This window comes from Ipomoea nil, unplaced genomic scaffold, assembly GCF_001879475.1.
Source record: "Ipomoea nil cultivar Tokyo-kokei standard unplaced genomic scaffold, Asagao_1.1 scaffold2833, whole genome shotgun sequence".
Taxonomy (NCBI): Eukaryota; Viridiplantae; Streptophyta; class Magnoliopsida; order Solanales; family Convolvulaceae; genus Ipomoea; species Ipomoea nil.
The window spans coordinates 1-72,089 of NW_017619261.1; the positions used below are offsets into that span (position 1 = coordinate 1).

The 72,089-nt window shown below is 31.7% G+C and overlaps 35 non-coding genes across 35 annotated transcripts; all 35 read right to left on the reverse strand.

Moving 5' to 3' along the window:
- Positions 1–1,040: 1,040 nt before the first annotated feature.
- On the reverse strand, positions 1,041–1,112 carry TRNAK-UUU. Its single transcript has one exon. It is a non-coding gene; the product is annotated as a tRNA-Lys (tRNA).
- Positions 1,113–2,892: 1,780 nt separating this feature from the next.
- On the reverse strand, positions 2,893–2,964 carry TRNAK-UUU. The gene has a single exon. It is a non-coding gene; the product is annotated as a tRNA-Lys (tRNA).
- Positions 2,965–3,769: 805 nt separating this feature from the next.
- TRNAK-UUU lies at positions 3,770–3,841 on the reverse strand. The gene has a single exon. It is a non-coding gene; the product is annotated as a tRNA-Lys (tRNA).
- Positions 3,842–4,696: 855 nt separating this feature from the next.
- On the reverse strand, positions 4,697–4,768 carry TRNAK-UUU. The gene has a single exon. It is a non-coding gene; the product is annotated as a tRNA-Lys (tRNA).
- A 1,781-nt stretch (positions 4,769–6,549) lies between these two features.
- Positions 6,550–6,621, reverse strand: TRNAK-UUU. The gene has a single exon. It is a non-coding gene; the product is annotated as a tRNA-Lys (tRNA).
- Positions 6,622–7,425: 804 nt separating this feature from the next.
- TRNAK-UUU lies at positions 7,426–7,497 on the reverse strand. The gene has a single exon. It is a non-coding gene; the product is annotated as a tRNA-Lys (tRNA).
- An 837-nt stretch (positions 7,498–8,334) lies between these two features.
- On the reverse strand, positions 8,335–8,406 carry TRNAK-UUU. The gene has a single exon. It is a non-coding gene; the product is annotated as a tRNA-Lys (tRNA).
- Positions 8,407–9,412: 1,006 nt separating this feature from the next.
- TRNAK-UUU lies at positions 9,413–9,484 on the reverse strand. Its single transcript has one exon. It is a non-coding gene; the product is annotated as a tRNA-Lys (tRNA).
- Positions 9,485–10,489: 1,005 nt separating this feature from the next.
- Positions 10,490–10,561, reverse strand: TRNAK-UUU. Its single transcript has one exon. It is a non-coding gene; the product is annotated as a tRNA-Lys (tRNA).
- A 1,005-nt stretch (positions 10,562–11,566) lies between these two features.
- TRNAK-UUU lies at positions 11,567–11,638 on the reverse strand. The gene has a single exon. It is a non-coding gene; the product is annotated as a tRNA-Lys (tRNA).
- Positions 11,639–12,643: 1,005 nt separating this feature from the next.
- Positions 12,644–12,715, reverse strand: TRNAK-UUU. The gene has a single exon. It is a non-coding gene; the product is annotated as a tRNA-Lys (tRNA).
- Positions 12,716–13,720: 1,005 nt separating this feature from the next.
- On the reverse strand, positions 13,721–13,792 carry TRNAK-UUU. The gene has a single exon. It is a non-coding gene; the product is annotated as a tRNA-Lys (tRNA).
- Positions 13,793–14,789: 997 nt separating this feature from the next.
- TRNAK-UUU lies at positions 14,790–14,861 on the reverse strand. Its single transcript has one exon. It is a non-coding gene; the product is annotated as a tRNA-Lys (tRNA).
- Positions 14,862–15,899: 1,038 nt separating this feature from the next.
- Positions 15,900–15,971, reverse strand: TRNAK-UUU. Its single transcript has one exon. It is a non-coding gene; the product is annotated as a tRNA-Lys (tRNA).
- A 997-nt stretch (positions 15,972–16,968) lies between these two features.
- On the reverse strand, positions 16,969–17,040 carry TRNAK-UUU. The gene has a single exon. It is a non-coding gene; the product is annotated as a tRNA-Lys (tRNA).
- A 1,037-nt stretch (positions 17,041–18,077) lies between these two features.
- TRNAK-UUU lies at positions 18,078–18,149 on the reverse strand. The gene has a single exon. It is a non-coding gene; the product is annotated as a tRNA-Lys (tRNA).
- Positions 18,150–19,003: 854 nt separating this feature from the next.
- Positions 19,004–19,075, reverse strand: TRNAK-UUU. The gene has a single exon. It is a non-coding gene; the product is annotated as a tRNA-Lys (tRNA).
- An 857-nt stretch (positions 19,076–19,932) lies between these two features.
- TRNAK-UUU lies at positions 19,933–20,004 on the reverse strand. Its single transcript has one exon. It is a non-coding gene; the product is annotated as a tRNA-Lys (tRNA).
- Positions 20,005–21,757: 1,753 nt separating this feature from the next.
- TRNAK-UUU lies at positions 21,758–21,829 on the reverse strand. Its single transcript has one exon. It is a non-coding gene; the product is annotated as a tRNA-Lys (tRNA).
- Positions 21,830–22,665: 836 nt separating this feature from the next.
- On the reverse strand, positions 22,666–22,737 carry TRNAK-UUU. Its single transcript has one exon. It is a non-coding gene; the product is annotated as a tRNA-Lys (tRNA).
- An 858-nt stretch (positions 22,738–23,595) lies between these two features.
- Positions 23,596–23,667, reverse strand: TRNAK-UUU. The gene has a single exon. It is a non-coding gene; the product is annotated as a tRNA-Lys (tRNA).
- Positions 23,668–26,347: 2,680 nt separating this feature from the next.
- On the reverse strand, positions 26,348–26,419 carry TRNAK-UUU. The gene has a single exon. It is a non-coding gene; the product is annotated as a tRNA-Lys (tRNA).
- Positions 26,420–27,264: 845 nt separating this feature from the next.
- TRNAK-UUU lies at positions 27,265–27,336 on the reverse strand. Its single transcript has one exon. It is a non-coding gene; the product is annotated as a tRNA-Lys (tRNA).
- A 2,711-nt stretch (positions 27,337–30,047) lies between these two features.
- Positions 30,048–30,119, reverse strand: TRNAK-UUU. The gene has a single exon. It is a non-coding gene; the product is annotated as a tRNA-Lys (tRNA).
- Positions 30,120–30,977: 858 nt separating this feature from the next.
- TRNAK-UUU lies at positions 30,978–31,049 on the reverse strand. The gene has a single exon. It is a non-coding gene; the product is annotated as a tRNA-Lys (tRNA).
- Positions 31,050–32,828: 1,779 nt separating this feature from the next.
- TRNAK-UUU lies at positions 32,829–32,900 on the reverse strand. Its single transcript has one exon. It is a non-coding gene; the product is annotated as a tRNA-Lys (tRNA).
- Positions 32,901–34,656: 1,756 nt separating this feature from the next.
- TRNAK-UUU lies at positions 34,657–34,728 on the reverse strand. Its single transcript has one exon. It is a non-coding gene; the product is annotated as a tRNA-Lys (tRNA).
- Positions 34,729–36,485: 1,757 nt separating this feature from the next.
- Positions 36,486–36,557, reverse strand: TRNAK-UUU. Its single transcript has one exon. It is a non-coding gene; the product is annotated as a tRNA-Lys (tRNA).
- Positions 36,558–39,476: 2,919 nt separating this feature from the next.
- Positions 39,477–39,548, reverse strand: TRNAK-UUU. The gene has a single exon. It is a non-coding gene; the product is annotated as a tRNA-Lys (tRNA).
- Positions 39,549–40,395: 847 nt separating this feature from the next.
- TRNAK-UUU lies at positions 40,396–40,467 on the reverse strand. The gene has a single exon. It is a non-coding gene; the product is annotated as a tRNA-Lys (tRNA).
- An 859-nt stretch (positions 40,468–41,326) lies between these two features.
- TRNAK-UUU lies at positions 41,327–41,398 on the reverse strand. Its single transcript has one exon. It is a non-coding gene; the product is annotated as a tRNA-Lys (tRNA).
- Positions 41,399–42,257: 859 nt separating this feature from the next.
- Positions 42,258–42,329, reverse strand: TRNAK-UUU. The gene has a single exon. It is a non-coding gene; the product is annotated as a tRNA-Lys (tRNA).
- An 823-nt stretch (positions 42,330–43,152) lies between these two features.
- On the reverse strand, positions 43,153–43,224 carry TRNAK-UUU. Its single transcript has one exon. It is a non-coding gene; the product is annotated as a tRNA-Lys (tRNA).
- An 838-nt stretch (positions 43,225–44,062) lies between these two features.
- TRNAK-UUU lies at positions 44,063–44,134 on the reverse strand. Its single transcript has one exon. It is a non-coding gene; the product is annotated as a tRNA-Lys (tRNA).
- Positions 44,135–45,786: 1,652 nt separating this feature from the next.
- TRNAK-UUU lies at positions 45,787–45,858 on the reverse strand. Its single transcript has one exon. It is a non-coding gene; the product is annotated as a tRNA-Lys (tRNA).
- Positions 45,859–72,089: the final 26,231 nt, after the last annotated feature.

Below are 72,089 nucleotides of genomic sequence, written 5' to 3' on the forward strand. Positions count from 1 at the left end.
GGCATTCCACCTGTGGGGGACGATGCCTATGATGCAAATATAATTATACTTAGATACAACACAGTGCAAATTATATTACTTCAAACCTAACAACATTTCATATAAGTGCACCATCCTGTGGGGTCGAACCAACGACCACGTGTTAAAAAGCCACCGCGCTCTACCACTGAGCTAAGATGGTCAACTATATTAATATTTATAGCTTCGTTTAGGAAACAACACATGTACAAATTTTTAAATTTATATACTTCGAAACTACATAAAAGTAATAAAAACAAATAATGAAATAATATATGAAAGAGTTGGTTGACAATGAATAGTAAACATATTAGGTAAAATTTGAAAAATGGAATAATTGACTTAGTTTATCCAAAAGAAACACATTTTCCATATCTAATCTAGTATGTTAATTAAATACCAATCACGTTAAATCGTAACAGAAATTAAAATATATTAGAATTAAAGGTTTCTGGTACTTTGTCCTTCTTGTGTTATAATTTTAATATTTTCTTTTAATTTTACCCTTACATAATTCTAGGTTATATTTTTGTTTGTTGTAGTGTAATTTTCTGTTACTTCTATAATATCAATAAAAATATAATAGGTTTTGATATTTTCCATAAACTTTTTTTTTCTCTCATTTATTGAAGAAACAACTCAAGTATCGTTTATATTACATAAATGAAGACAATATCAACTTAGCACTATAGTCAAATTAAGAGCAATCTAACGCAAGTTCAAAATGAATTGTTTTGACAAAAAGGAAAGTGAAAGTAAATCATTTGGATAAATAGTCAACATCTCTCATTTAAGTGATTAACACAAGTACAAAATTATATTATTTCAAACATGACAAATTTTTAATTTATTTTTTCCTCTCTCACTCTGATTTAAGGAAGAAATGGGTGAAAATACTAATTTCGACCGCCACGCGTTGCCACTTGTGGGGATCGGTGCCATGATGGCAAACTATAATATCACTTAGATACAACACAAGTGCAAATTATATTACTTCAAACCTAACAACATCTTATTAAGTGCACCATCTGTGGGGATCGAATCCACGACCACGTGGTTAAAAGCCACGCGCTCTACCACTGAGCTAAGATGGTCAGCTATATTAATATTTATAGATTCGTTTAGGAAACAACACATATACAAATTTTTAAATTTATATACTTCGAAACTTCATTAAAAGTAACAAAAAAAATAAAGAAAAAATATATGAAAGAGTTGGTTGACCAATGAATAGTAAACATATTAGGTAAAATGTGAAAAATGGAATAACTGACTTAGTTTATCCAAAAGAAACACATTTTCCATGTCTAATCTAGTATGTTAATTGAATACCAATCGCGTTAAATCGTAACAGAAATTAAAAACGTGTTAAATTAAAGGTTTCTGGTACTTTGTGCTTCTTGTGTTATAATTTTAATATTTTCTTTTAATTTTACCCTTACATAACTCTAAGTTATGTTTTTGTTTGTTGTAGTGTAATTTCTGTTACTTCTAATATCAATAAAATATAATAGGTTTTGATATTTTCATAAAGTTTTTTTTTTCTCTCATTTATAAAAGAAAACAATTCAAGTACCGTTTATATTACATAAATGAAGACAATATCAACCTAGCACTATCGTCAAATTAAGAGCAATCTAACGCAATAAGTTGAAAATGAATTGTTTGACAAAAAGGAAAGTGAAAGTAAATCCTTTGGATGAATAGTCAACATCTCTCATTTGAGTGAATTAACACAAGTAAAAATTATATTATTTCAAACTTGACAAATTTTAAATTTTTTTTCCTCTCTCACTATGAGTTAAGGAAGAAATGGGTGAAAATACTAATTCAACCGCGCGCCGTTGCCACCTGTGGGGATCGATGCCATGATGGCGAACTATAATATCACTTAGATACAACAAAAGTGCAAATTATATTACTTCAAACCTAACAACATCTTATTAAGTGCACCATCTGTGGGGATCAAACCCACGACCACGTGGTTTAAAGCCACACACTCTACCACTGAGCTAAGATGGTCAACTATATTAATATTTATAGCTTCGTTTAGGAAACAACACATGTACAAATTTTTAAATTTATATACTTCGAAACTACATTAAAAGTAATAAAAACAAATAAAGAAAAAAATATATGAAAGAGTTGGTTGACCAATGAATAGTAAAAATATTAGGTAAAATGTGACAAATGGAATAATTGACTTAGTTTATCCAAAAGAAACACATTTTCAATTTCTAATCTAGTATGTTAATTAAATACCAATCATGTTAAATCGTAACAGAAATTAAAAATATGTTAGAATTAAAGATTTCAGGTACTTTGTGCTTCTTGTGTTATAATTTTAGTATTTTCTTTTAATTTTACCCTTACATAACTCCAATTTATATTTTAGTTTATTGTAGTGTAATTTTCTGTTACTTTAATATCAATAAAAATATAATAGGTCTTGATATTTTCAAAAACTTTTTTTTCCTCTCATTTATAGAAGAAATAACTCAAGTACCGTTTATATTACATAAATCAAGACAATATCAACCTAGCACTATCGTCAAATTAAGAGCAATCTAACGCAAGTTCAAAATGAATTGTTTGACAAAAAGGAAAGTGAAAGTAAATCATTTGGATAAATAGTCAACATCTCTCATTTAAGTTAAGTAACACAAGTACAAATTATATTATTTCAGACATGACAAATATTAAATTTTTTTTCCTCTCTCACTCTGATTTAGTAAGAAACGGGTGTAAATACTAATTCAACGCGCGCGTTGCCACCTGTGGGGACCGATGCCATGATGGCGAACTATATTATCACTTAGATACAACACAAGTTCAAATTATATTAATTCAAACCTAACAACATCTTATTAAGTGCACCATCTGTGGGGATCGAACCCACGACCACGTAGTTAAAAGCCACACGCTCTACCACTGAGCTAAGATGGTCAACTATATTAATATTTATAGCTCCGTTTAGGAATCAACACATGTTCAAATTTTTAAATTTAAATACTTCGAAACTACATTAAAAGTAATAAAAACAAATAAAGAAAAAATATTATGAAAGAGTTGGTTGACCAATGAATAGTAAACATATTAGGTAAAATGTGACAAATGGAATAATTGACTTAGATTATCCAAAAGAAACACATTTTCCATGTCTAATCTAGTATGTTAATTAAATACCAATCGCGTTAAATCATAACAGAAATTAAAAATATGTTAGAATTAAAGGTTTCTGGTACTTTGTGCTTCTTGTGTTATAATTTTAATATTTTCTTTAAATTTTACCCATACATAACTCTAAGTTATATTTTTGTTTGTTGTAGTGTAATTTTCTGTTACTTCTAATAACAATAAAAATATATTAGGTTTTGATATTTTCATAAACTTTTTTTGTTCTCTCATTTATAGAAGAAAACAACTCAAGTACCGTTTATATTACATAAATCAAGACAATATCAACCTAGCACTATCGTCAAATTAAGAGCAATCTAACTCAAGTTCAAAATCAATTGTTTGACAAAAAGGAAAGTGAAAGTAAATACTTTATATTATTTCAAATATGACAAATTTTAAATTTTCTTTCCTCTCTCACTGTGATTTAGTAAGAAATTGGTGCAAATACTAATTCAACCGCGCACGTTGCCACCTGTGGGGATTGATGCCATGATGGCGAACTATATTATCACTTAGATACAACACAATTGCAAATTATATTACTTCAAACCTAACAACATCTTATTAAGTGCACCATCTTTGGGGATCGAACCCACGACCACGTCGTTAAAAGCCACGCGCTCTACCACTGAGCTAAGATGGTCAGCTATGTTAATATTTATAGCTTGGTTTAGGAAACAACACATATACAAATTTTTAAATTTATATACTTCGAACTACATTAAAAGTAATAAAAACAAATAATGAAAAAATATATGAAAGAGTTGGTTGACCAATGAATAGTAAACATATTAGGTAAAATGTGAAAAATGGAATAATTGACTTAGTTTATCCAAAAGAAACACATTTTCCATATCTAATCTAGTATGTTAATTAAATACCAATCACGTTAAATCGTAACAGAAATTAAAAATATATTAGAATTAAAGGTTTCTGGTACTTTGTCCTTCTTGTGTTATAATTTTAATATTTTCTTTTAATTTTACCCTTACATAATTCTAGGTTATATTTTTGTTTGTTATAGTGTAATTTTCTGTTACTTCTAATATCAATAAAAATATAATAGGTTTTGATATTTTCATAAACTTTTTTTTCTCTCATTTATTGAAGAAAACAACTCAAGTATCGTTTATATTACATAAATGAAGACAATATCAACTTAGCACTATAGTCAAATTAAGAGCAATCTAACGCAAGTTCAAAATGAATTGTTTGACAAAAAGGAAAGTGAAAGTAAATCATTTGGATAAATAGTCAACATCTCTCATTTAAGTGAATTAACACAAGTACAAATTATATTATTTCAAACATGACAAATTTTAATTTATTTTTTCCTCTCTCACTCTGATTTAAGGAAGAAATGGGTGAAAATACTAATTTCGACCGCACGCGTTGCCACTTGTGGGGATCGGTGCCATGATGGCAAACTATAATATCACTTAGATACAACACAAGTGCAAATTATATTACTTCAAACCTAACAACATCTTATTAAGTGCACCATCTGTGGGGATCGAATCCACGACCACGTGGTTAAAAGCCACGCGCTCTACCACTGAGCTAAGATGGTCAGCTATATTAATATTTATAGATTCGTTTAGGAAACAACACATATACAAATTTTTAAATTTATATACTTCGAAACTTCATTAAAAGTAACAAAAAAAATAAAGAAAAAATATATGAAAGAGTTGGTTGACCAATGAATAGTAAACATATTAGGTAAAATGTGAAAAATGGAATAACTGACTTAGTTTATCCAAAAGAAACACATTTTCCATGTCTAATCTAGTATGTTAATTGAATACCAATCGCGTTAAATCGTAACAGAAATTAAAAACGTGTTAAATTAAAGGTTTCTGGTACTTTGTGCTTCTTGTGTTATAATTTTAATATTTTCTTTTAATTTTACCCTTACATAACTCTAAGTTATGTTTTTGTTTGTTGTAGTGTAATTTTCTATTACTTCTAATATCAATAAAAATATAATAGGTTTTGATATTTTCATAAAGTTTTTTTTTTCTCACATTTATAAAAGAAAACAATTCAAGTACCGTTTATATTACATAAATGAAGACAATATCAACCTAGCACTATCGTCAAATTAAGAGCAATCTAACGCAATAAGTTCAAAATGAATTGTTTGACAAAAAGGAAAGTGAAAGTAAATCCTTTGGATGAATAGTCAACATCTCTCATTTGAGTGAATTAACACAAGTAAAAATTATATTATTTCAAACTTGACAAATTTTAAATTTTTTTTCCTCTCTCACTATGAGTTAAGGAAGAAATGGGTGAAAATACTAATTCAACCGCGCGCGTTGCCACCTGTGGGATCGATGCCATGATGGCGAACTATAATATCACTTAGATACAACAAAAGTGCAAATTATATTACTTCAAACCTAACAACATCTTATTAAGTGCACCATCTGTGGGGATCAAACCCACGACCACGTGGTTTAAAGCCACACACTCTACCACTGAGCTAAGATGGTCAACTATATTAATATTTATAGCTTCGTTTAGGAAACAACACATGTACAAATTTTTAAATTTATATACTTCGAAACTACATTAAAAGTAATAAAAACAAATAAAGAAAAAATATATGAAAGAGTTGGTTGACCAATGAATAGTAAACATATTAGGTAAAATGTGACAAATGGAATAATTGACTTAGTTTATCCAAAAGAAACACATTTTCAATTTCTAATCTAGTATGTTAATTAAATACCAATCATGTTAAATCGTAACAGAAATTAAAAATATGTTAGAATTAAAGATTTCAGGTACTTTGTGCTTCTTGTGTTATAATTTTAGTATTTTCTTTTAATTTTACCCTTACATAACTCCAATTTATATTTTAGTTTATTGTAGTGTAATTTTCTGTTACTTTAATATCAATAAAAATATAATAGGTCTTGATATTTTCAAAAACTTTTTTTTCCTCTCATTTATAGAAGAAAATAACTCAAGTACCGTTTATATTACATAAATCAAGACAATATCAACCTAGCACTATCGTCAAATTAAGAGCAATCTAACGCAAGTTCAAAATGAATTGTTTGACAAAAAGGAAAGTGAAAGTAAATCATTTGGATAAATAGTCAACATCTCTCATTTAAGTTAAGTAACACAAGTACAAATTATATTATTTCAGACATGACAAATATTAAATTTTTTTTCCTCTCTCACTCTGATTTAGTAAGAAACGGGTGTAAATACTAATTCAACCGCGCGCGTTGCCACCTGTGGGGACCGATGCCATGATGGCGAACTATATTATCACTTAGATACAACACAAGTTCAAATTATATTAATTCAAACCTAACAACATCTTATTAAGTGCACCATCTGTGGGGATCGAACCCACGACCACGTAGTTAAAAGCCACGCGCTCTACCACTGAGCTAAGATGGTCAACTATATTAATATTTATAGCTCCGTTTAGGAATCAACACATGTTCAAATTTTTAAATTTAAATACTTCGAAACTACATTAAAAGTAATAAAAACAAATAAAGAAAAAATATATGAAAGAGTTGGTTGACCAATGAATAGTAAACATATTAGGTAAAATGTGACAAATGGAATAATTGACTTAGATTATCCAAAAGAAACACATTTTCCATGTCTAATCTAGTATGTTAATTAAATACCAATCGCGTTAAATCGTAACAGAAATTAAAAATATGTTAGAATTAAAGGTTTCTGGTACTTTGTGCTTCTTGTGTTATAATTTTAATATTTTCTTTAAATTTTACCCATACATAACTCTAAGTTATATTTTTGTTTGTTGTAGTGTAATTTTCTGTTACTTCTAATAACAATAAAAATATATTAGGTTTTGATATTTTCATAAACTTTTTTTGTTCTCTCATTTATAGAAGAAAACAACTCAAGTACCGTTTATATTACATAAATCAAGACAATATCAACCTAGCACTATCGTCAAATTAAGAGCAATCTAACTCAAGTTCAAAATCAATTGTTTGACAAAAAGGAAAGTGAAAGTAAATACTTTATATTATTTCAAATATGACAAATTTTAAATTTTCTTTCCTCTCTCACTGTGATTTAGTAAGAAATTGGTGCAAATACTAATTCAACCGCGCACGTTGCCACCTGTGGGGATTGATGCCATGATGGCGAACTATATTATCACTTAGATACAACACAATTGCAAATTATATTACTTCAAACCTAACAACATCTTATTAAGTGCACCATCTTTGGGGATCGAACCCACGACCACGTCGTTAAAAGCCACGCGCTCTACCACTGAGCTAAGATGGTCAGCTATGTTAATATTTATAGCTTGGTTTAGGAAACAACACATATACAAATTTTTAAATTTATATACTTCGAAACTACATTAAAAGTAATAAAAACAAATAATGAAAAAATATATGAAAGAGTTGGTTGACCAATGAATAGTAAACATATTAGGTAAAATGTGAAAAATGGAATAATTGACTTAGTTTATCCAAAAGAAACACATTTTCCATGTCTAATCTAGTATGTTAATTAAATACCAATCGCGTTAAATTGTCACAAAAATTTAAAATATGTTAGAATTAAAGGTTTCTGGTACTTTGTGATTCTTGTGTTATAATATTAATATTTTCTTTTAATTTTACCCTTACATAACTCTAATTTATATTTTAGTTGGTTGTAGCGTAATTTACTGTTACTTTTAATATCAATAAAAATATAATAGGTTTTGATATTTTCATAAACTTTTTTTCTCTCTCTCATTTATAGAAGAAAACAACTCAAGTACCATTTATATTTCATAAATCAAGACAATATCAACCTAGCACTATCGTCAAATTAAGAGCAATCTAACGCAAGTTCAAAATGAATTGTTTGACAAACAAGAAAGTGAAAGTAAATCCTTTGGATCAATAGTCTACAGCTCTCATTTAAGTGAAGTAACACAAGTACAAATTATATTATTTCAAACATGACAAATTTTAAATTTTTTTTTCCTCTCTCACTCTGATCTAAGGAAGAAATGAGTGCAAATACTAATTCAATCGCACGCGTTGCCACCTATGGGGATCGATTGCATGATGGCGAACTATAATATCACTTAGATACAACACAAGTGCAAATACATCTTATTAAGTGCACCATCTATGGGGATCGAACCCACGACCACGTGGTTAAAAGCCACGCGCTCTACCACTGAGCTAAGATGGTCAACTATATTAATATTTAGAGCTTCATTTAGGAAACAACACATGTTCAAATTTTTAAATTTATATACTTCGAAAGTCGAAACTACATTAAAAGTAATAAAAACAAATAAAGAAAAATTATATGAAAGAGTTGGTTGACCAATGAATATGAAACATATTAGGTAAAATGTGAAAAATGGAATAATTGACTTAGTTTATCCAAAAGAAACACATTTTCCATGTGTAATCTAGTATGTCAATTAAATACCAATCGCGTTAAATCGTAACAGAAATTAAAAATATGTTAGAATTAAAGGTTTCTGGTACTTTGTGCTTCTTGTGTTATAATTTTAATATTTTCTTTTAATTTTACCCTTACATAACTCTAAGTTATGTTTTTGTTTGTTGTAGTGTAATTTCCTGTTACTTCTAATATCAATAAAAATATAATAGGTTTTGATATTTTCATAAACTTTTTTTTTTATCTCATTTATAAAAGAAAACAATTCAAGTACCGTTTATATTACATAAATGAAGACAATATCAACCTAGAACAATCGTCAAATTAAGAGCAATCTAACGCAAGTTCAAAATGAATTGTTTGCCAAAAAGGAAAGTGAAAGTAAATCCTTTGGATAAATAGTCAACATCTCTCATTTAAGTGAAGTAACACAAGTACAAATTATATTATTTTTTTCCTCTCTCACTCTGATTTAAGGAAGAAATGGGTGAAAATACTAATTCAACCGCGCGCGTTGCCACCTGTGAGGATCGATGCCGTGATAGCGAACTATAATATCACTTAGATACAACACAAGTACAAATTATATTATTTCAAACATGACAAATTTTAAATTTTTTTTTCCTCTCTCACTCTGATTTAAGGAAAAAATGGGTGCAAATACTAATTCAACCGCGCCCGTTACCCCCTGTGGGGATCGATGCCATGATGGCGAACTATATTATCACTTAGATACAACACAAGTGCAAATTTTATTACTTCAAACCTAACAACATCTTATTAAGTGCACCATTTGTGGGGATCGAACCCACGACCACGTGGTTAAAAGCCACGCGCTCTACCACTAAGCTAAGATGGTCAACTATATTAATATTTATAGCTTCGTTTAGGAAACAACACATGTACAAATTTTTAAATTTATATACTTCGAAACTACATTAAAAGTAATAAAAACAAATAAAGAAAAAATATATGAAAGAGTTGGTTGACCAATGAATAGTAAACATATTAGGTAAAATGTGAAAAATGGAATAACTGACTTAGTTTATCCAAAAGAAACACATTTTCCATGTCTAATCTAGTATGTTAATTAAATACCAATCGCGTTAAATCGTAACAGAAATTAAAAATATGTTAGAATTAAAGTTTTCTGGTACTTTGTGCTTCTTGTGTTATAATTTTAATATTTTCTTTTAGTTTTACCCTTACATAACTCTAAGTTATATTTTTGTTTGTTGTAGTGTAATTTTCTATTAATTTAGTATCAATAAAAATATAATAGGTTTTGATATTTTCATAAACTTTTTTTTTCCTCTCATTTATAGAAGAAAACAACTCAAGTACCGTTTATATTACATAAATCAAGACAGTATCAACCTAGCACTATCGTCAAATTAAGAGCAATCTATCGCAAGTTCAAAATGAATTGTTTGACAAAAAGGAAAGTGAAAGTAAATCATTTGGATAAATAGTCAACATCTCTCATTTAAGTGAAGTAACACAAGTACAAATTATATTATTTCAAACATGACAAATTAAAATTTTTTTTTCCTCTCTCACTCTGATTTAAGGAAGAAATTGGTGAAAATACTAATTCAACCTTGCGCGTTGCCACCTGTGAGGATCGATGCCGTGATGGCGAACTATAATATCACTTAGATACAACACAAGTACAAATTATATTATTTCAAACATGACAAATTTTAAAATTTTTTTTCCTCTCTCACTCTGATTTAACGAAGAATTCAACCACGCCCGTTACCCCCTGTGGGGATCGATGCCATGATGGCGAACTATATTATCACCTAGATACAACACAAGTGCAAATTATATTACTTCAAACCTAACAACATCTTATTAAGTGCACCATCTGTGGGGATCGAACACACGACCACGTGGTTAAAAGCCACGCGCTCTACCACCGAGCTAAGATGGTCAACTATATTAATATTTAGAGCTTCGTTTAGGAAACAACACATGTACAAATTTTTAAATTTATATACTTCGAAACTACATTAAAAGTATTAAAAATAAATAAAGAAAAAATATATGAAAGAGTTGGTTGACCAATGAATAGTAAACATATTAGGTAAAATGTGAAAAATGGAATAACTGACTTAGTTTATCCAAAAGAAACACATTTTCCATGTCTAATCTAGTATGTTAATTAAATACCAATCGCGTTAAATCGTAACAGAAATTAAAAATATGTTAGAATTAAAGGTTTCTGGTACTTTGTGATTCTTGTGTTATAATTTTAATATTTTCTTTTTGTTTTACCCTTACATAACTCTAAGTTATATTTTTGTTTGTTGTAGTGTAATTTTCTATTAATTTAGTATCAATAAAAATATAATAGGTTTTGATATTTTCATAAACTTTTTTTTTCCTCTCATTTATAGAAGAAAACAACTCAAGTACCGTTTATATTACATAAATCAAGACAGTATCAACCTAGCACTATCGTCAAATTAAGAGCAATCTATCGCAAGTTCAAAATGAATTGTTTGACAAAAAGGAAAGTGAAAGTAAATCATTTGGATAAATAGTCAACATCTCTAGTTTAAGTGAAGTAACACAAGTACAAATTATATTATTTCAAACATGACAAATTTAAAATTTTTTTTCCTCTCTCACTCTGATTTAAGGAAGAAATGGGTGAAAATACTAATTCAACCGCGCGCGTAGCCACCTGTGAGGATCGATGCCGTGATGGCGAACTATAATATCACTTAGATACAACACAAGTACAAATTATATTATTTCAAACATGAAAAATTTTAAAATTTTTTTTCCTCTCTCACTCTGATTTAAGGAAGAATTCAACAGCGCCCGTTACCCCCTGTGGGGATCGATGCCATGATGGCGAACTATATTATCACCTAGATACAACACAAGTGCAAATTATATTACTTCACACCTAACAACATCTTATTAAGTGCACCATCTGTGGGGATCGAACCCACGACCACGTGGTTAAAAGCCACGCGCTCTACCACCGAGCTAAGATGGTCAACTATAAGAATATTTAGAGCTTCGTTTAGGAAACAACACATGTACAAAATTTTAAATTTATATACTTCGAAACTATATTAAAAGTATTAAAAATAAATAAAGAAAAAATATATGAAAGAGTTGGTTGACCAATGAATAGTAAACATATTAGGTAAAATGTGAAAAATGGAATAACTGACTTAGTTTATCCAAAAGAAACACATTTTCCATGTCTAATCTAGTATGTTAATTAAATACCAATCGCGTTAAATCGTAACAGAAATTAAAAATATGTTAGAATTAAAGTTTTCTGGTACTTTGTGCTTCTTGTGTTATAATTTTAATATTTTCTTTTAGTTTTACCCTTACATAACTCTAAGTTATATTTTTGTTTGTTGTAGTGTAATTTTCTATTAATTTAGTATCAATAAAAATATAATAGGTCTTGATATTTTCATAAACTTTTTTTTTCCTCTCATTTATAGAAGAAAACAACTCAAGTACCGTTTATATTACATAAATCAAGACAATTTCAACCTAGCACTATCGTCAAATTAAGAGCAATCTATCGCAAGTTCAAAATGAATTGTTTGACAAAAAGGAAAGTGAAAGTAAATCATTTGGATAAATAGTCAACATCTCTCATTTAAGTGAAGTAACACAAGTACAAATTATATTATTTCAAACATGACAAATTTAAAATTTTTTTTCCTCTCTCACTCTGATTTAAGGAAGAAATGGGTGAAAATACTAATTCAACCGCGCGCGTTGCCACCTGTGAGGATCGATGCCGTGATGGCGAACTATAATATCACTTAGATAATACACAAGTACAAATTATATTGTTTCAAACATGACAAATTTTAAAATTTTTTTTCCTCTCTCACTCTGATTTAAGGAAGAATTCAACCGCGCCCATTATCCCCTGTGGGGATCGATGCCATGATGGCGAACTATATTATCACCTAGATACAACACAAGTGCAAATTATATTAATTCAAACCTAATAACATCTTATTAAGTGCACCATTTGTGGGGATCGAACCCACGACCATGTGGTTAAAAGCCACACGCTCTACCACCGAGCTAAGATGGTCAACTATATTAATTTTTAGAGCTTCGTTTAGGAAACAACACATGTACAAATTTTTAAATTTATATACTTCGAAACTACATTAAAAGTATTAAAAATAAATAAAGAAAAAATATATGAAAGAGTTGGTTGACCAATGAATAGTAAACATATTAGGTAAAATGTGAAAAATGGAATAACTGACTTAGTTTATCCAAAAGAAACACATTTTCCATGTCTAATCTAGTATGTTAATTAAATACCAATCGCGTTAAATCGTAACAGAAATTAAAAATATGTTAGAATAAAAGGTTTCTGGTACTTTGTGCTTCTTGTGTTAATATTTTAATATTTTCTTTTAGTTTTACCCTTACATAACTCTAAGTTATATTTTTGTTTGTTGTAGTGTAATTTTCTATTAATTTAGTATCAATAAAAATATAATAGGTTTTGATATTTTCATAAACTTTTGTTTTCCTCTCATTTATAGAAGAAATCAACTCAAGTACCGTTTATATTTCATAAATCAAGACAGTTTCAACCTAGAACTATCGTCAAATTAAGAGCAATCTATCGCAAGTTCAAAATGAATTGTTTGACAAAAAGGAAAGTGAAAGTAAATCATTTGGATAAATAGTCAACATCTCTCATTTAAGTGAAGTAACACAAGTACAAATTATATTATTTCAAACATGACAAATTTAAAATTTTTTTTCCTCTCTCACTCTGATTTAAGGAAGAAATGGGTGAAAATACTAATTCAACCGCGCGCGTTGCCACCTGTGAGGATCGATGCCGTGATGGCGAACTATAATATCACTTAGATAATACACAAGTACAAATTATATTGTTTCAAACATGACAAATTTTAAAATTTTTTTTCCTCTCTCACTCTGATTTAAGGAAGAATTCAACCGCGCCCATTATCCCCTGTGGGGATCGATGCCATGATGGCGAACTATATTATCACCTAGATACAACACAAGTGCAAATTATATTAATTCAAACCTAATAACATCTTATTAAGTGCACCATTTGTGGGGATCGAACCCACGACCATGTGGTTAAAAGCCACACGCTCTACCACCGAGCTAAGATGGTCAACTATATTAATTTTTAGAGCTTCGTTTAGGAAACAACACATGTACAAATTTTTAAATTTATATACTTCGAAACTACATTAAAAGTATTAAAAATAAATAAAGAAAAAATATATGAAAGAGTTGGTTGACCAATGAATAGTAAACATATTAGGTAAAATGTGAAAAATGGAATAACTGACTTAGTTTATCCAAAAGAAACACATTTTCCATGTCTAATCTAGTATGTTAATTAAATACCAATCGCGTTAAATCGTAACAGAAATTAAAAATATGTTAGAATAAAAGGTTTCTGGTACTTTGTGCTTCTTGTGTTAATATTTTAATATTTTCTTTTAGTTTTACCCTTACATAACTCTAAGTTATATTTTTGTTTGTTGTAGTGTAATTTTCTATTAATTTAGTATCAATAAAAATATAATAGGTTTTGATATTTTCATAAACTTTTGTTTTCCTCTCATTTATAGAAGAAATCAACTCAAGTACCGTTTATATTTCATAAATCAAGACAGTTTCAACCTAGCACTATCGTCAAATTAAGAGCAATCTATCGCAAGTTCAAAATGAATTGTTTGACAAAAAGGAAAGTGAAAGTAAATCATTTGGATAAATAGTCAACATCTCTCATTTAAGTGAAGTAACACAAGTACAAATTATATTATTTTTTCCTCTCTCACTCTGATTTAAGGAAGAAATGGGTGAAAATACTAATTCAACCGCGCGCGTTGCCACCTGTGAGGATCGATGCCGTGATGGCGAACTATAATATCACTTAGATACAACACAAGTACAAATTATATTATTTCAAACATGACAAATTTTAAATTTTTTTTTCCTCTCTCACTCTGATTTAAGGAAGAAATGGGTGCAAATACTAATCCAACCGCGCCCGTTACCCCCTGTGGGGATCGATGGCATGATGGCGAACTATATTATTACTTAGATACAACATAAGTGCAAATTATATTACTTCAAACCTAACAACATCTTATTATGTGCACCATCTGTGGGGATCGAACCCACGACCACGTGGTTAAAAGCCACGCGCTCAACCACTGAGCTAAGATGGTCAACTATATTAATATTTATAGCTTCGTTTAGGAAACAACACATGTACAAATTTTAAAATTTATATACTTCGAAACTACATTAAAAGTAATAAAAACAAATAAAGAAAAAATATATGAAAGAGTTGGTTGACCAATGAATAGTAAACATATTAGGTAAAATGGGAAAAATGGAATAACTGACTTAGTTTATCCAAAAGAAACACATTTTCCATGTCTAATCTAGTATGTTAATTAAATACCAATCGCGTTAAATCATAACAGAAATTAAAAATATGTTAGAATAAAAGGTTTCTGGTACTTTGTGCTTCTTGTGTTAATATTTTAATATTTTCTTTTAGTTTTACCCTTACATAACTCTAAGTTATATTTTTGTTTGTTGTAGTGTAATTTTCTATTAATTTAGTATCAATAAAAATATAATAGGTTTTGATATTTTCATAAACTTTTTTTTTCCTCTCATTTATAGAAGAAATCAACTCAAGTACCGTTTATATTACATAAATCAAGACAGTTTCAACCTAGCACTATCGTCAAATTAAGAGCAATCTATCGCAAGTTCAAAATGAATTGTTTGACAAAAAGGAAAGTGAAAGTAAATCATTTGGATAAATAGTCAACATCTCTCATTTAAGTGAAGTAACACAAGTACAAATTATATTATTTTTTCCTCTCTCACTCTGATTTAAGGAAGAAATGGGTGAAAATACTAATTCAACCGCGCGCGTTGCCACCTGTGAGGATCGATGTCGTGATGGCGAACTATAATATCACTTAGATACAACACAAGTACAAATTATATTATTTCAAACATGACAAATTTTAAATTTTTTTTTCCTCTCTCACTCTGATTTAAGGAAGAAATGGGTGCAAATACTAATCCAACCGCTGATTTAAGGAAGAAATGGGTGCAAATACTAATCCAACCGCGCCCGTTACCCCCTGTGGGGATCGATGGCATGATGGCGAACTATATTATTACTTAGATACAACATAAGTGCAAATTATATTACTTCAAACCTAACAACATCTTATTAAGTGCACCATCTGTGGGGATCGAACCCACGACCACGTGGTTAAAAGCCACGCGCTCAACCACTGAGCTAAGATGGTCAACTATATTAATATTTATAGCTTCGTTTAGGAAACAACACATGTACAAATTTTTAAATTTATATACTTCGAAACTACATTAAAAGTAATAAAAACAAATAAAGAAAAAATATATGAAAGAGTTGGTTGACCAATGAATAGTAAACATATTAGGTAAAATGGGAAAAATGGAATAACTGACTTAGTTTATCCAAAAGAAACACATTTTCCATGTCTAATCTAGTATGTTAATTAAATACCAATCGCGTTAAATCGTAACAGAAATTAAAAATATGTTAGAATAAAAGGTTTCTGGTACTTTGTGCTTCTTGTGTTAATATTTTAATATTTTCTTTTAGTTTTACCCTTACATAACTCTAAGTTATATTTTTGTTTGTTGTAGTGTAATTTTCTATTAATTTAGTATCAATAAAAATATAATAGGTTTTGATATTTTCATAAACTTTTGTTTTCCTCTCATTTATAGAAGAAATCAACTCAAGTACCGTTTATATTACATAAATCAAGACAGTTTCAACCTAGAACTATCGTCAAATTAAGAGCAATCTATCGCAAGTTCAAAATGAATTGTTTGACAAAAAGGAAAGTGAAAGTAAATCATTTGGATAAATAGTCAACATCTCTCATTTAAGTGAAGTAACACAAGTACAAATTATATTATTTTTTCCTCTCTCACTCTGATTTAAGGAAGAAATGGGTGAAAATACTAATTCAACCGCGCGCGTTGCCACCTGTGAGGATCGATGCCGTGATGGCGAACTATAATATCACTTAGATACAACACAAGTACAAATTATATTATTTCAAACATGACAAATTTTAAATTTTTTTTTCCTCTCTCACTCTGATTTAAGGAAGAAATGGGTGCAAATACTAATCCAACCGCGCCCGTTACCCCCTGTGGGGATCGATGGCATGATGGCGAACTATATTATTACTTAGATACAACATAAGTGCAAATTATATTACTTCAAACCTAACAACATCTTATTAAGTGCACCATCTGTGGGGATCGAACCCACGACCACGTGGTTAAAAGCCACGCGCTCAACCACTAAGCTAAGATGGTCAACTATATTAATATTTATAGCTTCGTTTAGGAAACAACACATGTACAAATTTTAAAATTTATATACTTCGAAACTACATTAAAAGTAATAAAAACAAATAAAGAAAAAATATATGAAAGAGTTGGTTGACCAATGAATAGTAAACATATTAGGTAAAATGGGAAAAATGGAATAACTGACTTAGTTTATCCAAAAGAAACACATTTTCCATGTCTAATCTAGTATGTTAATTAAATACCAATCGCGTTAAATCATAACAGAAATTAAAAATATGTTAGAATAAAAGGTTTCTGGTACTTTGTGCTTCTGGTGTTAATATTTTAATATTTTCTTTTAGTTTTACCCTTACATAACTCTAAGTTATATTTTTGTTTGTTGTAGTGTAATTTTCTATTAATTTAGTATCAATAAAAATATAATAGGTTTTGATATTTTCATAAACTTTTTTTTTCCTCTCATTTATAGAAGAAATCAACTCAAGTACCGTTTATATTACATAAATCAAGACAGTTTCAACCTAGCACTATCGTCAAATTAAGAGCAATCTATCGCAAGTTCAAAATGAATTGTTTGACAAAAAGGAAAGTGAAAGTAAATCATTTGGATAAATAGTCAACATCTCTCATTTAAGTGAAGTAACACAAGTACAAATTATATTATTTTTTCCTCTCTCACTCTGATTTAAGGAAGAAATGGGTGAAAATACTAATTCAACCGCGCGCGTTGCCACCTGTGAGGATCGATGCCGTGATGGCGAACTATAATATCACTTAGATACAACACAAGTACAAATTATATTATTTCAAACATCACAAATTTTAAATTTTTTTTCCTCTCTCACTCTGATTTAAGGAAGAAATGGGTGCAAATACTAATCCAACCGCTGATTTAAGGAAGAAATGGGTGCAAATACTAATCCAACCGCGCCCGTTACCCCCTGTGGGGATCGATGGCATGATGGCGAACTATATTATTACTTAGATACAACATAAGTGCAAATTATATTACTTCAAACCTAACAACATCTTATTAAGTGCACCATCTGTGGGGATCGAACCCACGACCACGTGGTTAAAAGCCACGCGCTCAACCACTGAGCTAAGATGGTCAACTATATTAATATTTATAGCTTCGTTTAGGAAACAACACATGTACAAATTTTTAAATTTATATACTTCGAAACTACATTAAAAGTAATAAAAACAAATAAAGAAAAAATATATGAAAGAGTTGGTTGACCAATGAATAGTAAACATATTAGGTAAAATGGGAAAAATGGAATAACTGACTTAGTTTATCCAAAAGAAACACATTTTCCATGTCTAATCTAGTATGTTAATTAAATTCCAATCGCGTTAAATCGTAACAGAAATTAAAAATGTGTTAGAATTAAAGTTTTCTGGTACTTTGTGCTTCTTGTGTTATAATTTTAATATTTTCTTTTAGTTTTACCCTTACATAACTCTAAGTTATATTTTTGTTTGTTGTAGTGTAATTTTCTATTAATTTAGTATCAATAAAAATATAATAAGTTTTGATATTTTCATAAACTTTTTTTTTCCTCTCATTTATAGAAGAAAACAACTCAAGTACCGTTTATATTACATAAATCAAGACAGTATCAACCTAGCACTATCGTCAAATTAAGAGCAATCTATCGCAAGTTCAAAATGAATTGTTTGACAAAAAGGAAAGTGAAAGTAAATCATTTGGATAAATAGTCAACATCTCTAATTTAAGTGAAGTAACACAAGTACAAATTATATTATTTCAAACATGACAAATTTTAAATTTTTTTGCTCTCTCACTCTGATTTAAGGAAGAAATGAGTGCAAATACTAATTCAACCGCGCGCATTGCCACCTGTGGGGATCGATGCCATGATGGCAAACTATAATATCACTTAGATACAACACAAGTGCAAATTATATTACTTCAAACCTAACAACATCTTATTAAGTGCACCATCTGTGGGGATCGAACCCACGACCACGTGGTTAAAAGCCACGCGCTCTACCACTGAGCTAAGATGGTCAACTATATTAATATTTATAGCTTCGTTTAGGAAACAACACATGTACAAATTTTTAAATTTATATACTTCGAAACTACATTAAAAGTAATAAAAACAAATAATGAAATAATATATGAAAGAGTTGGTTGACCAATGAATAGTAAACATATTAGGTAAAATTTGAAAAATGGAATAATTGACTTAGTTTATCCAAAAGAAACACATTTTCCATATCTAATCTAGTATGTTAATTAAATACCAATCACGTTAAATCGTAACAGAAATTAAAAATATATTAGAATTAAAGGTTTCTGGTACTTTGTCCTTCTTGTGTTATAATTTTAATATTTTCTTTTAATTTTACCCTTACATAATTCTAGGTTATATTTTTGTTTGTTGTAGTGTAATTTTCTGTTACTTCTAATATCAATAAAAATATAATAGGTTTTGATATTTTCATAAACTTTTTTTTTCTCTCATTTATTGAAGAAAACAACTCAAGTATCGTTTATATTACATAAATGAAGACAATATCAACTTAGCACTATAGTCAAATTAAGAGCAATCTAACGCAAGTTCAAAATGAATTGTTTGACAAAAAGGAAAGTGAAAGTAAATCATTTGGATAAATAGTCAACATCTCTCATTTAAGTGAATTAACACAAGTACAAATTATATTATTTCAAACATGACAAATTTTAATTTATTTTTTCCTCTCTCACTCTGATTTAAGGAAGAAATGGGTGAAAATACTAATTTCGACCGCACGCGTTGCCACTTGTGGGGATCGGTGCCATGATGGCAAACTATAATATCACTTAGATACAACACAAGTGCAAATTATATTACTTCAAACCTAACAACATCTTATTAAGTGCACCATCTGTGGGGATCGAATCCACGACCACGTGGTTAAAAGCCACGCGCTCTACCACTGAGCTAAGATGGTCAGCTATATTAATATTTATAGATTCGTTTAGGAAACAACACATATACAAATTTTTAAATTTATATACTTCGAAACTTCATTAAAAGTAACAAAAAAAATAAAGAAAAAATATATGAAAGAGTTGGTTGACCAATGAATAGTAAACATATTAGGTAAAATGTGAAAAATGGAATAACTGACTTAGTTTATCCAAAAGAAACACATTTTCCATGTCTAATCTAGTATGTTAATTGAATACCAATCGCGTTAAATCGTAACAGAAATTAAAAACGTGTTAAATTAAAGGTTTCTGGTACTTTGTGCTTCTTGTGTTATAATTTTAATATTTTCTTTTAATTTTACCCTTACATAACTCTAAGTTATGTTTTTGTTTGTTGTAGTGTAATTTTCTATTACTTCTAATATCAATAAAAATATAATAGGTTTTGATATTTTCATAAAGTTTTTTTTTTCTCACATTTATAAAAGAAAACAATTCAAGTACCGTTTATATTACATAAATGAAGACAATATCAACCTAGCACTATCGTCAAATTAAGAGCAATCTAACGCAATAAGTTCAAAATGAATTGTTTGACAAAAAGGAAAGTGAAAGTAAATCCTTTGGATGAATAGTCAACATCTCTCATTTGAGTGAATTAACACAAGTAAAAATTATATTATTTCAAACTTGACAAATTTTAAATTTTTTTTCCTCTCTCACTATGAGTTAAGGAAGAAATGGGTGAAAATACTAATTCAACCGCGCGCGTTGCCACCTGTGGGGATCGATGCCATGATGGCGAACTATAATATCACTTAGATACAACAAAAGTGCAAATTATATTACTTCAAACCTAACAACATCTTATTAAGTGCACCATCTGTGGGGATCAAACCCACGACCACGTGGTTTAAAGCCACACACTCTACCACTGAGCTAAGATGATCAACTATATTAATATTTATAGCTTCGTTTAGGAAACAACACATGTACAAATTTTTAAATTTATATACTTCGAAACTACATTAAAAGTAATAAAAACAAATAAAGAAAAAATATATGAAAGAGTTGGTTGACCAATGAATAGTAAACATATTAGGTAAAATGTGACAAATGGAATAATTGACTTAGTTTATCCAAAAGAAACACATTTTCAATTTCTAATCTAGTATGTTAATTAAATACCAATCATGTTAAATCGTAACAGAAATTAAAAATATGTTAGAATTAAAGATTTCAGGTACTTTGTGCTTCTTGTGTTATAATTTTAGTATTTTCTTTTAATTTTACCCTTACATAACTCCAATTTATATTTTAGTTTATTGTAGTGTAATTTTCTGTTACTTTAATATCAATAAAAATATAATAGGTCTTGATATTTTCAAAAACTTTTTTTTTCCTCTCATTTATAGAAGAAAATAACTCAAGTACCGTTTATATTACATAAATCAAGACAATATCAACCTAGCACTATCGTCAAATTAAGAGCTGTCAAAAGGAAAGTGAAAGTAAATCATTTGGATAAATAGTCAACATCTCTCATTTAAGTTAAGTAACACAAGTACAAATTATATTATTTCAGACATGACAAATATTAAATTTTTTTTCCTCTCTCACTCTGATTTAGTAAGAAACGGGTGTAAATACTAATTCAACCGCGCGCGTTGCCACCTGTGGGGACCGATGCCATGATGGCGGACTATATTATCACTTAGATACAACACAAGTTCAAATTATATTAATTCAAACCTAACAACATCTTATTAAGTGCACCATCTGTGGGGATCGAACCCACGACCACGTAGTTAAAAGCCACGCGCTCTACCACTGAGCTAAGATGGTCAACTATATTAATATTTATAGCTCCGTTTAGGAATCAACACATGTTCAAATTTTTAAATTTAAATACTTCGAAACTACATTAAAAGTAATAAAAACAAATAAAGAAAAAATATATGAAAGAGTTGGTTGACCAATGAATAGTAAACATATTAGGTAAAATGTGACAAATGGAATAATTGACTTAGATTATCCAAAAGAAACACATTTTCCATGTCTAATCTAGTATGTTAATTAAATACCAATCGCGTTAAATCGTAACAGAAATTAAAAATATGTTAGAATTAAAGGTTTCTGGTACTTTGTGCTTCTTGTGTTATAATTTTAATATTTTCTTTAAATTTTACCCATACATAACTCTAAGTTATATTTTTGTTTGTTGTAGTGTAATTTTCTGTTACTTCTAATAACAATAAAAATATATTAGGTTTTGATATTTTCATAAACTTTTTTTGTTCTCTCATTTATAGAAGAAAACAACTCAAGTACCGTTTATATTACATAAATCAAGACAATATCAACCTAGCACTATCGTCAAATTAAGAGCAATCTAACGCAAGTTCAAAATGAATTGTTTGACAAACAAGAAAGTGAAAGTAAATCCTTTGGATCAATAGTCTACAGCTCTCATTTAAGTGAAGTAACACAAGTACAAATTATATTATTTCAAACATGACAAATTTTAAATTTTTTTTTCCTCTCTCACTCTGATCTAAGGAAGAAATGAGTGCAAATACTAATTCAATCGCACGCGTTGCCACCTATGGGGATCGATTGCATGATGGCGAACTATAATATCACTTAGATACAACACAAGTGCAAATACATCTTATTAAGTGCACCATCTATGGGGATCGAACCCACGACCACGTGGTTAAAAGCCACGCGCTCTACCACTGAGCTAAGATGGTCAACAATATTAATATTTATAGCTTCGTTTAGGAAACAACACATGTTCAAATTTTTAAATTTATATACTTCGAAACTACATTAAAAGTAATAAAAGCAAATGAAGAAAAAATATATGAAAGAGTTAGTTGACCAATGAATAGTAAACATATCAGGTAAAATGTGAAAAATGGAATAATTGACTTAGTTTATCCAAAAGAAACACATTTTCCATGTCTAATCTAGTATGTTAATTAAATACCAATCGCATTAAATCGTAACAGAAATTAAAAATATGTTAGAATTAAAGGTTTCTGGTACTTTGTGCTTCTTGTGTTATAATTTTAATATTTTCTTTTAATTTGACCCTTACATATCTCTAAGTTATATTTTTTTTTTTGTTGTAGTGTAATTTTCTGTTGCTTCTAATAACAATAAAAATATAATCGGTTTTGATATTTTCATAAACTTTTTTTTTTCTCTCATTTATAGAAGAAAACATCTCAAGTACCGTTTATATTACATAAATCAAGACAATATCAACCTAGCACTATCGACAAATTAAGAGGAATCTAACGCATGTTCAAAATGAATTGTTTGACAAAAAGGAAAGTGAAAGTAAATCCTTTGGATAAATAGTCAACATCTCTCATTTAAGTGAAGTAACACAAGTACAAATTATATTATTTCAAACATGACAAATTTTAAATTTTTTTCCCTCTCTCACTCTGATTTAAGGAAGAAGTGGGTGCAAATACTAATTCAACCGCGCGCATTGCCACCTGTGGGGATCGATGTCATGATGGCGAACTATAATATCACTTAGATACAACACAAGTGCAAATTATATTACTTCAAACCTAACAACATCTTATTAAGTGCACCATCTGTGGGGATCGAACCCACAACCACATGGTTAAAAGCCACGCGCTCTACCAGTGAGCTAAGATGGTCAACTATATTAATATTTATAGCTTCGTTTAGGAAACAACACATGTACAAATTTTTACATTTATATACTTCGAAACTACATTAAAAGTAATAAAAACAAATAAAGAAAAAATATATGAAAGTGTTGGTTAACCAATGAATAGTAAACATATTAGGTAAAATGTGAAAAATGGAATAATTGACTTAGTTTATCAAAAAGAAACACATTTTCCATATCTAATCTAGTATGTTAATTAAATACCAATCGCGTTAAATCGTAACAGAAATTAAAAATATGTTAGAATTAAAGGTTTCTGGTACTTTGTGCTTCTTGTGTTATAATTTTAATATTTTCTTTTAATTTTACCCTTACATAACTCCAATTTATATTTTAGTTTGTTGTAGTGTAATTTTCTGTTACTTTTAATATCAATAAAAATATAATTGGTTTTGACATTTTCATAAACTTTTTTTTTCTCTCTCATTTATAGAAGAAAACAACTCAAGTACTGTTTATATTACATAAATCAAGGCAATATCAACCTAGCACTATCGTCAAATTAAGAGCAATCTAATGCAATTTCAAAATGAATTGTTTGACAAAAAGGAAAGTGAAAGTAAATCCTTTGGATAAATAGTCAACATCTCTCGTTTAAGTAAAGTAACACAAGTACAAATTATATTATTTCAAACATGACAAATTTTAAATTTTTTTTCCTCTCTCACTCTGATTTAAGGAAGAAATGGGTGCAAATACTAATTCAACCGCGCGCATTGCCACCTGTGGGGATCGATGCCATGATGGCGAACTATAATATCACTTAGATTCAACACACGTGCATTTTATATTACTTCAAACTTAACAACATTTTATTAAGTGCACCATCTGTGGTGATGGAACCCACTACCACGTGGTTAAAAGCCACGCGCTCTACCACTGAGCTAAGATGGTCAACTATATTAATATTTATAGCTTCGTTTAGGAAACAACACATGTACAAATTTTTACATTTATATACTTCGAAACTACATTAAAAGTAATAAAAACAAATAAAGAAAAAATATATGAAAGAGTTGGTTGACCAATGAATAGTAAACATATTAGGTAAAATGTGAAAAATGGAATAATTGACTTAGTTTATCCAACAGAAACACATTTTCCATATCTAATCTAGTATGTTAATTAAATACCAATCGCGTTAAATCGTAACAGAAATTAAAAATATGTTAGAATTAAAGGTTTCTGGTACTTTGTGCTTCTTGTGTTATAATTTTAATATTTTCTTTTAATTTTACCCTTACATAACTCTAAGTTATATTTTTGTTTGTTGTAGTGTAAATTTCTGTTACTTCTAATAACAGTAAAAATATAATAGGTTTTGATATTTTCATAAACTTTTTTTTCTCTCATTTATAGAAGAAAACAACTCAAGTACCGTTTATATTACATAAATGAAGACAATATCAACCTAGCACTATCGTCAAATTAAGAGCAATCTAACGCAAGTTCAAATTGAATTGTTTGACAAACAAGAAAGTGAAAGTAAATCCTTCGGATCAATAGTCAACAGCTCCCATTTAAGTGATGTAACACAAGTACAAATTATATTATTTCAAACATGACAAATTTTAAATTTTTTTTTCCTCTCTGACTCTGATTTAAGGAAGAAATGATTGCAAATACTAATTCAATCGCACGCGTTGCCACCTGTGGGGATCGATGCCATGATGGCGAACTATAATATCACTTATACACAACACAAGTGCAAATACATCTTATTAAGTGCAACATCTATGGGGATCGAACCCACTACCACGTGGTTAAATGCCACGCGCTCCACCACTGAGCTAAGATGGTCAACTATATTAATATTTATAGCTTCGTTTAGGAAACAACACAGGCACAAATTTTTAAATTTATATACTTATAAACTACATTAAAAGTAATAAAAACAAATGAAGAAAAAATATTTGAAAGAATTGGTGGACCAATAAATAGTAAACATATTAGGTAAAATGTGACAAATGGAATAATTGACTTAGTTTATCCAAAAGAAACACATTTTCAATTTCTAATCTAGTATGTTAATTAAATACCAATAGCGTTAAATCGTAACAGAAATTAAAAATATGTTAGAATTAAAGGTTTCAGGTACTTTGTGCTTCTTGTGTTATAATTTTAGTATTTTCTTTTAATTTTACCCTTACATAACTCCAATTTATATTTTAGTTTGTTGTAGTGTAATTTTCTGTTACTTTTAATATCAATAAAAATATAATAGGTTTTGACATTTTCATAAACTTTTTTTTTCTCTCTCATTTATAGAAGAAAACAACTCAAGTACCGTTTATATTACATAAATCAAGGCAATATCAACCTAGCACTATCGTCAAATTAAGAGCAATCTAACGCAATTTCAAAATGAATTGTTTGACAAAAAGGAAAGTGAAAGTAAATCCTTTGGATAAATAGTCATCATCTCTCGTTTAAGTGAAGTAACACAAGTACAAATTATAATATTTCAAACATGACAAATTTTAAATTTTTTTTCCTCTCTCACTCTTATTTTAGGAAGAAATGGGTGCAAACGCGCGCATTGCCACCCGTGGGGATCGATGCCATGAGGGCGAACTTTAATATCACTTAGATACAACACAAGTGCATTTTATATTACTTCAAACTTAACAACATTTTATTAAGTGCACCATCTGTGGGGATCAAACCCACGACCACGTGGTTAAAAGCCATGCGCTCTACCACTGAGCTAAGATGGTCAACTATATTAATATTTATAGCTTCGTTTAGGAAACAACACATGTACAAATTTTTACATTTATATACTTCGAAACTACATTAAAAGTAATAAAAACAAATAAAGAAAAAATATATGAAAGAGTTGGTTGACCAATGAATAGTAAACATATTAGGTAAAATGTAAAAAATGGAATAATTGAGTTAGTTTATCCAACAGAAACACATTTTCCATATCTAATCTAGTATGTTAATTAAATACCAATCGCGTTAAATCGTAACAGAAATTAAAAATATGTTAGAATTAAAGGTTTCAGGTACTTTGTGCTTCTTGTGTTATAATTTTAATATTTTCTATTAATTTTACCCTTACATAACTCCAATTTATATTTTAGTTTGTTGTAGTGTAATTTTCTGTTACTTTTAATATCAATAAAAATATAATAGGTTTTGACATTTTCATAAACTTTTTTTTTCTCTCTCATTTATAGAAGAAAACAACTCAAGTACCGTTTATATTACATAAATCAAGGCAATATCAACCTAGCACTATCGTCAAATTAAGAGCAATCTAACGCAATTTCAAAATGAATTGTTTGGCAAAAAGGAAAGTGAAAGTAAATCCTTTGGATAAATAGTCAACATCTCTCGTTTAAGTGAAGTAACACAAGTACAAATTATAATATTTCAAACATGACAATTTTTAAATTTTTTTTCCTCTCTCACTCTTATTTTAGGAAGAAATGGGTGCAACCGCGCGCATTGCCACCCGTGGGGATCGATGCCATGAGGGCAAACTTTAATATCACTTAGATACAACACAAGTGCATTTTATATTACTTCAAACTTAACAACATTTTATTAAGTGCACCATCTGTGGGGATCGAACCCACGACCACGTGGTTAAAAGCCACGCGCTCTACCACTGAGCTAAGATGGTCAACTATATTAATATTTATAGCTTCGTTTAGGAAACAACACATGTACAAATTTTTACATTTATATACTTCGAAACTACATTAAAAGTAATAAAAACAAATAAAGAAAAAATATATGAAAGAGTTGGTTGACCAATGAATAGTAAACATATTAGGTAAAATGTAAAAAATGGAATAATTGACTTAGTTTATCCAACAGAAACACATTTTCCATATCTAATCTAGTATGTTAATTAAATACCAATCGCGTTAAATCGTAACAGAAAATAAAAATATGTTAGAATTAAAGGTTTCAGGTACTTTGTGCTTCTTGTGTTATAATTTTAATATTTTCTATTAATTTTACCCTTACATAACTCCAATTTATATTTTAGTTTGTTGTAGTGTAATTTTCTGTTACTTTTAATATCGATAAAAATATAATAGGTTTTGACATTTTCATAAACTTTTTTTCTCTCTCTCATTTATAGAAGAAAACAACTCAAGTACCGTTTATATTACATAAATCAAGGCAATATCAACCTAGCACTATCGTTAAATTAAGAGCAATCTAACGCAATTTCAAAATGAATTGTTTGACAAAAAGGAAAGTGAAAGTAAATCCTTTGGATAAATAGTCAACATCTCTCATTTAAGTGAAGTAACACAAGTACAAATTATATTATTTCAAACATGACAAATTTTAAATTTTTTTTCCTCTCTCACTCTGATTTTAGGAAGAAATGGGTGTAAATACTAATTCAACCGCGCGCATTGCCACCTGTGGGGATCGATGCCATGATGGCAAACTATAATATCACTTAGATACAACACAAGTGCATTTTATATTACTTCAAACCAAACAACATCTTATTAAGTGCACCATTTGTGGAGATCGAACCCACGACCACGCGGTTAAACGCCACGCGCTCTACCACTGAGCTAAGACGGTCAACTATATTAATATTTATTGCTTCGTTTAGGAAACAACACCTGTAGAAATTTTTAAATTTATATACTTCGAAGCCACATTAAATGTAATACAAACAAATAAAGAAAAAATATATGAATGAATTGGTTGACCAATGAATAGTAAACATATTAGGTAAAATGTGACAAATGGAATAATTGACTTAGTTTATCCAAAAGAAACACATTTTCCATGTCTAATCTAGTATGTTAATTAAATACCAATCACGTTAAATCGAAACAGAAATTAAAAATATGTTAGAATTAAAGGTTTCTGGTACTTTGTGCTTCATGTGTTATAATTTTAATATTTTCTTTTAATTTTACCCTTACATAACTCTAATTTATATTTTAGTTGGTTGTAGCGTAATTTTCTGTTACTTTTAATATCAATAAAAATATAATAGGTTTTGATATTTTCATAAACTTTTTTTCTCTCTCATTTATAGAAGTAAACAACTCAAGTACCATTTATATTTCATAAATCAAGACAATATCAATCTAGCACTATCGTCAAATTAAGAGCAATCTAACGCAAGTTCAAATGGAATTGTTTGACAATCAAGAAAGTGAAAGTAAATCCTTTGGATCAATAGTCAACAGCTCTCATTTAAGTGAAGTAACACAAGTATAAATCATTTAAATGAAGTAACACAAGTATAAATTATATTATTTCAAACATGACAAATTTTAAATTTTTTTTTCGTCTCTGACTATGATTTAAGGAAGAAATGATTGCAAATACTAATTCAATCGCACGCGTTGCCACCTGTGGTGGATGGCGAACTATAATATCACTTATACACAACAGAAGTGCAAATACATCTTATTAAGTGCACCATCTATGGGGATCAAACTCACTACCACGTGGTTAAATGCCACGCGCTCTACCACTGAGCTAAGATGGTCAACTATATTAATATTTATAGCTTCGTTTAAGAAAAAACACATGCACAAATATTTAAATTTATATACTTCGAAACTACATTAAAAGTAATAAAAACAAATAAAGAAAAAATATATGAAAGAGTTGGTGGACCAATAAATTGTAAACATATTAGGTAAAATGTGACAAATGGAATAATTGACTTAGTTTAACCAAAAGAAACACATTTTCAATTTCTAATCTAGTATGTTAATTAAATACCAATCGCGTTGAATCGTAACAGAAATTAAAAATATGTTAGAATTAAAGGTTTCAGGTACTTTGTGCTTCTTGTGTTATAATTTTAGTATTTTCTTTTAATTTTACCCTTACATAACTCCAATTTATATTTTAGTTTATTGTAGTTTAATTTTCTGTTAATTTTAATATCAATAAAAATATAATCGGTTTTGACATTTTCATAAACTTTTTTTTTCTCTCTCATTTATAGAAGAAAACAACTCAAGTACCGTTTATATTACATAAATCAAGGCAATATCAACCTAGCACTATCGTCAAATTAAGAGCAATCTAACGCAATTTCAAAATGAATTGTTTGACAAAAAGGAAAGTGAAAGTAAATCCTTTGGATAAATAGTCAACATCTCTCGTTTAAGTGAAGTAACACAAGTACAAATTACATTATTTCAAACATGACAAATTTTAAATTTTTTTTCCTCTCTCACTCTGATTTTAGGAAGAAATGGGTGCAAATACTAATTCAACCGCGCGCATTGCCACCTGTGGGGATCGATGCCATCATGGCGAACTTTAATATCACTTAGATACAACACAAGTGCATTTTATATAACTTCAAACTTAACACCATTTTATTAAGTGCACCATCTGTGGGGATCGAACCCACGACCACGTGGTTAAAAGCCACGCGCTCTACCACTGAGCTAAGATGGTCAACTATATTAATATTTAGAGCTTCGTTTAGGAAACAACACATGTACAAATTTTTACATTTATATACTTCGAAACTACATTAAAAGTAATAAAAACAAGTAAAGAAAAAATATATGAAAGAGTTGGTTGACCAATGAATAGTAAACATATTAGGTAAAATGTAAAAAATGGAATAATTGACTTAGTTTATCCAACAGAAACACATTTTCCATATCTAATCTAGTATGTTAATTAAATACCAATCGCGTTAAATCGTAACAGAAATTAAAAATATGATAGAATTAATGGTTTCAGGTACTTTGTGCTTCTTGTGTTATAATTTTAATATTTTCTTTTAATTTTACCCTTACATAACTCCAATTTATATTTTAGTTTATTGTAGTTTAATTTTCTGTTAATTTTAATATCAATAAAAATATAATCGGTTTTGACATTTTCATAAACTTTTTTTTTTCTCTCTCATTTATAGAAGAAAACAACTCAAGTACCGTTTATATTACATAAATCAAGGCAATATCAACCTAGCACTATCGTCAAATTAAGAGCAATCTAACGCAATTTCAAAATGAATTGTTTGACAAAAAGGAAAGTGAAAGTAAATCCTTTGGATAAATAGTCAACATCTCTCGTTTAAGTGAAGTAACACAAGTACAAATTATATTATTTCAAACATGACAAATTTTAAATTTTTTTTCCTCTCTCACTCTGATTTTAGGAAGAAATGGGTGCAAATACTAATTCAACCGCGCGCATTGCCACCTGTGGGGATCGATGCCATAATGGCGAACTTTAATATCACTTAGATACAACACAAGTGCATTTTATATAACTTCAAACTTAACAACATTTTATTAAGTGCACCATCTATGGGGATTGAACCCACAACCACGTGGTTAAAAGCCACGCGCTCTACCACTGAGCTAAGATGGTCAACTATATTAATATTTAGAGCTTCGTTTAGGAAACAACACATGTACAAATTTTTACATTTATATACTTCGAAACTACATTAAAAGTAATAAAAACAAGTAAAGAAAAAATATATGAAAGAGTTGGTTGACCAATGAATAGTAAACATATTAGGTAAAATGTAAAAAATGGAATAATTGACTTAGTTTATCCAACAGAAACACATTTTCCATATCTAATCTAGTATGTTAATTAAATACCAATCGCGTTAAATCGTAATAGAAATTAAAAATATGTTAGAATTAAAGGTTTCAGGTACTTTGTGCTTCTTGTGTTATAATTTTAATATTTTCTTTTAATTTTACCCTTACATAACTCCAATTTATATTTTAGTTTGTTGTAGTGTAATTTTCTGTTACTTTTAATATCAATAAAAATATAATAGGATTTGACATTTTTATAAACTTTTTTTTTCTCTCTCATTTATAGAAGAAAACAACTCAAGTACCGTTTATATTACATAAATCTAGGCAATATCAACCTAGCACTATCGTCAAATTAAGAGCAATCTAACGCAATTTCAAAATCAATTGTTTGACAAAAAGGAAAGTGAAAGTAAATCCTTTGGATAAATAGTCAACATATCTCATTTAAGTGAAGTAACACAAGTACAAATTATATTATTTCAAACATGACAAATTTTAAATTTTTTTCCTCTCTCAATCTGATTTAAGGAAGAAATGGGTGTAAATACTAATTCAACCGCACGCATTGCCACCTGTGGGGATCGATGCCATGATGGCAAACTATAATATCACTTAGATACAACACAAGTGCATTATATATTACTTCAAACCTAACATCTTATTAAGTGCACCATCATTGGGGATCGAACCCACGACCACGTGGTTAAAAGCCACGCACTTTACCACTGAGCTAAGATGGTCAACTATATTAATCTTTAGAGCTTCATTTAGGAAACAACACATGTACAAATTTTTACATTTATATACTTCGAAACTACATTAAAAGTAATAAAAACAAATAAAGAAAAAATATATGAAAGAGTTGGTTGACCAATGAATAGTAAACATATTAGGTAAAATGTGAAAAATGGAATAATTGACTTAGTTTATCCAACAGAAACGCATTTTCCATATCTAATCTAGTATGTTAATTAAATACCAATTGCGTTAAATCGTAACAGAAATTAAAAATATGTTAGAATTAAAGGTTTCATGTACTTTGTGCTTCTTGTGTTATAATTTTAATATTTTCTTTTAATTTTACCCTTACATAACTCTAAGTTATATTTTTGTTTGTTGTAGTGTAATTTTCTGTTACTTCTAATAACAGTAAAAATATAATAGGTTTTGATATTTTCATAAACTTTTTTTTCTCTCATTTATAGAAGAAAACAACTCAAGTACCGTTTATATTACATAAATGAAGACAATATCAACCTTGCACTATCGTCAAATTAAGAGCAATCTAACGAAAGTTGAAAATGAATTGTTTGACAACAAGGAAAGTGAAAGTAAATCCTTTGGATAAATAGTCAACATCTCTCATTTAATTGAAGTAACACAAGTACAAATTATATTATTTCAAACATGACAAATTTTAAATTTTTTGTCCTCTCTCACTCTGATTTAAGGAAGAAATGGGTGTAAATACTAATTCAACCGCGCGCATTGCCACCTGTGGGGATCGATGCCATGATGGCAAACTATAATATCACTTAGATACAACACAAGTGCATTTCATATTACTTCAAACCTAACAACATCTTATTAAGTGCACCATCTGTGGGGATCGAACCCACGACCACGTGGTTAAAAGCCACGCGCTCTACCACTGAGCTAAGATGGTCAACTATATTAATATTTATTGCTTCGTTTAGGAAACAACACATGTAGAAATTTTTAAATTTATATACTTCGAAGCCACATTAAAAGTAATACAAACAAATAAAGAAAAAAATATATGAATGAGTTGGTTGACCAATGAATAGTAAACATATTAGGTAAAATGTGACAAATGGAATAATTAACTTAGTTTATCCAAAAGAAACACATTTTCCACGTCTAATCTAGTATGTTAATTAAATACCAATCGCGTTAAATCGAAACAGAAATTAAAAATATGTTAGAATTAAAGGTTTCTGGTACTTTGTGCTTCATGTGTTATAATTTTAATATTTTCTTTTAATTTTACCCTTACATAACTCTAATTTATATTTTAGTTGGTTGTAGGGTAATTTTCTGTTACTTTTAATATCAATAAAAATATAATAGGTTTTGATATTTTCATAAACTTTTTTTCTCTCTCTCATTTATAGAAGAAAACAACTCAAGTACCATTTATATTTCATAAATCAAGACAATATCAACCTAGCACTATCGTCAAATTAAGAGCAATCTAACGCAAGTTCAAATTGAATTGTTTGACAAACAAGAAAGTGAAAGTAAATCCTTTGTATCAATAGTCAACAGCTCTCATTTAAGTGAACTAACACAAGTACAAATTATATTATTTCAAACATGACAAATTTTAAAATTTTTTTCCTCTCTCACTCTGAGATGAGTGCAAATACTAATTCAATCGCACGCGTTGCCACCTGTGGGGATCGATGCCATGATGGCAAAATATAATATCACTTAGATACAACACAAGTGCAAATACATCTTATTAAATGCACCATCTACGGGGATCGAACCCACTACCACATGGTTAAAAGCCACACGCTCTACCACTAAGCTAATATGGTCAACTATATTAATATTTATAGCTTCGTTTAGGAAACAACACATGCACAAATTTTTAAATTTATATACTTCGAAACTACATTAAAAGTAATAAAAACAAATAAAGAAAAAATATATGAAAGAGTTGGTTGACCAATAAATAGTAAACATATTAGGTAAAATGTGACAAATGGAATAATTGACTTAGTTTATCCAAAAGAAACACATTTTCAATTTCTAATCTAGTATGTTAATTAAATACCAATAGCGTTAAATCGTAACAGAAATTAAAAATATGTTAGAGTTAAAGGTTTCAGGTACTTTGTGCTTCTTGTGTTATAATTTTAATATTTTCTTTTAATTTTACCCTTACATAACTCCAATTTATATTTTAGTTTGTTGTAGTGTAATTTTCTGTTACTTTTAATATCAATAAAAATATAATAGGTTTTGACATTTTCATAAACTTTTTTTTTCTCTCTCATTTATAGAAGAAAACAACTCAAGTACCGTTTATATTACATAAATCAAGGCAATATCAACCTAGCACTATCGTCAAATTAAGAGCAATCTAACGCAATTTCAAAATGAATTGTTTGACAAAAAGGAAAGTGAAAGTAAATTCTTTGGATAAATAGTCAACATCTCTCATTTATGTGAAGTAACACAAGTACAAATTATATTATTTCAAACATGACAAATTTTAAAATTTTTTTTCCTCTCTCACTCTGATTTAAGGAAGAAATGAGTGCAAATACTAATTCAACCGCGCGCGTTGCCACCTGTGGGGATCGATGCCATGATGGCGAATTATAATATCACTTAGATACAACACAAGTGCAAATTATATTACTTCAACCTTAACAACATCTTATTAAGTGCACCATCTGTGGGGATCGAACCCATGACCACGTGGTTAAAAGCCACGCGCTCTTCCACTGAGGTAAGATGGTCAACTATATTAATATTTAATGCTTCGTTTAGGAAACAACACATGTACAAATTTTTAAATTTATATACTTCGAAACTACATTAAAAGTAATACAAACAAATAAAGAAAAAATATATGAAAGAGTTGGTTGACCAATGAATAGTAAACATATTAGGTAAAATGTGACAAATGGAATAATTGAGTTAGATTATCCAAAAGAAACACATTTTCCATGTCTAATCTAGTATGTTAATCAAATACCAATCGCGTTAAATTGTCACAAAAATTTAAAATATGTTAGAATTAAAGGTTTCTGGTACTTTGTGATTCTTGTGTTATAATATTAATATTTTCTTTTAATTTTACCCGTACATAACACTAATTTATATTTTAGTTTGTTGTAGTGTAATTTTCTGTTACTTTTAATATCAATAAAAATATAATAGGTTTTGATATTTTCTTAAACTTTTTGTCTCTCTCTCATTTATAGAAGAAACCAACTCAAGTACCGTTTATATTACATAAGTCAAGACAATACCAAGCAAGCACTATCTTCAAATTAAGAGCAATCAAACGCAAGATCAAAATGAATTGTTTAACAAAAAGGAAAGTGAAAGTTAATCGTTTTGTTAAATAGTCAACATCTCTCATTTAAGTGAAGTAACACAAGTACAAATTATATTATTTCAAACATGATAAATTTTAAATTTTTTTCTCCCTCTCTCACAATGATTTAAAGAAGAAATGAGTGCAAATACAAATTCAATCGCACGCGTTGCCGCCTGTGGGGATCGATGCCATGATGGCGAACTATAATATCACTTAGATACAACACAAGTGCAAATTATATTACTTCAAACCTAACAACATCTTATTAAGTGCACCATCTGTGGCGATCGAACCCATGACCACGTGGTTAAAAGCCACGCGCTCTACCAATGAGTTAAGATGGTCAACTATATTAATATTTATAGCTTCGTTTAGGAAACAACACATGTTCAAATTTTTAAATTTATATACTTCGAAACTACATTAAAAGTAATAAAAACAAATAAAGAAAAAATATATGAAAGAGTTGGTTGAATGTGACAAATGGAATAATTGACTTAGTTTATCCAAAAGAAACACATTTTCAATTACTAATCTAGTATGTTAATTAAATACCAATCGCGTTAAATCGTAACAGAAATTAAAAATATGTTAGAATTAAAGGTTTCATGTACTTTGTGCTTCTTGTGTTATAATTTTAATATTTTCTTTTAATTTTACCCTTACATAACTCTAAGTTATATTTTTGTTTGTTGTAGTGTAATTTTCTGTTACTTCTAATAACAGAAAAAATATAATAGGTTTTGATATTTTCATAAACTTTTTTTTCTCTCATTTATAGAAGAAAACAACTCAAGTACCCTTTATATTACATAAATGAAGACAATATCAACCTTGCACTATCGTCAAATTAAGAGCAATCTAACGGAAGTTGAAAATGAATTGTTTGACAACAAGGAAAGTGAAAGTAAATCCTTTGGATAAATAGTCAACATCTCTCATTTAATTGAAGTAACACAAGTACAAATTATATTATTTCAAACATGACAAATTTTAAATTTTTTTTCCTCTCTCACTCTGATTTAAGGAAGAAATGGGTGTAAATACTAATTCAACCGCGCGCATTGCCACCTGTGGGGATCGATGCCATGATGGCAAACTATAATATCACTTAGATACAACACAAGTGCATTTTATATTACTTCAAACCTAACAACATCTTATTAAGTGCACCATCTGTGGGGATCGAACCCACGACCACGTGGTTAAAAGCCACGCGCTCTACCACTGAGCTAAGATGGTCAACTATATTAATATTTATTGCTTCGTTTAGGAAACAACACATGTAGAAATTTTTAAATTTATATACTTCGAAGCCACATTAAAAGTAATACAAACAAATAAAGAAAAAAATATATGAATGAGTTGGTTGACCAATGAATAGTAAACATATTAGGTAAAATGTGACAAATGGAATAATTGACTTAGTTTATCCAAAAGAAACACATTTTCCACGTCTAATCTAGTATGTTAATTAAATACCAATCGCGTTAAATCGAAACAGAAATTAAAAATATGTTAGAATTAAAGGTTTCTGGTACTTTGTGCTTCATGTGTTATAATTTTAATATTTTCTTTTAATTTTACCCTTACATAACTCTAATTTATATTTTAGTTGGTTGTAGCGTAATTTTCTGTTACTTTTAATATCAATAAAAATATAATAGGTTTTGATATTTTCATAAACTTTTTTTCTCTCTCTCATTTATAGAAGAAAACAACTCAAGTACCATTTATATTTCATAAATCAAGACAATATCAACCTAGCACTATCGTCAAATTAAGAGCAATCTAACGCAAGTTCAAATTGAATTGTTTGACAAACAAGAAAGTGAAAGTAAATCCTTTGTATCAATAGTCAACAGCTCTCATTTAAGTGAACTAACACAAGTACAAATTATATTATTTCAAACATGACAAATTTTAAAATTTTTTTCCTCTCTCACTCTGAGATGAGTGCAAATACTAATTCAATCGCACGCGTTGCCACCTGTGGGGATCGATGCCATGATGGCAAAATATACTATCACTTAGATACAACACAAGTGCAAATACATCTTATTAAATGCACCATCTATGGGGATCGAACCCACTACCACATGGTTAAAAGCCACGCGCTCTACCACTAAGCTAATATGGTCAACTATATTAATATTTATAGCTTCGTTTAGGAAACAACACATGCACAAATTTTTAAATTTATATACTTTGAAACTACATTAAAAGTAATAAAAACAAATAAAGAAAAAATATATGAAAGAGTTGGTTGACCAATAAATAGTAAACATATTAGGTAAAATGTGACAAATGGAATAATTGACTTAGTTTATCCAAAAGAAACACATTTTCAATTTCTAATCTAGTATGTTAATTAAATACCAATAGCGTTAAATCGTAACAGAAATTAAAAATATGTTAGAGTTAAAGGTTTCAGGTACTTTGTGCTTCTTGTGTTATAATTTTAATATTTTCTTTTAATTTTACCCTTACATAACTCCAATTTATATTTTAGTTTGTTGTAGTGTAATTTTCTGTTACTTTTAATATCAATAAAAATATAATAGGTTTTGACATTTTCATAAACTTTTTTTTTTTCTCTCTCATTTATAGAAGAAAACAACTCAAGTACCGTTTATATTACATAAATCAAGGCAATATCAACCTAGCACTATCGTCAAATTAAGAGCAATCTAACGCAATTTCAAAATGAATTGTTTGACAAAAAAGGAAAGTGAAAGTAAATTCTTTGGATAAATAGTCAAAACATCTCTCATTTATGTGAAGTAACACAAGTACAAAATTATATTATTTCAAACATGACAAATTTTAAAATTTTTTTTCTCTCTCTCATTTATAGAAGAAAACAACTCAAGTACCGTTTATATTACATAAGTCAAGGACAATATCAACCTAGCACTATCGTCAAATTAAGAGCAATCTAACGCAATTTCAAAATGAATTGTTTGACAAAAAGGAAAGTGAAAGTAATCTTTTGATAAATAGTCAACATCTCTCATTTATGTGAAGTAACACAAGTACAAATTATATTATTTCAAACATGACAAATTTTAAAATTTTTTTCTCCCTCTCTCACTCTGATTTAAGGAAGAAATGAGTGCAAATACTAATTCAATCGCACGCGTTGCCGCCTGTGGGGATCGATGCCATGATGGCGAATCTATAATATCACTTAGATACAACACAAGTGCAAATTATATTACTTCAAACCTAACAACATCTTATTAAGTGCACCATCTGTGGCGATCGAACCCATGACCACGTGGTTAAAAGCCACGCGCTCTACCAATGAGTTAAGATGGTCAACTATATTAATATTTATAGCTTCGTTTAGGAAACAACACATGTTCAAATTTTTAAATTTATATACTTCGAAACTACATTAAAAGTAATAAAAACAAATAAAGAAAAAATATATGAAAGAGTTGGTTGAATGTACATTAGAATGTGACAAATGGAATAATTGACTTAGTTTATCCAAAAGAAACACATTTTCAATGTACTAATCTAGTATGTTAATTAAATACCAATCGCGTTAAATCGTAACAGAAATTAAAAATATGTTAGAATTAAAGGTTTCATGTACTTTGTGCTTCTTGTGTTATAATTTTAATATTTTCTTTTAATTTTACCCTTACATAACTCTAAGTTATATTTTTGTTTGTTGTAGTGTAATTTTCTGTTACTTCTAATAACAGAAAAAATATAATAGGTTTTGATATTTTCATAAACTTTTTTTCTCTCTCATTTATAGAAGAAAACAACTCAAGTACCCTTTATATTACATAAATGAAGACAATATCAACCTTGCACTATCGTCAAATTAAGAGCAATCTAACGGAAGTTGAAAATGAATTGTTTGACAACAAGGAAAGTGAAAGTAAATCCTTTGGATAAATAGTCAACATCTCTCATTTAATTGAAGTAACACAAGTACAAATTATATTATTTCAAACATGACAAATTTTAAATTTTTTTTCCTCTCTCACTCTGATTTAAGGAAGAAATGGGTGTAAATACTAATTCAACCGCGCGCATTGCCACCTGTGGGGATCGATGCCATGATGGCAAACTATAATATCACTTAGATACAACACAAGTGCATTTTATATTACTTCAAACCTAACAACATCTTATTAAGTGCACCATCTGTGGGGATCGAACCCACGACCACGTGGTTAAAAGCCACGCGCTCTACCACTGAGCTAAGATGGTCAACTATATTAATATTTATTGCTTCCTTTAGGAAACAACACATGTAGAAATTTTTAAATTTATATACTTCGAAGCCACATTAAAAGTAATACAAACAAATAAAGAAAAAAATATATGAATGAGTTGGTTGACCAATGAATAGTAAACATATTAGGTAAAATGTGACAAATGGAATAATTGACTTAGTTTATCCAAAAGAAACACATTTTCCACGTCTAATCTAGTATGTTAATTAAATACCAATCGCGTTAAATCGAAACAGAAATTAAAAATATGTTAGAATTAAAGGTTTCTGGTACTTTGTGCTTCATGTGTTATAATTTTAATATTTTCTTTTAATTTTACCCTTACATAACTCTAATTTATATTTTAGTTGGTTGTAGCGTAATTTTCTGTTACTTTTAATATCAATAAAAATATAATAGGTTTTGATATTTTCATAAACTTTTTTTCTCTCTCTCATTTATAGAAGAAAACAACTCAAGTACCATTTATATTTCATAAATCAAGACAATATCAACCTAGCACTATCGTCAAATTAAGAGCAATCTAACGCAAGTTCAAATTGAATTGTTTGACAAACAAGAAAGTGAAAGTAAATCCTTTGTATCAATAGTCAACAGCTCTCATTTAAGTGAACTAACACAAGTACAAATTATATTATTTCAAACATGACAAATTTTAAAATTTTTTTCCTCTCTCACTCTGAGATGAGTGCAAATACTAATTCAATCGCACGCGTTGCCACCTGTGGGGATCGATGCCATGATGGCGAATTATAATATCACTTAGATACAACACAAGTGCAAATTATATTACTTCAACCCTAACAACATCTTATTAAGTGCACCATCTGTGGGGATCGAACCCACGACCACGTGGTTAAAAGCCACGCGCTCTACCACTGAGCTAAGATGGTCAACTATATTAATATTTATTGCTTCGTTTAGGAAACAACACATGTACAAATTTTTAAATTTATATACTTCGAAACTACATTAAAAGTAATACAAACAAATAAAGAAAAAATATATGAAAGAGTTGGTTGACCAATAAATAGTAAACATATTAGGTAAAATGTGACAAATGGAATAATTGACTTAGTTTATCCAAAAGAAACACATTTTCAATTTCTAATCTAGTATGTTAATTAAATACCAATAGCGTTAAATCGTAACAGAAATTAAAAATATGTTAGAGTTAAAGGTTTCAGGTACTTTGTGCTTCTTGTGTTATAATTTTAATATTTTCTTTTAATTTTACCCTTACATAACTCCAATTTATATTTTAGTTTGTTGTAGTGTAATTTTCTGTTACTTTTAATATCAATAAAAATATAATAGGTTTTGACATTTTCATAAACTTTTTTTTTTCTCTCTCATTTATAGAAGAAAACAACTCAAGTACCGTTTATATTACATAAATCAAGGCAATATCAACCTAGCACTATCGTCAAATTAAGAGCAATCTAACGCAATTTCAAAATGAATTGTTTGACAAAAAGGAAAGTGAAAGTAAATTCTTTGGATAAATAGTCAACATCTCTCATTTATGTGAAGTAACACAAGTACAAATTATATTATTTCAAATATGACAAATTTTAAAATTTTTTTTCCTCTCTCACTCTGATTTAAGGAAGAAATGAGTGCAAATACTAATTCAACCGCGCGCGTTGCCACCTGTGGGGATCGATGCCATGATGGCGAATTATAATATCACTTAGATACAACACAAGTGCAAATTATATTACTTCAACCCTAACAACATCTTATTAAGTGCACCATCTGTGGGGATCGAACCCACGACCACGTGGTTAAAAGCCACGCGCTCTACCACTGAGCTAAGATGGTCAACTATATTAATATTTATTGCTTCGTTTAGGAAACAACACATGTACAAATTTTTAAATTTATATACTTCGAAACTACATTAAAAGTAATACAAACAAATAAAGAAAAAATATATGAAAGAGTTGGTTGACCAATGAATAGTAAACATATTAGGTAAAATGTGACAAATGGAATAATTGAGTTAGATTATCCAAAAGAAACACATTTTCCATGTCTAATCTAGTATGTTAATCAAATACCAATCGCGTTAAATTGTCACAAAAATTTAAAATATGTTAGAATTAAAGGTTTCTGGTACTTTGTGATTCTTGTGTTATAATATTAATATTTTCTTTTAATTTTACCCGTACATAACACTAATTTATATTTTAGTTTGTTGTAGTGTAATTTTCTGTTACTTTTAATATCAATAAAAATATAATAGGTTTTGATATTTTCTTAAACTTTTTGTCTCTCTCTCATTTATAGAAGAAACCAACTCAAGTACCGTTTATATTACATAAGTCAAGACAATACCAAGCAAGCACTATCTTCAAATTAAGAGCAATCAAACGCAAGATCAAAATGAATTGTTTAACAAAAAGGAAAGTGAAAGTTAATCGTTTTGTTAAATAGTCAACATCTCTCATTTAAGTGAAGTAACACAAGTACAAATTATATTATTTCAAACATGATAAATTTTAAATTTTTTTCTCCCTCTCTCACAATGATTTAAAGAAGAAATGAGTGCAAATACAAATTCAATCGCACGCGTTGCCGCCTGTGGGGATCGATGCCATGATGGCGAACTATAATATCACTTAGATACAACACAAGTGCAAATTATATTACTTCAAACCTAACAACATCTTATTAAGTGCACCATCTGTGGCGATCGAACCCATGACCACGTGGTTAAAAGCCACGCGCTCTACCACTGAGCTAAGATGGTCAACTATATTAATATTTATAGCTTCGTTTAGGAAACAACACATGTTCAAATTTTTAAATTTATATACTTCGAAACTACATTAAAAGTAATAAAAACAAATAAAGAAAAAATATATGAAAGAGTTGGTTGAATGTGACAAATGGAATAATTGACTTAGTTTATCCAAAAGAAACACATTTTCGATTACTAATCTAGTATGTTAATTAAATACCAATCGCGTTAAATCGTAATAGAAATTAAAAATATGTTGGAATTAAAGGTTTTATGTACTTTGTGCTTCTTGTGTTATAATTTTAATATTTTCTTTTAATTTTACCCTTACATAACTCTAAGTTATAATTTTGTTTGTTGTAGTGTAATTTTCTGTTACTTCTAATAACAGTAAAAATATAATAGGTTTTGATATTTTCATAAACTTTTTTTTCTCTCATTTATAGAAGAAAACAACTCAAGTACCGTTTATATTACATAAATGAAGACAATATCAACCTTGCACTATCGTCAAATTAAGAGCAATCTAACGGAAGTTGAAAATGAATTGTTTGACAAGGAAAGTGAAAGTAAATCCTTTGGATAAATAGTCAACATCTCTCATTTAAGTGAAGTAACACAAGTACAAATTATATTATTTCAAACATGACAAATTTTAAATTTTTTTTCCTCTCTCACTCTGATTTAAGGAACAAATGGGTGTAAATACTAATTCAACCGCGCGCATTGCCACTTGTGGGGATCGATGCCATGATGGCAAACTATAATATCACTAAGATACAACACAAGTGCATTTTATATTACTTCAAACCTAACAACATCTTATTAAGTGCACCATCTGTGGGGATCGAACCCACGACCATGTGGTTAAAAGCCACGCGCTCTACCTCTGAGCTAAGATGGTCAACTATATTAATATTTATTGCTTCGTTTAGGAAACAACACATGTAGAAATTTTAAAATTTATATACTTCGAAGCCACATTAAAAGTAATACAAACAAATAAAGAAAAAAATATATGAATGAGTTGGTTGACCAATGAATAGTAAACATATTAGGTAAAATGTGACAAATGGAATAATTGACTTAGTTTATCCAAAAGAAACACATTTTCCATGTCTAATCTAGTATGTTAATTAAATACCAATCGCGTTAAATCGAAACAGAAATTAAAAATATGTTAGAATTAAAGGTTTCTGGTACTTTGTGCTTCATGTGTTATAATTTTAATATTTTCTTTTAATTTTACCCTTACATAACTCTAATCTATATTTTAGTTGGTTGTAGCGTAATTTTCTGTTACTTTTAATATCAATAAAAATATAATAGGTTTTGATAGTTTCATAAACTTTTTTTCTCTCTCTCATTTATAGAAGAAAACAACTCAAGTACCATTTATATTTCATAAATCAAGACAATATCAACCTAGCACTATCGTCAAATTAAGAGCAATCTAACGCAAGTTCAAATTGAATTGTTTGACAAACAAGAAAGTGAAAGTAAATCCTTTGTATCAATAGTCAACAGCTCTCATTTAAGTGAACTAACACAAGTACAAATTATATTATTTCAAACAAGACAAATTTTAAATTTTTTTTTCCTCTCTCACTCTGATTTAAGGAAGAAATGTGTGCAAATACTAATTCAATCGCACGCGTTGCCACCTGTGGGGATCGATGCCATGATGGCGAAATATAATATCACTTAGATACAACACAAGTGCAAATACATCTTATTAAGTGCACCATCTATGGGGATCGAACCCACTACCACGTGGTTAAAAGCCACGCGCTCTACCACTGAGCTAAGATGGTCAACTATATTAATATTTATTGCTTCGTTTAGGAAACAACACATGTACAAATTTTTAAATTTATATACTTCGAAACTACATTAAAAGTAATACAAACAAATAAAGAAAAAATATATGAAAGAGTTGGTTGACCAATGAATAATAAACATATTAGGTAAAATGTGACAAATGGAATAATTGACTTAGATTATCCAAAAGAAACACATTTTCCATGTCTAATCTAGTATGTAAATCAAATACCAATCGCGCTAAATTGTCACAAAAATTTAAAATATGTTAGAATTAAAGGTTTCTGGTACTTTGTGATTCTTGTGTTATAATATTAATATTTTCTTTTAATTTTACCCGTACATAACACTAATTTATATTTTAGTTTGTTGTAGTGTAATTTTCTGTTACTTTTAATATCAATAAAAATATAATAGGTTTTGATATTTTCATAAACTTTTTGTCTCTCTCTCATTTATAGAAGAAACCAACTCAAGTACCGTTTATATTACATAAATCATGACAATACCAAGCAAGCACTATCTTCAAATTAAGAGCAATCAAACGCAAGATCAAAATGAATTGTTTAACAAAAAGGAAAGTGAAAGTTAATCGTTTTGTTAAATAGTCAACATCTCTCATTTAAGTGAAGTAACACAAGTACAAATTATATTATTTCAAACATGACAAATTTTAAATTTTTTTTTTCCCTCTCTCACAATGATTTAAAGAAGAAATGATTGCAAATACTTATTCAATCGCACGCGTTGCCACCTGTGGGGATCGATGCCATGATGGCGAACTATAATATCACTTAGATACAACACAAGTGCAATTTATATTACTTCAAACCTAACAACATCTTATTAAGTTCACCATCTGTGGCGATCGAACCCATGACCACGTGGTTAAAAGCCACGCGCTCTACCACTGAACTAAGATGGTCAACTATATTAATATTTATAGCTTCGTTTAGGAAACAACACATGTTCAAATTTTTAAATTTATATACTTCGAAACTACATTAAAAGTAATAAAAACAAATAAAGAAAAAATATATGAAAGAGTTGGTTGAATGTGACAAATGGAATAATTGACTTAGTTTATCCAAAAGAAACACATTTTCAATTACTAATCTAGTATGTTAATTAAATACCAATCGCGTTAAATCGTAACAGAAATTAAAAATATGTTAGAATTAAAGGTTTCATGTACTTTGTGCTTCTTGTGTTATAATTTGAATATTTTCTTTTAATTTTACCCTTACATAACTCTAAGTTATATTTTTGTTTGTTGTAGTGTAATTTTCTGTTACTTCTAATAACAGTAAAAATATAATAGGTTTTGATATTTTCATAAACTTTTTTTTTCTCTCTCATTTATAGAAGAAAACAACTCAAGTACCGTTTATATTACATAAATCAAGACAATATCAACCTTGCACTATCGTCAAATTAAGAGCAATCTAACGCAATTTCAAAATGAATTGTATCACAAAAAGGAAAGTGAAAGTAAATCCTTTGGATAAATAGTCAACATCTCTCATTTAAGTGAAGTAACACAAGTACAAATTATATTATTTCAAACATGACAAATTTTAAAATACTAATCAATCGCACGCGTGCAAATTATATTACTTCAACCTTAACAACATCTTATTAAGTGCACCATCTGTGGGGATCGAACCCACGACCACGTGGTTAAAAGCCACGCGCTCTTCCACTGAGGTAAGATGGTCAACTATATTAATATTTATTGCTTCGTTTAGGAAACAACACATGTACAAATTTTTAAATTTATATACTTCGAAACTACATTAAAAGTAATAAAAACATATAAAGAAAAAATATATGAAAGAGTTGGTTGACCCATGAATAGTAAACATATTAGGTAAAATGTGACAAATGGATTAATTGACTTAGTTTATCCAAAAGAAACACATTTTCCATGTCTAATCTAGTATGTTAATTAAATAAAAATCGCGTTAAATCGTCACAGAAATTAAAAATATGTTAGAATTAAAGGTTTCTGGTACTTTGTGATTCTTGTGTTATAATTTTAATATTTTCTTTTAATTTTACCCTTACATAACTCTAATTTATATTTTAGTTTGTTGTAGTGTAATTTTCTGTTACTTTTAATATCAATAAAAATATAATAGGTTTTGATATTTTCATAAACTTTTTGTCTATCTCTCATTTATAGAAGAAACCAACTCAAGTACCGTTTATATTACATAAATCAAGGCAATACCAAGCAAGCACTATCTTCAAATTAAAAGCAATCAAACGCAAGATCAAAATGAATTGTTTAACAAAAAGGAAAGCGAAAGTTAATCGTTTTGTTAAATAGTCAACATCTCTCATTTAACTGAAGTAACACAAGTACAAATTATATTATTTCAAACATGACAAATTTTAATTTTTTTTTTCCTCTCTCACTCTGATTTAAGGAAGAAATTAGTGCAAATACTAATTGAACCGCGCGCGCTGCCACCTGTGGGGATCGATGCCATGATGGCGAATTATAATATCACTTAGATACAACACAAGTGCAAATTATATATTACTTCAAACCAAACAACCTCTTATAGAGTGAACTATCTGTGGGGATCGAACCCACGACCACGTGGTTAAAAGCCACACGCTCTACCACTGAGCTAAGGTGGTCAACTATATTAATATTTATAGCTTCGCTTAGAAACAACACATGTACAAATTTTTAAATTTATGTACTTCGAAACTACATTAAAAGTAATAAAATCAAATAAAGAAAAAATATATGAAAGAGTTGGTTGACCAATGAATAGTAAACATATTAGGTAAAATGTGACAAATGGAATAATTGACTTAGTTTATCCAAAAGAATCACATTTTCAATTTCTAATCTAGTATGTTAATTAAATACCAATCGCGTTAAATCGTAACAGAAATTAAAAATATGTTAGAATTAAAGGTTTCAGGTACTTTGTGCTTCTTGTGTTATAATTTTAATATTTTTTTCTGTTAATTTTACCCTTACATAACTCTAATTTAAATTTTACTTTATTGTAGTGTAATTTTATGTTACTTTTAATATCAATAAAGCTATAATAGGTTTTGATATTTTCATAAACTTTTTTTTTTCTTTCTCATTTATAGAAGAAATCAACTCAAGTACCGTTTATATTACATAAATCAAGACAATATCAACCTAGCACTATCGTCAAATTAAGAGCAATCTAACGCAAGTTCAAAATGAATTGTTTGACAAAAAGGAAAGTGAAAGTAATTCCTTTGGATAACTAGTCAACATATCTCGTTTAAGTGAAGTAACACAAGTCAAATTATATTATTTCAAAAATGTCAAATTTTGCCATGATGGCGAACTATAATATCACTTATATACAATGGAGTGCAAATTATATTACTTCCAACCTAACAAACTCTTATTGAGTGCAGCATCTCTGGTGATTGAACCTATGACCACGCGGTTAAAAGCCACGCGCTCTACCACTGAGCTAAGATGGCCCACTATATAAATATTTATAGCTTCATTTAGTAAACAACACATGTACAAATTTTTTAATTTATATACTTAGAAACTACATTAAAAGTAATAAAAACAAATAAAGAAAAAATATATGAAAGAGTTGGTTGACCAATGAATAGTAAACATATTAGGTAAAATGTGACAAATGGAATAATTGACTTAGTTTATCCAAAAGAAAGACATTTTACGTGTCTAATCTAGTATGTTAATTAAATACCAATCGTGTTAAATTGTAACAGAAATTAAAAATATGTTAGCATTAAAGGTTTCTGGTACTTTGTGCTTCTTGTGTTATAATTTGAATATTTTCTTTTTTATTTTACCCTTACATAACTCTAATTTACATTTTAGTTTGTTGCAGTGTAATTTTATGTTACTTTTAATATCAATAAAAATATAATAGGTTTTGATATTTTCATAAACTTTTTTTTCTTTTTCATTTATAGAAGAAAACAACTTAAGTACCGTTTATATTACATAAATCAAGACAATATCAACCTTTCACTATCGGCAAATTAAGAGCAATCTAACGCAAGTTCAAAATGAATTGTCTGACAAAAAGGAAAGTGAAAGTAAATCCTTTGGATAAATAGACAACATCTCTCATTTAAGTGAAGTAACACAAGTACAAATTAATTCAACCGCGCGCGTTGCCATCTCTAGAAATCGATGCCATGATGGCGATCTATAATATCACTTAGATACAACACAAGCAAACCTAACAACCTCTTATTAAGTGCACCATCTGTGGCGATCAAACCCACGACTACGTGGTTAAAAGCCACACGCTCTACCACTGAGCTAAGATGGCCAACTATATTAATATTTATAGCATCATTTAGTAAACAACACATGTACAAATTTTTAGATTTATATTCTTCGAAACTACATTAAAATTAATAAAAAAAATGAAGAAAAAATATATGAAAGAGTTGGTTGACCAATGAATAGTAAACATATTAGGTAAAATGTGACAAATGGAATAATTGACTTAGTTTATCCAAAAGAAACACATTTTGCATATCTAATCTTGTATGTTAATTAAATACCAATCGCGTTAAATCGTAACAGAAATTAAAAATATGTTAGCATTAAAGGTTTCTGTTAGTTTGTGCTTCTTGTGTTATAATTTTAATATTTTGTTTTAATTTTTCCCTTACATAACTCTAATTTACATTTTAGTTTGTTGTAGTGTAATTTTCTGTTATTTTTAATATTAATAAAAATATAATAAGTTTTGATATTTTCCTAAACTTTTTTTTTCTCTCTCATTTATAGAAGAAAACAACTCAAGTACCGTTTATATTACATAAATCAAGACAATATCAACGTAGCATTATCGGCAAATTAAGAGCAATATAATGCAAGTTAAATATGAATTGTTTGACTAAAAGGAAAGTGAAAGTAAATCCTTTGGATAAATAGTCAACATCTCTCATTTAATTGAAGTAACACAAGTACAAATTATATTATTTCAAACACGACAAGTTTTAATTTTTTTTTCTCTCTCACTCTAATTTAGGGAAGCGCGTTGCCATCTGTGGGGATCGATGCCATAATGGCGAACTATAATATCACTTAGATATTAACACAAGTGCAAATAATAATGGCGAACTATAATATCACTTAGATATTAACACAAGTGCAAATTATAATGGCGAACTATAATATCACTTAGATATTAACACAAGTGCAAATTATATTACTTCAAACCTAACAACCTCTTATTGAGTGCAACATCTGTCGAGATCGAACTCACGACCAAGTGGTTAAAAGCCACGCACTCTACCACTAAGCTAAGATGGCCCACTATATTAATATTTATAGCTTCATTTAGGAAACAACCCATGTACAAATTTCTAAATTTATATACTTAGAAACTACATTAAAAGTAATAAAAACAAATAAAGAAAAAATATATGAAAGAGTTGGTTGACCAATGAATAGTAAACATATTAGGTAAAATGTGACAAATGGAATAATTGACTTAGTTTATCCTAAAGAAAGACATTTTCCATTTCTAATCTAGTATGTTAATTAAATACCAATCGCGTTAAATCGTAACAGAAATTAAAAATATGTTAGCATTAAAGAGTTCTGGTACTTTGTGCTTCTTGTGTTATAATTTTAATATTTTTTTCTGTTAATTTTACCCTTACATAACTCTAATTTAAATTTTACTTTATTGTAGTGTAATTTTATGTTACTTTTAATATCAATAAAGCTATAATAGGTTTTGATATTTTCATAAACTTTTTTTTTTCTTTCTCATTTATAGAAGAAATCAACTCAAGTACCGTTTATATTACATAAATCAAGACAATATCAACCTAGCACTATCGACAAATTAAGAGCAATTTAACACAAGTTCAGAATGAATTGTTTGACAAAAAGGAAAGTGAAAATTATATTACTTCAAACCTAACAACCTCTTATAGAGTGCACCATCTGTGGGGATCAAACCTACGACCACGTGGTTAAAAGCTACGCACTCTACCACTGAGCTAAGATGGCCAACTATATTTATATTTATAGCTTCATTTAGGAAACAACACATGTACAAATTTTTAAATTTATATACTTGGAAACTACATTAAAAGTAATAAAAACAAATAAAGAAAAAATATATGAAAGAGTTGGTTGACCAATGAATAGTAAACATATTAGGTAAAATGAAACAAATGGAATAATTGACTTAGTTTATCCAAAAGAAACACATTTTCCATGTCTAATCTAATATGTTAATTAATACCAATCACGTTAAATTGTAGCAGAAATTAAAAATATATTAGCATTATGATAAGTCTCAAAACAAGCTAAATTTCTGTGAGCTTTTCTAAGGTTTTGCATGTGTATTTTAACCAAAAAGTCTTATTTATAGAGCAAATTATCTTAAAAGCACGAAAGTGATAAGAAAGACCTTCCTAATTATATTTTATGTGTTTTGGACATTTTATGACACAAAACGTGGTAAAAAGGCCGGAAAAAGCTAAGTCGAGGCGAACGAGGATCGAACCCGCCAAGGCTACGCACGAAGAAGAGGGATGGAATGGTAATTATTTCCCATTCATGCCACTCCTCATGCCGTGAGGGCTGCGCAAATGGAGCATTAAAGGAGGCCGGACAAAGCTACACACGGTGCTTAATACCCCATTCACGCTGGCGTCACGGCGTGACGCCGTGCGTGAATGGGAGGCCGAATGGTTTCAGGATATTTAAGCCCAAAAGTCTCATTTTGCAAGGGAGAGCGAACTTTGTGTAGAGAGATTTCACTAGATTAGATCATATTTTTAGAGAGAGGTTAGTTGGGTTAGAATAGGTTTCTAGAGAGAGATTTAGATCTACAATAGCAAACACCTTGTATGCTAGATTTTGCAAAGAAGCTTGAAGATTTAATGCATTTTGGCTAGTAGATCTTCATCTACGATTCGTATTCGGTGGATCTAATTGATTGGGGTAAATTCTACCTTGTGTTTTATTGTTATATCTCTTTTTGCCCTTTGATTGTTGAGATCTTAACCATGCTTGGCTAAATCTAGTGGTTAGGGTTGAGGTGTAGATTGTTGTTGTGATGATGCTTTGATATTCTTATCTTGTGATGTTTGATTGATTGTTGACTATGTGGATGTCTATAAAATATAATTAGGAAGGTCTTTCTTATCAATTTCGTGCTTTTAAGGTAATTTGCTCTATAAATAAGACTTTTCGGTTAAAATACACATGCAAAACCTTATAAAAGCTCACAAAAATTTAGCATGTTCTGAGACTTATCACAAGTTTTCACACTTTACTTTGCTTGTCCCCAAGTAATTTTTACAATTAAGACCTGATAAGCTCAAAAGATGCCTTTAAACAAAGATTTTTGATATGCCAAGTATTTCTTTGAAAAAGAGCAAGCACTAGACCTGCATAGAATGGAATTCCCTGAATTGTTTTGAAAATGTGTAAATCATGCACCAGACAACAACTCTTAGAATAATTAAGAAATTCGTCCCCTTAAGAAGAAAAAATCGTTTAAGCAAAAAGGGTGACTTTACTCTAGACACCACTCTTCATGCATGCAATCCAAAATTGGGAATTCACCTTCTATTTTACTAAGCCTTTAGCCGAGCCACACTAGTGGGAACGATTTGCACAACCCAACCGACTTCCAACCTTATAGCACCAAGGCCCTCTACAAAATGTAAGTTAAAAGGTTGGTATGGACTGCACACCAGCCTTAAGCCAAAGTCCAGTCTCCTCCGACACAGAACTCTGAGTTTTAACCCGGGGAGACTTTTAATGGTCCCGACTTATGCGCTGGTTCTCACCTTCCTCCACCCTTATGCCAAAGATTGATTCCCCTCGGCATAGATCTCTATGTTTTAGCCCGGAGGAACCTTTTGTGATCCCGACATAAGCAATGGCTCCCTCATTCGCTCACATGTTTTTCATTATTTTTTTCATTGGCAGCCTTTCTCGGTCTTTGCCTTTTTCTCTTGTAATCCCCTTCTTCTATCACTCATACTTTTTTCATTTGGGATATTTTCCAACTTATCCACAAGGCTCACCTTTGCTCCATACCTCACCAAAATATTTGTTCATTTCCGACCTTGCTTTGTTTTATCTTTCTAAGGTTGGAAAGTGCACACTCCCACTTCGAGAGATCGTTTACTAAGGTCTAGGCAAAATAAGAGGTGAATTATCATACAAACATGCAATAAAAATAATCCTATTTGGGCCCTATACAATCCTAAGGGTGTAATAGAAAATTTTTCAAAGTTATTCCAAAAATTTAGCTAACTAAGCATCATAAAACACATTTTCAAAACGATGCAACCAATTCCATTCCTTTCCTTAGTCACATGCTCTGTCTAATGATTACACATAGGCATGCCAAAAATTTATTTTCAAAGATAAAAGCACAAGATGCGCGCCCCTTTCCACACTTTAGAACAACGTCGTCTCGATGTTCATTACTATGGACGCACGGGTGTGAACAAGAGCAGGAAAGTGAAACCCTGTTTCCCTTTCCACACTTTAGAAGTACAGTGTGGGATGCCCCTTATTGTTCAAATACACCCAGAAACTTAATCTAAGGGGTTATCCCTTTCCACACTTTAGGAATAGGCAATGGGACTTAAGGGACAATAACGCATGCAAAGAATAAAGTCTAGCTAAAAACACAGGAAAATACCTATCCACACTTTAAAAGCAGAAACTGGGGAAAGGTAACAGTTTAGAGAGAAGAAAAACTGCCTTAATTGTAGGAGAATTTCCTCAAAGTTTGATGAAGAATATGTTCCCCCAGTCTATGGATAACATGAATATGCAGTTAACCGTTAGTGGCAAAGGCTCAATATTACTAATAAAAATGTAGGCTCAATATTACTAATAAAAATGTATAAGGATGATACAACATCCTCATTGCTCCTGTTTGAGCATAGAGTTAAGCATGCAAATAGATGGGTTTCAAAAGATAAGAGAGTTCACAAACTTTATTCATGAAATACTACGAGAGGTAAAAATGTGCATGAAAAAGAAATTAAAAACAAGTAAAGTAAAGCAGTTCAAGAAAGGTAAAGGCGGTACCCCACGCCTAGGGTACCTAGAGTTTACTTAATGAGAACCAAGCAACAAACAGAGTCACAAATCCAATAAAGTCTTGAAGAAAGTGTGGTGGTCTAGCTTCTCCTTCCTGTAAGGATCAGTTCGAACATGTCGAACTGAGGTCATCGTGGTCATGATTAGGAGGAGTAGCCTCACCCGGGTCCTGCTGACTCCGGATGGCCTCTAGTACTGCGCTCACTATTTCCCTGTGCATCTGGTAGATGAATGCTCTTAGTGACACCCAATTTGTCACCTGAGGTAGTTTGTCTAGAACTTTCGGCGGAATCGGCTCGCTTCTAGGTGTTTCCTGTGTGCTACTATGGCGGTCAACGGGTGTACGCCTATATGGCATGGGCCTATCATCTAGCCTAATACTAGGCACTGGTCTAATGCCCATGGCCTCAATCTCAGTCTTAGGAAACGGGCTCATCCTGGCTACGACATCCTCTCCTAGGTATGTTTTCTCTGATCTATTTTCAAGCCCAGCTTAGTCCTCCCAACAGCGGTTCTATGAATATGATCTCTTCTTGGCGCTTTTGCTGTTCCTGAAACCACTTCTTACAAATATTTCCCATATTTATCTTGACACCAGTCTCCATACTCCATAAGTAGAACATATCCTCTTTCCTCACCGTGTCCCTCTCAGCTTCCGATTTCCCTAAGTTGTGGCTTAAAAGCCTCATAATGATTCTAAAGTCAGCTCTAGCCAGATGATGGCAGAAGACGTTCCTCAGCCTCTGAAATCTTGGTGACCTATTGTGCGAATTCAAAAAGCATAGTGCCTCTAAGTCTGACGGGAACTCATCCGGTAATCCCTCTGGGCCTGGTAATCCTAGACATCTAGCCAGTTGGTTTGTTGAAAGATGATAAGTCTGTCCGAACAGCGAGAAGCTAATGGAAATCATATTGCCATTCTCCACCCTCTCGTTGAACTCGAGGGAAGAAATGAACTCATAAACAATTGGTGAGCACGTCACCCCCCTCTAGCTGAATACCTCAGCCCATTGTGGGTGACTCATCAACCTATCAACGGATCTCTCACAACCGAAACGCTGGACTATGTCTACATCTAAGCTATATCAGCCACAGATGAACTCTTCTCTTGTATCCTCTGAGGGATCACTTTCGGAATCTGACGCACTTAGGGTCGGCTGTCTTTTCGAAGACACTTCAACTTCATCTATTTCCTACACGAAAGTACATAAATATAGTTCCCTTTCGGATCAAGTCACTATGTAGACTTAAAAGCTCTGATACCACATGTAATTTCTGTATTCGTGTTAAATATTGTTTCTAGATAATATTTCAGTCGGATTCTGTTTGAGTGATTGACTTAGCATTGTCGTAGACCAGTCAGTAGATCAGTGAATAATCTTGGTGCGGAAATTAAATCAAACAGAAGTAAAAGACACAAAATATTGTTTACCCAGTTCGATACAATAGTATCTACGTCTGGGGGACGATCACCGATGCGTCCAATCCACTAACTCATAATCCAATGTACAAAAGTAGTGAAAAACGATCTCACCCAAGTGCCCCACACAAGGTCAGTACCCAGTCTACAGAGGTTTAGTGGATTGTTGAAGTCGGAGAGCCGCGCATTCAGAAGTCAAATGAAATCCCTTCAATGGAGAGCTAACTCTGATGCAGTCCGCTTCACTAACGCAGTCCCACGTTGTTCCCACAACTGAGCGATCTTCGCGTCCACTGGTTTAAGCATGATTGATTCTTCTCATGTTCATCTTCTTAAGCACCATGAACTGTATTTCTTGAGAATGAATGGAATAGCCAGAGATGTGTATTCTTTTAGTATTGAGAGTGTCGGCTTCAAGGCATTTTTTTTCCCTAACTTCTGAAAGCTTGTATGCATAAATACTTCTTGTCTTTGATTCTCTCCAAAACTAGCTCTGGTTGTAAAAGGTAGGACTTGTATAGCTAATCAATCTTGATTCTTTAAGGAGATTTCGTCCATACCTAAGGAGAGATGATTTACTGATATTCTTTCTTGATATATCACCTCAAAACCGCGTTTGCCAGCTCATATATATGCGTCTTCAATAGATGATCTCCAACGGTTTTAATTCTGAGACGCTCTGTCGGAATATCTGGTCAATCAGAACTTCAGTCTTTAAACTCTGACAGACTCTAAAACATAAATCCTATCTAATTTGCCATAATAATTTTGCCAATTACATGTTGGGGTTTTAGACTCAAAACATTAACAATTTGATATCTTCAAGCGTGTAATCACTTTCCTATAAGTTTTAAATCTCCCTCTATAAAAGCAACAGGGTTCAAGATTTAATCTTATGGCATACAAGAAGATAAATAAAATTCTCAAGTTGCTTTGTTTGAGAATTTCCTGTAGAATTGTAAGATTGTGAAATATCTCAGTTTCCTGCAAGATGATTGCGACTCAATTGCATGTAGTTTCAGATGCCTCTCCAAAATATTTATTTGAAATATTTTGATTGTTAGGAGAGGTTACATGGAAGTTTCTATAGTTTTAAAAACTCAACTTGCATAAAATATAACTTAAATGATATATTTATCATAGGAGAATTTTAATTACGTAAATCATGTTCAACATGAATATATACGTAATTATGAACCTTTGTAAGGTTATGAACCGCATGCAAATATTTGTGCAGGAATAATCTATTTATATATATATATATATATACTATAATTTCTTGCACAATTATTCACCCAAAAAAATAATTGCTAGCACAATTTTGCATGTAAGTTTGGGAAGTTTGAAAGCTCACGAGCTGTACTGTATATTCATTCTCCAACTGAAACAATTTCCAATATTAGTGAATGGACAAAGCTCCAACTGAAACATTTCCAATTAACTTCTACTAAACTAAAATAATATATATAACTACACAACTCCAAATATTATTTAAGCTTTCATGGTAGTTCATCTGAAACATTAATCTTCATTACTATATAAATTTCCAACATTCCTCCTCCATTTATATAGTAAAATTAATACTATACCAAGATAAATCCAAAAATCATGCATAAATGAAAGTGTCTTACAGATTGAACTTTCACAAAGTATTATGTGTTACATTAATTCGGATTGCAGTGATGGACGAACCTTGAATCACGCAGTCTCTTTGAAAAAACGTAGATATAACACACACAAGTTTTACAGTCATTACAACTCATTGTAACTTGACACTATTATGGCCTCGTGTCCATATCCATTAATGAGCACATACCAAGTAAAGCCCACACTTGTACTGAGTCACATGTTCCTTATAGGAGACTCAAGTTACTAACAAGTCATACGAAGATTATTTATATGCTTTTGGAATTGAAGAACCTTGAAATATAATGCTAGGAAGTTGAAAATAATGTTGCAAAAGTGGTTTCAATTTAAGAAAGTGAATAAAACGTGAATTTTCTACTTTACCCCTCAAATTTTAATTTTTTTTTTAATTTTTTCATCAGTTTTAAAGGTTAGGGACCAAATGCGCCACTTCGCTCAAAACTGGGGGACAAAAATGGATACGGTCATAACTCTGTGATTGAGTCGTCACTACCATTATAACTTAGGGACCAAACTCGTCGTTTTCCCTTTATTTATTTATGTGTGCGTGTGTGCGTGCGTGTGTCATCTAAAAGATCTGATCAATTAGAATTTTTTTAATGATAATCTGTTGGTCCCAATTAGGTGGCCAAAAGTCTAGCATGGGGGTAAATAAACTTTTCAAACTATTTGAATTTATAACACTTTACCATATTAACTCCAAGTAAAATAGACTTACGTAAATCTAACTTAGAGTACACATCGGAATAAATGTGTATATAAAGTTCTATGTACAAAAATGAAGAGTTAGTGAGATAATCAATGTATGCAGTATATGTTATATGTGAGAGTAGTAAGTAAAGTAGAGAGAGAGAGAGAGAGAGAGAGAGAGAGAAATTTTTTATAGTAGTTCGAAGAGGGTTTAATCCATCCCCTCCTATCTCCATGAGGAATTCACTATATCAATCACCTAGATACAAGATATAGTACGTGACACGTGATCTAGTACCTTAATCACAAAGCCATCATTAATCACTAACTCCACAGATAGGGTGCCTTGATCACAATGGCAATCCCAATCTCACACCTCTAGTGCCTTGATCATCCAACCAGCACTAAGAACTCCAATAAAGTGTCTCGATCACAAAGCCAACACTTATCTAGGATTTCACAACCCTCTGCTACTTTCAACCAAGGCTTAGTACTTTGGTCATAAAGCATGTAATAATCTTTTGATTTCACAATCTCTTTGATACTTTCCTCTATGTTAGGAATAAATTGTAAAATTTTGATGAGCCAAATGTATTTTTGAAAAATCAAGTAGTCCCCAATTTTATTCTATTTTAGTAAGTTTTTGAGTCTACAGAGTATGGTGCACCCATATCATGCAACCCATATACAAGTCTTGAAGATCATAATTTAATTGAAGAGTTAAGCGGGATTATAGCTTAACACAATTATGATGCGTATAAGTTACCAAGAACTATGCTAGAAGAGTTGGATGTTACACGTGTGAACTAGGCCAAATGATTCTAAGTTTGAATCTCATGTCAAGCATTTTTGTCTCACTTGGGAGACTAAGGAGCACCCTATGGGAGACTAACCAAGAAGGAGACTAGCTAGCTTGGGAGACTAACCAAGAAGAAGACGAAGGAGAAGACGAAGGAGACTAGCTAGCTTGGAGACTAACCAAGAAGGAGACAAAGGAGACTAGCTAGCTTGGGAGACTAACCAAGAAGGAGACGAAGGAGACTAGATAGCTTGGGAGACTAACCAGCTTGGAGATTATGCAAGGTGGAGACTAATTAAAAGGAGACTAAGCATCACATAATGAAGGAATGCACCAGTCTCACAAAAGCCTTGCACTAGATGAAGAAACACACCATGTAAGGTGGACCAAGCACAAAATGAAGGAATGCACCAGTCTCACAAAAGCCTTGCACTAGATGAAGAAACACACCATGTAAGGTGGACCAAGCACAAAATCGAAACAGAGCATCCCACCATGCACAACTATGAAGTTTTTACAGAGGTTCCAATATATCATTCTACATGGATCATGAAGAAGAAAATAACTGATATATTTTCATCTGAACATCAACCTTTTCACGATGGAACCAGAGACGCTCGAAGGAGGCTGATTCACGGATGTATATTTTCATACTCAAGCAAGAATCAACAGGTGAATTATTTGATCAACATGATATGTCAGAACATTTACGAATGTCAAGAAATATCAAGCTTGCCGCGCCGAACTTATTCAAATTTTGGAGGCTACATTTTACAAGAGACGGCAACGGGCAAAATATTCAAACCATCTGACAAAAGGCGAAAAGACTACTGCCTAACATTTCAGATTAAGTTGACAACTTTATTTTGATCAACTACATACGAAGATGGAGGATCGAGATCGAAAGTTGATCAACGGGCAAATAGCTTCCATTGGCTATAAATTGCCCAAGCAGACTTAAACACCAGTACGGCTGATCGATTAAGATATACAAGCAAGAGAAAAGCAAGCAATATTCAAATCAGCCAAGAAGAAAATTTGAGCTTCATAGAATTATATTCAAGTCTGAATGAGAGGGAAATATTTTATTCCTTTGTAATATTCTCTACTAGTGTAGAAAGAGTGCGGAGTAACTAGAGAGAGTAAAAAACACTGGTTGAGTGTAGCTTTGTGCGTAGCACTCGTTGTAAAGGGCAGAGTAACAACGGGAGCTTGTGAAAACCCTGTGAGAGCGTAGCTTTGTGCGTAGTTCTCATAGTGTAGGAATACAACTTGGTGCGAAGTACTCGGGAAGGCGGAGTAACAAGAGGAACTTGTGAAAACCCATGTTGGAGTGTAGCTTTGTGCAAAGCACTCGGGAAGTGTCGGTGGACACTTATTCATTATTGTATCTGGGTGATCGAAGAATAGCGAATTTCCTCCTTGGAGTGAAAGGAGAAGAGTGGAGTAGGAGAATTACACCATCTCTGAACCATTATAAATCTCTCTCTCTCTCTCTCTCTTTACTTACTGCTCATTTATTTTATGCATGCTTATTCTAACTGCGAACTAACCCGATTACGAATTATCGCATATCTTTAACTGTCTGGGTTTGATAGTTCCCACGTTCGCATGCAAGCCAAACTTTACGTACATCATCTTTGACTTATATCTAGTGCTTCTAACATGTTGCATGTTTAGAATCTCTCTTTGAGCACTACACAATCAAGCATAACACTTTACCGCTATCTATTCCGCTGCACACTCTAAGTTGTTTAACTTGTTGATGCTTGTTATTTAGAGTTGAAATTACCAAAGTGTTATTTGCCTTGTGTGTTGTAAAAGAAGTTTAAAAATTTAGAGAAGTCTATTCACACCCCCCCCCCCCCCCTCCCTCTCTAGACTTCTCGCCACCCTTTCGGGACCAACAAGTGGTATTAGGGCAGTTGTCTGTTTGAGTCAATTTTGACTGCTAGACAGATCTCAAATCTTCAAGATGAAGAGAGATATGGTTCTCGCTCAAAATCTGCTTTTCTCACTTGACAAATTTGATGATTGGAAAATTTGAATGCATGTGCACTTATCTGCTCTAAATGATGAAATGTGGGAAGTCATCACAAATGGTCCTATCACTATCATGGAAGTTAATACTGCCGTTGCACGAGATCCAAATGCTCCACAATATGTTCCAAAGCCAAAAATGGAGTGGACAAGTGAAGATATAGGACGAAATAATTTGAACAACATTGCCAAAGATATTTTGTTCGAAGCCGTAGATGACACCATATTCCTAAAGATTCGAAAGTGCACCACAGCAAAAGAAATATGGGATACACTTATCGGTATCGGTGAAGGCGACGAACAAGAACAAGACAACAAACTAACCATCACCATGAAGAGGTTCGAAGATTTCAAAATGCTACCGAACAAAAACATCACCGATATGGAAGCTCGACTAATCAAAATCCTTGGAGAGATCATGGATCTGGGAAAGACCATTACCCAGAAGGAAATATCGCTCAAAGTGTTACGCGGACTACCTACAAGTTGGGATATGAAGGTGACAGCAATGCGCGATCATAGAGATCTAATGACATTATCTACGGATAAACTCTTTAGTGATCTTAAGGCGTATGAGTTCGAAATGAAGACACGAGTCGAAGAAGAACACGATGAACAAACATCCGCACTGATGGACAAACAACCATCCACATCAAGGTTAGTAGGAAATAATGATTTTTTAGCTGACGAACAATTTTCCTTATTTGTTAGGAAATTCAAAAAAGTTCATGCGAAAGAACAAAGGATCACCACAAGGAAATTCTTTTCGAGAGAGTAGAAGATCAAGAAGAGAATCTGCCGAAGAAAACACAAATGTGTGTTACAATTATAGGAAGCCTGGAAACTTTATGGCCGAATGTCCACACCCCAAGGCCAACAAAAATTCGAATACTTCTAACTCTCCACAGGTTGAGTACAAATCGAAAGAAAAGAAATTCAAAAAGGACAAGCGGAAGGCACTAATAAGTGATCCACTAGAAGCAAGTGAATCCGAAGAATCATCTAGTGAAGAGAGTGATTCATCACAAGAATATACGGCGCTACTATGCTTAGTAAGCAAGACATCCGAACATGAGGAATGCTTAATGGCGCGTGAAACCGACGAAGAGGTATTTTCTAGTTCCTTTAATTCCTTTAGTTTAGTTGACACCTTTTTCCAGACTCAAGAATCATTTCTAAGTCTCATGAAAGATTGTCAAGAAGTCATGGCCACTCACACTCAAGTCAAAGAGCGCAATAATTTGTTAACCCTTGAAAAGGAAGAAATGGCACAAAAATTACAAAATGCTTTACTTGAATTGAGCAACTTGAAAGCCGAAAATATTTGACTTCAAGAGTGCAAAGCTAGAGAGGTTCGAGAACATAACCTTCGGGGAGTAATCGCATCATTTACGCATTCATCCAAAATAATGGATAAGATGGGGTAAGTATGCAAAAACTTGCTGGAGATAAAGCCGGACTAGGCTACGATCCATCATGTTCTCAAACCCCTGTGAAATTGACTAATTCTACTACTACTTTAATCAATAAAGTTCCAGTGGTAAAATTTGTGAAAAGTCAGTATAGCACAATGAGACAAGGAGTTGGTAATCAAATAAATGCCCAGAAAATTGTTGTAAGGCCGAATCAACATAATAATATCTCGGCAAGGCAACAAAATTTTAAAAGGAAAAAATTTGTATCTCAAAGGAGAGCCAACGAGTTTAGTGTAACAAAACCTCATATGAATATGGGAAGAATTCTGAGAATTGGGGCTGGGGATTATATCCCTCAGAACAAGATTGGTCGCTTGAAGACAAACCATGGACCAAGTCCAGATTTGTTTTTTTCATAGGATCAAGCAACTATCTGCTTCCTAACCCGAACCAAAGCACTATTCGCAAGTGTGTTATGATTATAGAGTCTTTAATGGTTACAAATCATCTACTCTTGGATCAGTGGGATCTATGTGGATTTGGATGCCAAAAATTACTAACACAAAAGGACCCAAACAAGTCTGGGTACCTAAAAGCAATTAATATTTTTTGCAGGAAATTTGGTATTTCGATAGCGGATGCTCTCGACATATGACCGGCAATAAAGCTAGTCTAGTTGAGTTCAAAAGTATCGAAGGACCAAAAGTAGATTTTGGTGGAAACAATCGATATGGAATGACAAAAGGAACGGGTACAATTGTGAAAAATGGTCTACGAATTGAAGACGTTTCTTATGTCGAAGGATTAAAATTCAACTTGTTTAGCACAAGTCAATTTTGCGACAAAGGATATCTCGTAGAATTTTTCAAAGGCAAATGTCAAGTCAAGGACGAATCTACGAATGAAGTCGTACTCGCCGGATCAAGAAAAAAGAATATGTATGTTGTAGATTGGAGTACAACAAAGGATTCTGCGTGCTTGATGGCAAACAATTCAAATGAAGCTAGTTGGGAATGGCACAGAAGGCTAAATCATTTGAATTTCAAAACCATCAACAAGCTTGCAAGAAATAAGCTAGTCGAATGACTACCCCACATTGTGTTCAAGAAAGATCAAGTTTGTGATGCATGCCAGAAAGGAAAACAAATCAAAGCATCATTCAAATCCAAAGCTCAAGAGTCAACTTCAAGACCCTTAAGTCTACTACACATGGATTTATTTGGTCAAGTGGACCTAGTAAGTATAGGTGGTAAGAAATATATTTTAGTTGTTCTTGATGATTTTTCCAGGTACACGTGGACAATATTCATCAAGAAAAAGGATGAAGTCATATCAAAGTTGCCAGAGCTATTGAAGCTACTGCAAGTTGAAAAGGACAAGAGGATTGCAACAATACGAACCGATCGAGGAACAAAGTAATTCAATCGTACTGCAATTCACAAGGAATCTTACATCAATTATCTGCCGCACGAACGCCACAACAAAATGGCGTAGCTGAAAGAAGAAATCGAACACTCAAGGAAGCCGCACGAGTCATGATATCAGCCGCCGGACTACCAAAGAAATTTTGGGCCGAAGCTATCAATACGGCGTGCTATACTCAAAATCGCAGTCTAATCCACAAGTCTTATAACAAAACACCATATGAGTTATAGAAAGGGAGAAAACCCAATCTCACCTATTTTCATACATTTGGTTGCAAATGTTTTGTACTTGTTAATAGAAAGTCTTACTTAAAGACTTTTGACGAGCGAGCGGACGAAGGAACATTCTTAGGATATTCATCTACCAGCAAGGCATATAGAATATTCAACAAATCAACCATGGTGGTAGAAGAATCGATTCACGTCGTGTTTGACGAAAATCATGACAAAAATTGCAAAGATAATGGAGGTAATCGTGATTTAAATAACTCTAATGATATTTTCGATGATAATGTGTTGCAGAAGGTAGAAGAACCAAGTGATATTGGTACTCACCAAATTGAGACAATACCCAATGTGACACCCAAAGTATCACTCACACCCACAACCAAAATTGCACCAGGAATTTAAACGGAAGAAATCCCAGTAGATGAACCCGAAGATGCACCCGTCAACAATTCACAATAAGTGGAATCACACTAAGTGGTATTTCAATAAGAAGGAAGCTCTGAGAATCCAATGAGTTTTCAACCAAATCGAAAGTGGCTAAGAAGTCACCCACATGACTTAGTCATTGGAAATCCGAGAGACGGAATTAGAACACGATCATCTACAAGGGACCAACAAGATGTATCAACAAGGGATGCAATGTTCTCATGTTTTCTATTGCAATTGGAACCAAAAGAAATTGATGAAGCTCTAGCCAATCCAAGTTGGATAGATGCAATGCAAGAAGAATTGGATCAATTCAAACGCAACGATGTATGGGAACTTGTTCCAAGACCAAAGCACCAAAATGTAATCGGCACCAAATGGGTCTTTAGGAACAAAGCAAACGAAGACGGTGTCATTGTTAGGAATAAAGCAAGATTAGTCGTGAAGGGGTACTCACAAGAAGAAGGGATAGATTTTGATGAGACTTTCTCCCCCGTCTCACGACTCGAAGCAATCCGGATATTCCTAGCATATGCAGCGCACAAGAATTTCATCGTATATCAAATGGACGTAAAGAGCGCATTTCTTAATGGCTTACTTGAAGAAGAAGTTTACGTCGAGCAAACACCCGGATTTGAGGTAAAATGCACTGGTGATCAAGTCTATAAACTCAAGAAGGCGTTGTATGGGTTGAAACAAGCTTCGCGAGCTTGATACGATACCTTGTCAACATTCCTAATTGGTTGTGGATTCACCAAGGGCCTAGTTGATAAAACCCTCTTTAGAATTCAAGAAAATAATCACATTTTATTAGTACAAATTTATGTTGATGATATTATTTTTGGAAGTACTAATAAATCTCTATGTGAGAAATTTTCTAAGCTCATGCAGAACAGGTTCGAGATGAGTATGATGGGAGAATTAAATTACTTTTTGGGACTGCAAGTCAAGCAACTTGAAGAAGGAATTTTCATAAATCAAGCCAAGTACACAAGAGATCTTATCAAGAAATTTGGCGTAGATGGAAAATCCTCAGTCAAAATTCCCATGAGCGCATCTCAAAAATTGGATAAAGATGATGAAGGAAAAGATGTCGACCAAGATGTATCGAGGGATGATTGGATCGTTACTATACTTAACCGCAAGCAGACCGGACATATCCTACTCGGTTGGCGTATGTGCGAGATTCAAATCAAAGCCCAAAGAAAGTCATCTATTCGCAACCAAGAAAATAATTCGATATCTCAATGGAACAATTAATGTGGGATTATGGTATCCCAAAGAAGGAGATTTTACACTAACTGTTATTCAGATGCAGACTTTGCAGGTTGTAAAATAGACCGAAAAAGTACCTCAGGGACATGCCAGTTCTTAGGGCGAAGATTGGTCTCTTGGTTCAGCAAGAAGCAAAACTCCATAGCTACGAGCATTGCCGAAGCGGAATATATGCAACTGGGAGTTGTTGTGCACAAATCTTGTGGATGAAGCAACAATTATTGGACTATGGGATTAAGTGCAAAAATGTTAGCATTTTATGCGATAACACTAGTGCGATCGCCATAACCCAAAATCTTGTGCTTCACTCGCGAACCAAGCATATCGACGTTCGACACCATTTTATCCGAGACCACGTCGAAAAGAAAGATTTGAAAATCGATCATGTTCCCACGAAGAATCAAATTGCCGACATTCTCACAAAACCATTGTGTGAATCTCGATTTTCAACTCTAAGGCATGAAATGGGAATGATCGAAATGAGCTAAGTATTTCTAATTTCTTAATGAGTTCGCACTCTGTGTGAAATGTGTTATTTATATGACTTACGTGATCTTACGTGGTTTAATAAATTAATATTTTTTTTGGACCTTATGTTATACTTGTGTACATGTGTTACATATTTGAATTACGCACATGTTTTTGTAAAATGTGTTTATGTGCTTAAATGTGTTAATTGTGTCTTACAAAATGAGCATACATGTTATCGTAATTTAATGAAATTTGTGTTACACATGCGTACATATTTGTCACATCTTTAGCATAATTAATTTGTGTCATTTAATTGCTATATTATCTATAAGTGTGCTTTAATTAATTTAAGCTTTGTGTTTAAGAATATGCATTTAAGGGGGAATTAATTATTTAGATAAGCATATATTAAGGGGGAACTTAGATGGGTTTTTATAAGCATATTTAGTGGGCTATCGTATATAGGGGGAATTTCTCTTAATCTGATGAAATTGCTTTCACCCAAACCCTTCTCATAAATTTGAATTCTCAAAAGTCAAAAGAAAGTTAGGTTCATGTCAGAAGAAAATCAATTCATTTAATTTGTTTTGGAAATTAAAGACCTTTTCAGTCTGTTAGGCTTATATCTGACAATCAGAGAAATTATCAGCTTTATTGAAATTTGAAATCGAGGTGATTATATTTATCTGGAATATATTTATTGCTCTAACAGATTATTTTCGAGATTTTTTTATCTGATTTGCTCCAGGTTGGCGGTTACTTGAATCACAATTTTTGGCGCCATGTACCCACAAATGGAGTATTTAAATCTGAGCTGGCAAATTTAAATCATGTGGAAGATCGAATTTATCCTCAAAGAGATCAATACTCTCTCTCCATCCACTAAGGGGCAAGTTTGTAATTTCACAAGGATTTTGTCCTCAATCCTAACGGGTTGAAGGAGGAGACCCAAAAGTGAACTCCTCTCTTCTTCTCCTTCTCGCCGGCCGACTTCACCAAGAGAAAGAATTCCAATACACTTCCATTGTTTCCACACCCATCCAAAACCTTCCATTCTAAATCATTCTACCCATAAAAACCCATCACCCAAACCTAAAATCACACCCAAAAACCTTCTAAAACCAAATACCCAAACCCCTCAACCTTTTCGGACATCACCGCCGAAATATCCAAAAACCTCACCAAAATCACTTAACTCAAGTTCTAATCAATGGAGATTGATCAATTGGAGACGGAGACAATCACCACCGGAGGAACAAGGAGATCAAGCCGTGTGCTTAGTGGGATGATTCTCAACACCACCGACTTCACCAATCAAGTTCAAGACAAAGCTTTGGGGGTAAAAATTATCAACTCTCTTGAAAATTGTGGGTTGTTAAATTTTTGCACCTTTAGGTATATTGGATTCTACAAAGATGAAGTGACCGAATTATATTTGCATGCTAAAATTGAGGATAATTCGATCAAGTCTATGGTGAAAAGAGTAGAGGTGGAAATAAATGTCGATGATTTTCGGAGGGTATTTAATCTAGTAGAGTCTAACTTAAGAGTTGAGACTCATGATTTTGATGTGAATGCTATTTGGGCCGAGGTACACGATGCCAACGCACCGCTAGCTCCCAAGATAAATGGCAAAAAGTATGATCTTAAAAAGGAATATAGACTCTTGTTGGATATTATACACAAGTGTGTTGAGTCTAGATATAATTTTCGTGATAAATTATCTAAGGAGAAGCTCATGATTATGAGTGTTATTGTGAACAATGTGTGTGTTGATTGGGGATTATTCTTGTTTGAGAAGTTGTGTGATCAACTTGTGAAAGCCAAGCCGTTGGTGGAGGGATGGTTCCAACAGGAGGTTGGATATGGTTTTGCAGTTGGGGAGATCCTAAAAACCAAAAATGTTCCCCTATCCAAAGCTAGACTCTAAACCATAACTACCTTTTTAGACCAAACACCACCGAATCCAAAACCCCGACCGTACCCAAACCTTCCCGAAAAAGAAAAGCCCTCAATCCTCCTAACCCTTCCCTAACTCTTAGACCCATTATTCGCGAGGCGAGTAATGAGGGATCCAACACCCCCTCCATGAGATCAAACGAAGATGCTTCAAGCCATCCTATACCATATGTACCCGCATATACCATCAATTCCTTAAACCGAAATAATCCACCTTTGCCGGTTGACAGAGTTGAGGTTGGCAGTGTTGATGATGTACCAACTCTTGGGGCGGATAGTGAGTTACTTGAGGAGTTTGAGCGTGCTAGAGCATTGAGAGCTTGGAGATTATCTGATCATAACAAACTGGCTAAAACCATTGGGCCGGATACCTTGGAAAGAGAAGAGCTTGTTCTAAGTTGGCTAGGAACTCGTGACCTTGCGTAGGCCATGAGATTATCTGTGATTAATACTTGTTTTGTGACTAAGCTTGCGCAGAGAAGAAAAACCGAAAAGAGTGTACTTGTTGAAGCTGCATCGGATGCACCTATTGGAGAATTTGATCCAAATGATATTCGCCGAGCTACTATTAATTCCTTGGAAGAAATTCGAAGAGCTCCCGGTGAAGGATCAATGGCAAGAGTTGATGATGTAGGCTTTCCGGAGTAGGACCCGTACTCTGCTACTTTTGGGGATGAAAATTTGAGCTATGAATCCTACTTTCCTCATCCCACGGTGGAGATTACGGGATCAATTCAAGAAGATTTGAGTGCACCAAGCCACCAAGTATCCTTGAATTTGGATGAAGCAAACAACTTGCCAACTTTGCCAACAAAGTGTGATATATATATGACCAAGAAAATTGAAGAAACACTACACCTTTGATGATTTGCTACACCAATGAGAATGTCGAGCCGAGTCTAGCCGATACAATGCTTGCCACTCCACATGATGAATTTCTTCACTCTTTGCCGAATCCCACGCCTCCAACACAACCCGAAGCATCCTTCAATGCTCAATCTTTACGAGAAGAAATTACGGGTGATGTTAAATTGATCGTTCAAGAGTTAACAGGAGGTTTGGATAGCAAGATTGACAACATGGATCACAAAGCCATGTTTGATCGTGCCACGCAATTGTTCAATAGGCAAGGACTCTTGAAGAATGAAATTGACACGGCCAAAGAGGAATTAAAGAGTGAAATTTTGAAGATTTTTATTGAAATGGGCAAGTTAGGCACCGAGACGAATTCTAGGCTTAAGTTGTTGGAACAAAAAATGAAGGGACTCCTACAACAAACAAATGTCAACAAGGATTTGTTAGATGGTGTTCGACAAAACCAAGTCACCGCTTCGGAGAGCTTTCAAAAGTTTGTTGATGCTGCCAAAAAAGGGGGAAAGACTAGCAAGTAATTTTGTACCTCCATCCTATGCACCACAGCCGAGAGGACCAGTTGTTGAGCTCATTCGGCCAACAACATCTAGAGGAGGATCTCGTGGAGGAGAATCAAATAGAGGTCAAGACCGAGGTCGAGGAGGAAGCATGATTTACTATCTTAGAGGTACACATGCTAGCTCAAGCTCAACCCCACAAGGTGTTCCAAAGCCCACGCCGATTGCACCATTGTCGAAGCCAATTGCCACTAGAATGCAGAAATTGCAAAAGCTACAAACCGAGTTCGGACATCGGAGTGAATAAATGTGTGATGGCCCATCCTTTGATGAGTGCATCACTTGGCACGAAGCAGGCGTGTTGAGAAGAGAAAGAATAAGGAAAGCTTATGGTAACTACGTGATTGGACAGGTGACAGCCCCGTACCAGAACAAAAGCCATGAAAATGATTTCAAGAAGCTAAGGGCGTACATCAATGCGAAACTAAGAGGAGGAAGGTAAAAATGGTTTGATACATTTTTTTTTGGTGTACATAATATTTAGCTAGCACATTACTATCTTTTGGTACGTTTTTAATGCTAAGCTAAATGGGTTAATCATGCATGACAACTAGTACCATACTTATCTTTTGTGTCTTAGCTATATTTTGTTTTATTTTTCTTAGTATGTCTCAAGATTTTAATTTGGACCCAGTACTATATGTAACACGTATAAATGAGAAGATAAAATTTAGGGGGAAAACAATTTAAGCTAAAAAGAAAAATGCAAACCCCACGATCAAAATCTCAAGTATACGTTTAGGATTGTCCAATTTTAAAATCTCTAAGTCTCAATTTTGTTAAACCCGTCAATTGGCTAGTCGAAATAAAATCAATTAAAAGATATTATTTTTCAAAAATTGACAAAGCCAAAATAACTTGGGTATAAGTTTCGGCATCATCAAAAAGGGAGAAATTGTTAGGAATAAATTGCAAAATTTTGATGAGCCAAATGTATTTTTGAAAAATCAAGTAGTCCCCAATTTTATTCTATTTTAGTAAGTTTTTGAGTCTACAGAGTATGGTGCACCCATATCATGCAACCCACATACAAGTCTTAACGATAACGTAACGTAATGGTCCAAGATAACCCAAGGTCCTACGTACTTGGCAAACTCGTAGTCACTAAGTGATTCAAACTTTGCAATGTAATAATCTTGGGAGAGTAAGTAGACTAAGTAAGCTTGGGAGACTAACCAACTTGGAGACTATGCAAGGTGGAAACTAAGCATCACATAATGAAGGAATGCACCAGTCTCACAAAAGCCTTGCACCAGATGAAGAAACACACCATGTAAGGTGGACCAAGCACAAAATTGAAACAGAGCATCTCACCATGCACAACTATGAAGTTTTTAAAGAGGTTCCAATATATCATTCTACATGGGTCATGAAGAAGAAAATAACTTATATATTTTCATCTGAACATCAACCTTTTCACGATGAAACCAGAGACGCTCGAAGGAGGCTGATTCACGGAGGTATATTTTCATACTCAAGCAAGAATCAGCAGATGAATTATTTGATCAACTTGATATGTCAGAACATATATGAATGACAAGAAATGTCAAGCTTGCCGCGCCGAACTTATTCAAATTTTGGAGGCTACATTTTACAAGAGATGGCAACGGGCAAAATATTCAAATCATCTGACAAAAGGCTAAAAGACAACTGCCTAACATTTCAGATTAAGTTTACAACTTTATTTTGATCAACTACATACGAAGATGGAGGATCGAGATCGAAAGTTGATCAATGGGCAAATAGCTTCCATTGGCTATAAATTGCCCAAGCAGACTTGAACACAAGTACAGTTGATCGATTAAGATATACAAGCAAGAGAAAAGCAAGCAATATTCAAATCAGCCAAAAAGAGAATTTGAGCTTCATAGAATTATATTCAAGTCTGAGTGAGAGGGAAATATTTTATTCCTTTGTAATATTCTCTACTGAGTGTAGAAAGATGGCGGAGTAACTAGAGAGAGTGAAAAACCCTGGTTGAGTGTAGCTTTGTGCGTAGCACTCGCTGTAAAGGGCAGACTAACAATGGGAGCTTGTGAAAACCCTGTGAGAGCGTAGCTTTGTGCGTAGTTCTCGTGGTGTAGGAGTACAGCTTGGTGCGAAGTACTCGGGAAGGCGGAGTAACAAGAGGAGCTTGTGAAAAACCATGTTGGAGTGTAGCTTTGTGCAAAGCACTCGGGAAGTGTCGGTGGACACTTATTCATTATTGTATCTGGCTGATCGAAGAATAGCGAATTTCCTCCTTGGAGTGAAAGGAGAAGAGTGGAGTAGGAGAATTACACCATCTCCGAACCACTATAAATCTCTCTCTCTCTTTACTTACTGCTCATTTATTTTTTGCATGCTTATTCTAACTGCGAACTAACCCGATTACGTATTATCGCATATCTTTAATTGTCTGGGTTTGATAGTTCCCACATTCGCATGCAAGCCAAACTTTACGTATATCATCTTTGAACTATATCTAGTGCTTCTAACGTGTTGTATGTTTAGATTCTCTCTTTGAGCACTACACAATCAAGCATAACACTTTACCGCTATCTATTCCGCTGCACACTCTAAGTTGGTTAACTTTTTAATGCTTGTTATTTAGAGTTGAAATTACCAAAGTGTTATTTGCCTTGTGTGTTGTAAAAGAAGTTCCCCCCCCCCCCCCCCCCCTCTAGACTTCTCGCCACCCTTTCAGGACCAACACTCTATCTACACCCAATAGAGATTTGTTATAAGAAAATAGATTTTTCTTAGCTCTCCATCCAACTCTTAGAGACTAAAGAATTATTCTCATTTTTTAATTATTTCTATGAATAATTCACTTGAAAATTTTCTCTATGTTGCTCTCGTAAATATTGCTTTGTGTGTCTCACCGATATGCAGTTCTTCAAGTCTTCATGCCCTTTTATAGATAATCAAATATACCTGTTGGAGTGGTATAATTTGATTTTTTTTTAACTCTTGGAAGTTGTAGCCTGATATGATAAGTTGACAAATTGATCTTCTCTTTCGGCTAAGTTGTAGCTTGATCTGACAAGTTGAAATTTCTCTTTGCAACTTGGTCTGTGTATTCAGACTTTATAATCCTTTCCACATTTGTCATGTAATCTTCTTGAAATTTGCATAGAAATATTTGTAATGCATTAGATGATGATTTCGAAAAGTACCCCTTGCATTATCTTCAATATTGATCACCTGTGTTCCTGATTGTGCTTAGTTGATCTTCAATAATCAATTTTTGATCATCAAGGGCCGCGATTCGTCTTTAGGTTGAGTTGTGTAGATTGATTTTCAATAAACTCATTTTAGAGTTTAAAAACCACTTTGATCTCTTCTGCCACTTTGGCTCTCTAATTGTTCTTTAATGTTTATTCTATGATTTCCATTTGACCTTTCATAACCTTGCTACCATCCTTGCTATGAAATGTGCTACTAGTTGTGCTGCATGGTGTGCTATCTAAGTCTTCCTACAAAAGTTTGCTACTTGCCATGTTTCAAGTCTTGCTATCAAGGTTGCCTCCTTTGTTACAAGATGTTCTATCACCTTTGTTACCTTGCATTCTACTAGCCTTTGCTACTTGATTTATTTTGCCTCCACGTGGATTTAAACATAGCTCCAGTCTCCTCTTCTACCATCTT